General features: G+C 42.3%; 3 protein-coding genes and 1 pseudogene across 3 annotated transcripts; 1 reads left to right on the top strand and 3 right to left on the bottom strand.

The window, feature by feature from the left end:
- Positions 1-26716: 26716 nt before the first annotated feature.
- Positions 26717-29786, bottom strand: LOC124681493 (chaperone protein ClpB1-like). The gene is made up of 7 exons (XM_047216403.1): positions 29675-29786; positions 28665-29482; positions 28376-28566; positions 27953-28293; positions 27589-27868; positions 27303-27500; positions 26717-27173 (listed from the first exon to the last, which is right to left on the bottom strand). The coding sequence occupies exons 2-7, from the start codon at positions 29464-29466 to the stop codon at positions 26988-26990; spliced, it is 1998 nt and encodes a 665-aa protein (XP_047072359.1). The 5' UTR covers positions 29467-29482; positions 29675-29786; the 3' UTR covers positions 26717-26987.
- A 15263-nt stretch (positions 29787-45049) lies between these two features.
- LOC124681489 lies at positions 45050-47556 on the top strand (annotated as a pseudogene).
- Positions 47557-48457: 901 nt separating this feature from the next.
- LOC124681486 (protein DEFECTIVE IN EXINE FORMATION 1) lies at positions 48458-55415 on the bottom strand. The gene is made up of 13 exons (XM_047216398.1): positions 55231-55415; positions 53731-53841; positions 53233-53315; positions 52971-53088; positions 52687-52898; positions 51772-52211; positions 51615-51685; positions 50765-51021; positions 50267-50448; positions 49692-49975; positions 49471-49588; positions 49133-49315; positions 48458-49042 (listed from the first exon to the last, which is right to left on the bottom strand). Exons 1-13 carry the CDS (start codon positions 55365-55367, stop codon positions 48728-48730), a joined length of 2511 nt encoding a protein of 836 aa, XP_047072354.1. The 5' UTR covers positions 55368-55415; the 3' UTR covers positions 48458-48727.
- Positions 55416-65075: 9660 nt separating this feature from the next.
- On the bottom strand, positions 65076-69115 carry LOC124681490 (proteasome subunit beta type-5-like). The gene is made up of 7 exons (XM_047216401.1): positions 68939-69115; positions 68703-68832; positions 66679-66785; positions 66470-66604; positions 66288-66391; positions 66104-66204; positions 65076-65429 (listed from the first exon to the last, which is right to left on the bottom strand). Exons 1-7 carry the CDS (start codon positions 69059-69061, stop codon positions 65302-65304), a joined length of 828 nt encoding a protein of 275 aa, XP_047072357.1. The 5' UTR covers positions 69062-69115; the 3' UTR covers positions 65076-65301.
- Between the last annotated feature and the right edge of the window lie 2974 nt (positions 69116-72089).

Raw genomic sequence — 72089 nt, 5'->3', positions numbered from 1 at the left:
GGCACACGGAAAGAGCTCCACAAGGTAAGAAGGTAAATTCTGTTGAAGAAACCTCCTCCTTGAGTGATAAGATTGATGCTATTATGTCTATGCTTGTGAATGATAGGACTAATGTTGATCCTAATAATGTTCCGTTAGCTTCATTGGTTTCTCAAGAAGAACATGTTGATGTAAACTTCATTAAAAATAATAATTTCAACAACAATGCTTATCGGAACAATTCTAGTAATAACTATAGGCCATATCCTTATAATAATGGTAACGGTTATGGTAATTCTTATGGGAATTCTTACAACAATAATAGGAACACACCCCCTGGACTTGAATCTATGCTTAAAGAATTTATTAGTACACAAACTGCTTTTAACAAATCTGTTGAAGAAAAGCTTGGGAAAATTGATATACTTGCTTCTAAAGTTGATAGTCTTGTTGCTGATGTTGATCTTTTGAAATCGAAAGTTATGCCTAATGAAAATCTTAATAATAAAATTGTTACTACAACAAATGCCATCCAAGTTAGAATTAATGAGAATATAAGATTGATGGCTGAATTGCATGCTAGGTGGGAAAGAGAAGAAAATGAAAAACTAGCTAAAGAGAAAAATGTAGCTAAAGTTTGGACTATTACCACCACTAGCAATGCTAATGCTCCACATGTTGCTGCACCTCCTACTAATAATGGTAAAATAATTGGTGTTGGCAATGTTTCTACTCCTAGTGCAAAGCGTGCAAAACTGCCGGAAACTGCTAAAACTGCTGAAACTGTCTGTGATAAAACTGCTGAAATTTTTTCCAACATTTGGAATGATGATCCCATTGCTTTAGATTATAATGGTTTGGATTTTGATGATTGTCACATCTCTGAAGTTATAAGGTTCTTACAAAAACTTGCTAAGAGTCCTAATGCTAGTGCTATAAACTTGGCTTTCACAAAACATATTACAAATGCTCTCATAAAAGCTAGAGAAGAGAAACTAGAACGTGAAGCTTCTATTCCTAGGAAGCTAGAGGATGGTTGGGAGCCCATCATTAAGATGAAGGTCAATGACTTTGATTGTAATGCTTTATGTGATCTTGGTGCAAGTATTTCCGTTATGCCTAAGAAAATTTATGATATGCTTGACTTGCCACCATTGAAAAATTGTTATTTGGATGTTAATCTTGCTGATAACTCTACAAAGAAACCTTTGGGGAGAGTTGATAATGTTCGCATTACCGTTAACAATAACCTTGTCCCCGTTGATTTTGTTGTCTTGGATATTGAATGCAATGCATCTTGTCCCATTATATTGGGAAGACCTTTTCTTCGAACTCGTTGGAGCTATCATTGATATGAAGGAAGGTAATATTAAATATCAATTTCCTCTCAAGAAAGGTATGGAACACTTCCCTAGAAAGAGAATGAAGTTACCTTTTGATTCTATTATTAGAACAAGTTATGATGTTGATACTTCATCTCTTGATAATACTTGATATACACTTTCTGCGCCTAGCTGAAAGGCGTTAAAGAAAAGCGCTTATGGGAGACAACCCATGTTTTTACTACAGTACTTTTATTTTATATTTGAGTCTTGGAAGTTGTTTACTACTGTAGCAACCTCTCCTTATCTTAGTTTTGTGCATTGTTGTGCCAAGTAAAGTCGTTGATAGTAAGGTTCATAGTAGATTTGGATTACTACGCAGAAACAGATTTCTTTGCTGTCACGAATTTGGGCCTAATTCTCTGTATGAAACTCAGAAAATTATGCCAATTTACGTGAGTGATCCTCATATATATACGCAACTTTCATTCAATTTGAGCATTTTCATCTGAGCAAGTCTGGTGCCTCAATAAAATCCGTCTTTACGAACTGTTCTGTTTTGACAGATTCTGCCTTTTATTTCGCATTGCCTGTTTTGATATGCTTGATGGAGTTTTCTATTCCATTGACTTTCAGTAGCTATGAGAAATGTCCAGAAGTGTTAAGAATGATTATGTCACCTCTGAACATGTAAATTTTAGTTGTGCACTAACCCTCTAATGAGTTGTTTCGAGTTTGGTGTGGAGGAAGTTTTCAAGAATCAAGAGAGGAGGATGATACAATATGATCAAGGAGAGTGAAAGCTCTAAGCTTGGGGATGCTGTGGGGACCCCGGACTAGCTGTCCAAAATCCCTGTTATGTATACAGTTCACGATCCCATGATCAGTGCGTCGTGAACACATAACCGAACTGATATCAATTTACACCATCCATTACAAAGCGGAATAAGAAAATTACAATGAGGTCACATGACCATTACTTACATAATAGCCTCGAAGGGCCTAACTAAACATCAGAGTAGCAACATCACTTCAGCAGCGTAGTACCCAAGTCATCTGCCATAACCCTACAGGCAACTGACTGGGAAGACGTTCCTAGCTCGCATAGACGTCGTCAACTCCTTCTTCATCTGTCGAAGTCCTCCAGTGTCCGGCCAAGTAAATAGCCGGGGACAAAGCCGTGAGTACATTTGAATTGTACTCGCAAACCATTTACAAAGTAACATAACAAGGAGAACAAGGTACCGAGGACTAACTAGGAGATCAAGAGGGAATGACCACTTATATAACAAGAATATGTTATGTAGAAGAGAAGAAGTGGTTTAGTGGAGTTAGCATCTCAACTTCATGGGTGAAGGAGATGAGAGAATATATCTAAGACATCACTACTTGACTTCATTTAGAAGGATCTTTCACGACATAAACACTTAGGAAGGGTAGACCCAATTTTTATCAATCCTTTTCCGACCACCTCATTGTGGTCAACAACCAGTTTTCCAGTACTCCACGTACTCCAACACAAATCCCGTTTCTTTCCTTTGTCAAACATTTTCATAAACAAAACACATCAGACTAAGCAACAGCCAATCCAACCGTCCATGACCGCGGACACGGCTATTCGAATAGATTTCACTCTGCAGAGTTTGCACACTTTCCCCACAAGATCTGATAAATCCGCCGGGATCATCCCCGGGCCATCATACGAAAATGTGGGTATCGGATAACCAGTCGAAGCCTTTCGCCCATTCTAATTAGCAAGAGGTCCTACCCTATGGAGTATGTACCTCCCCGGCACCGTGGCAGCTCACCTCCTTTTGAGCGTGGCTCCACCGCCAAGCCAGGAGACTCATAGTGTCTTCCGGACGGGTCAGCCCCGAAGGCCTCCCGTTATACTATTGTCCCAACTTCGACAATCCGGACTCGGGGTAACCGTACCCTTGTATAGTTGTGCGGTGCCTCATGCTAAAGAGAACGAACGTCGAGCTAAGCCCCGTGCCCATGTTGGAGTAATGTGGTTGCGCTAGTTTGTTGTCATGGGTGAGTACTTAGGCGCCAAAGTTTTCGTAATATCCCAACCACTTTCTCATCCCCATCATTTTTACCAAATCCTTTCCTTTCTCAAATTCTCACTCGGGCATAACATTACACCCAAGGTTTTAACAAAAACTTTTACAACAAGGTAAAACCTTGAGGGTTTTCCCAACCTAAAGTTTATGTGTGAACTAAGATGTAATAGCATAATGATTGCCATCAACATGAAGGGTGTCAAAGGCATCCATACTCCAGTTGAGCATGAATGGAGATAATCAAAAAAGTAGGGCAATTTTAATGATATTATCCCAAGTGTTTACTAGAATTAGGATGTCAAAAGGCGGTGAAATGTGATTCACATACTTAGAGTAAGTATGCAAAATATCGAGAGGGGACATTACACACTTGGTAGCAAGTATGTAAAAGAATCAAATTAAGCAAACCCAAGGAAACACAAGAAATCAAGAGACCAAGGATAGAAGGATCTCAACCAAAAACATGGATAATCAAGGAGTCAAAGTAAATGGCTTGCCTTGGCTTATTTGTCCCTGGACTTCTTCAACTCCATCAAATAATAATTCCAACAATATAATAAAATCCTTGTCCGATCCACTTCTTCTTCTCCGGAATCGTTCGCATCTATCGTCGGAAAATATAAAAGGAACACAATCAAACACATTGCACCAACAAAACAATAAGCAACAAGCATCAATCAAAAACTAACCACTCTACTAAGGCTAACATATTAAGGACATATAGATACTACAAAGCATCTAGAAGAAACGCCATTTTATTTACCTAATAAAGGTATGAGAGTACCATGCTTAGCAATTGCCTCTCTCGGTTATCACCATGGCATAAACCAAATATCCCCTGGTAGATAACATCATAAAGAGGACAAGTGCATTAGTTTGGCATCACAAACATTCATATTATAATTTGAAACATTTTTGGAAAAGCGGGAAATCATTCTCTCTATTTTAAAAAGCTTACAAAACACTACACAAGAATAGGAAGTAAACAATATTCCACATCATTGGAAAACTTAAGCCAACAATAGAACTAAGGTTAAGTTGCAGAGGTTTTGTTTTGCAAGAATAAAACATTGGTTGACCAATTTTTAATGCAAAGAGGTGGTTAAGGTTTCCAAATAAACCAAAAAGTTTTGCTACAACAACCCATGTCACACATACACATTACTAACAGTAACAAAAATGCATGAACAGAGACTAACACTATTTTTCCTAGATGGCCAGTACTAATACAAGACTAACCCAATTGGATTCACTCAAAAATATTAAACCTACAATTTTAGGAATTTGTTTGAATCTGACTGTACAGAAAACAAGATCTGTAAGCCATAAATCGTAGAAAAATCCTAAAAATATGGGACCACTGGCATTTGAAAGGTATTTAAACAGAGAGGCATACACAATTGGATTTGGGTTAAAATTGTTTCTGAAACTCTCACAAATGGATTGACAAGATTACTGCATGTCTATACCATTTGCTTTACCTCTAGAGTTACAGAAAAGATAAAGGTTTGAAACTTGTTTGAGAAGATTAAGAAAACATTCCGTAGTCCTACAGAACTGGAATCACTCAATTAGGTTCAAAAATGGATTTTTGGTGATTTAAAAGCTAACAGCCATGTCTGCAGAACACACAGAAAAAGTTTAATTCACCAAAAATCGTACACGACTCATAAAAATATGAGGTCAGCTGCATCGGAAAGGTATTGAAAAGCTGGTTCTTACCCAATTTGTTTCATTCAAAAATTCGTTCCCAAGCTCCTGGTTTAATTCGACAAAACTAGATCTGTCCAGATCTTGATCTGTGAACCATTTCAGTTTCAGGAAGTCAATCGAAGTGAAACCACCGCCAAAATCAAGGTATTGAAGAGGGCTTTCACCCGCAGTTGCGTTTGCTCAAAAAGGTTTTGTAAAACGGAACAAATCTAACAAACAGTGAATCTGCATGTTTCCAGAACTTTATTTACCAGGGAGAATCTGCAACGAATTTGAGGATGAGACCAACGCCAAGTTGTAGATATTTTGAATACCTATCCGCGGAACTTTGAATCACTCGATTTGGATCTGCACACGAGATTTGGTGGATTTTACAAGTTCGTACCAGAATCTGAAACAGCAAGATAGCAGAAATTACTGCAGGGATTTGGACGAACTTTGCTCAAGAACTTCAGATCTGAGGATAGCTCAAGCTTCTCCATGCTTGGACCAACATGCACCTGCATCAAGATCCAATCTTAGCAATGGAGGAAGAGGAAGAGGAGAGAAAACCATCTAGGGTTGGGGAGAAGAAGGAGAGGGAGGCTCTCATGGTGAGGAGGAGCTTGAGGGAGGAGGGAGCTTCATCTTGGAGTTCTTTCCATGGCCATGGCCGGCCATGGGAGCAAGGGGCAGCAGCATTTCGTGGTGGAGGGCAGGGGGAGGTGTGAGGGGGTGGGGAGTGAAGGAAATGAAGCCAAAGGAGAGGTGGAGTGGCCGGCCAAGCTCTTATATAGAGGGAGGATGGGTGGCTGCCTACTTTTTGATTGGCTAAGGTGGGTGGCTGCCCATTTAATTGTTGGGGTAGTTGGGAGGCAATGCTTGCAAAAGAAGAAAAAGAGGAGCACAATGGCTGGCCGAAATTCTTGCCAACACAATGGTCGGCTCCATTTTCTTGCCAAACACAAGTGAACAATGAGAGAGGTGCACAACATTCATGTGTATAGACCAAGGCATGATGTTGAGAAGATAATGTCAATGAGTGACTTTGATAATGATAAAAATAGGAGTAGATACATATAGATAAAAAAGGAGTATGAAGGTGACATGTGCCATGAGAATAATCTCCACCACTTTGGTTGAGACCAACTTATGATGAAGATAGTTCCCAAGGTATATTTGATGATTAGTAGCTTTTATAAGAATTCAATTTTGGAAGGATTGGGATGGACCACATGCAACAATGCATGTGCATGTCAAGGTAAATGGGATGGTGATGATGGTTTAGACAATTATAGAGCAAGACTAAGAGACATGGTGAGTGAAGTAACCATGCACTCACAAGGATGAATATGGTGGCAGAAATCACCAATTCATGAGGTCAGGGTGATGATGGAAAAGAATAGAGGATTGAGATGGGTATGATGAGATATAACTTGTTCTTCAAATAAGAGGTAAATTGGGAGTGATTTGAAAATATCAAATGATCATCCATTTGATCAAAAATTGGAGGATGGAGGGGATACAATGTGGTGGATCAGAGATGTGCATAAGATGTGAAAGAGTTGCCATTTGAAAAAGAGTTTAATTGAAAGGTATGGGACACACCTCAATTGTCTAGAGACAATTGGGAAAGAACCCAAGTGGAAATGGAATTTGAAAAGGTTGAGAGAAAACTAGTTGGAACATAGGAGTTCAAAATATTCTACTTGCTTTCTCAAGTTAGGTAGAGTTTTTCTCAAATGTAAAATAATCAAGAGGGAAACAAGAAATGGTATAGGTACCATAAACAAGCTTTTTGTTAAAACAAAGCAAAATAGAAATAATATTTATTAATCAATACTTGGTAGAAATGGGATGAAAAACAAAACCCATTTTAGTTCCTTGTTTTCTTTGAAGAGAAATCTTGGAAAGTTTTAATAAAACTAGAAGTAGTTTTGTGATCAAAACTAGAGAAGGGGAACTGTAGGATTTTTGAGGAGGGAAACTAATTTAGGGAGGAGTGTTCTCAAGGGTAGATGGTGGCTACAAAATGTATCCATCATTCCCACTCTTGGTTTTGTGAAGATTAAACTTGAATAAAAACAAGAGGTAAAAGTGAAGGAAGTGATCTAGAGTTGAATCATTGGATAGGGTATAAGATCAAGTTGAATATATGTGATGCAAGGGTAGAATGAGACATGCAGGATGTGGAGATTGTAGAGGGAGATGCACAGATGAGATCCATGCATTGAGATCACCAAGTTGTGAATTAAGGATGATTGAGCTATCTTGTACCACAAAGAGAAAAATCAAGATGGCACACCCATGTTGTCATCAGGAGAGAGGTTTGATGTAGTAAGAAGGAAAATAATTCTTCCTAAGCCACACATGTGTTTTATTTGGTGAGTTGCTTGTTTAACCACTAGGGGTGTCGTTCTATGAGGTAGCTCAAGACAAAATTCAACAAGCAAATCAAGACAATTCATCTACCAACAGATCAAGGCAATTCATCATAGCAAACAGATCAAGGAAATTCACCTTAATTAGTCTATAGAAAAAGTTTTTGTTCCCCCTGATTTTTGAAATAAGGACAACTAATCAAGGTTGAAAAAGTTGGGGTGTTACAGATCTTCCACCCTTAAAATAATCTCGTCCCGAGATTACTGAGTGTAGAACTAGAGGGGTTATAAAGTTTAACCAAAGTCAGACTCCATTCTTCTGTAGACGTGCCGTTGTAGAGAAAGTCGTTTGCTTCATCTTCTGGGAGACATGTTGGATTTCGGCCGATGGTGAGCTTCATGAAGAGGTTGACTACTCCATGCAGGTGTTGGATCTGTAGCTTCTTCACGATCCTGGCGGAGGTTCAAGACTGTGGGAGGGTTAGTGCACCCAACGGTGCTTGAGCAGGGCTGAAAACCTTTTTAGAGTTAGCTTGATTTTAGTGGACCCTTAAGATTTTTCATCGGGTTCTCGGAAAAACTCAGAGCTTCTGCCTTGTAGTTCTGTCTGGGGCTTCGGAAGAAGTCATCGGTCTTCCTTGTTCAGCTGAAGAATCTTCGGGGGCGACGTGCGGACCACCACTTCAAGAGGCACTCACGGTGTTAATCGAACCGTATGGGACGCGCGGCGAGTTAGAAAGTTGAAGAAACGCCTGGTTGGTACCCATATGAAGCAGCAACAGGGGTCATCGAAGACAATCTTCAGCTTGAGGGTCGGTGCTGATTTCTAGTAACAACTAAGAAGTTAGCGGGTAAACTACGCCTAAAGTCTTGAGTCTTGGAGTACCTTCAGAAGCTTCATTTGATGAGGACCAGATGAACCATGTGATGTAGCTCGGCTTTGACGCTATTGTTCTCTCAACTTGTTAGACGGTGTGTTCGAGGGTAGTTTTCAAGAAGATATCCTTGAGGTTAGCGCGATTATATACCAAGGTTAGACCAAGTTAGTAAGACTTCTGGTAGAGGTGTAGTCACTCTTGAAGGTAGGGGCTTCTGCTTTCTTGATGAAGTGGAGATTCTTCAGATGATCTTGAAACTAGTCGGCGTAGATAGGGGTCTGAGTTAGTTTCCCTGACGGTTGAAAAACAACTGCTAACGGGTTTAGAGTTAGAGTAATTCGTTAATCTATCCAACTAACTAGCAGTTAGCAATACATTGGCGAGGCAAACTTTAATCCTGTCATAGCATGTGACACCCATACAACCATAACCAGAAACAAAATACCACTAACAGAGGCTACTGGTATTTTTCCTATATGCACAGTAACAAAACAAGATCAACACAATTGGAATCATTCAAAAATATTTATTTTTCAATTTTTGAGACTCAAAATACTAACCAGAAACAGTGATCAAGTTTTATTTATTAAAAATCGTACAAAAATCCTAAAAATACAAGGTCAGTGGCATCTGAAAGATAATTTCATTCTGATTCTAGTGCAATTGGAATCACATCCATCGGAGCTACCAAACTATTTTTATTAGCAAAACAGTATACTGGCAGATTTCCGTTTTTAATTTCTGTTTTAAATATTTCAAACAATTAAAAAGGGCGGGAACTTCTAAATAGCAAGACATACATGCACATAGCAAACAGATACAAACACTCACGTCAGCACATTAGGGAACTACAAGCAATCATCAAACCAGACATGGTACTCTAAGTACCCGAAATTCCTAATGCGCGGGGGTAGTTCAATCAAAGCGATTGGGTTTGTCATATCCATCCTATAGGTTTGGGGCTGGTCGCATATGTTGACGTCTTCATCTTGTTGGCATCGTCTTCAATAAGGAACCTTGTAATCGTTGGTGGTGAAGGGGCCGGGTGTTGAGTCGTTGATGTTGAGGCGGAGGAGAAAACCGTGTAGAACTTCTAGTCTCGACATCTCGGAAACATGAGGTCTTCGAAGAGGTAACTGTTGAGGTGCTCCCGAAGTCGAGATCTTCTCGTGGCTGGCCTAAAAATCACTAGTCAAGAAACTGAGGATTTACCCATGACGACTGCAAAAAGTGCAAGCCCAAGGAGGAACAAGGTCAGATCTTTGACATACTTTGGTGAAAACCAGAGACATGATGTTATCATCCCTACATGAGCACGACTAAGTCGACATCCAATCTTCAATAGCTGCTGTTGGAGATACGTGAGACTTCATAAAAGGTTGATCCATCTTCGACTTCGAGTCTCCGGTCCGAGTCGGGGACATCGTCCAATATGTAGGTTTGAATTGGATGAGACAATAGAGTAAGAACTTTCAAACCCTTTTATAAAGCAGAGAGATAAGAATTTAGAAGCTTTGAATAAATAAGAGAAGTAGAAGCTACACTTCCGACTAAAGAAATAATTTGTTTCATAAATAGTTTTCCCCAAGTAATAGTTTCCTAGCTAACGTCCATGCTAACTAAGGTCTCCTACGGTCGGGATAGCTCGATACCAGCTCCGTGGGGACCCCGGACTAGCTGTCCAAAATCCCCGTTATGTATACGAGTTCACGATCCCATGATCAGTGCGTCGTGAACACATAACCGAACTGATATCAATTTACACCATCCATTACAAAGCGGAATAAGAAAATTACAATGAGGTCACATGACCATTACTTACATAATAGCCTCGAAGGGCCTAACTAAACATCAGAGTAGCAACATCACTTCAGCAGCGTAGTACCCAAGTCATCTGCCATAACCCTACGAGCAGCCGGCCGGGAAGACGTTCCTAGCTCGCATAGACGTCGTCAACTCCTTCTTCATCCGTCGAAGTCCTCCAGGTCTGGCCAAGTAAATAGCCGGGGACAAAGCCGTGAGTACATTTGAATTGTACTCGCAAACCATTTACAAAGTAACATAACAAGGAGAACAAGGTACCGAGGACTAACTAGGAGATCAAGAGGGAATGACCACTTATATAACAAGAATATGTTATGTAGAAGAGAAGAAGTGGTTTAGTGGAGTTAGCATCTCAACTTCATGGGTGAAGGAGATGAGAGAATATATCTAAGACATCACTACTTGACTTCATTTAGAAGGATCTTTCACGACATAAACACTTAGGAAGGGTAGACCCAATTTTTATCAATCCTTTTCCGACCACCTCATTGTGGTCAACAACCGATTTTCCGAGTACTCCACGTACTCCAACACAAATCCCGTTTCTTTCCTTTGTCAAACATTTTCATAAACAAAACACATCAGACTAAGCAACAGCCAATCCAACCGTCCATGACCGCGGACACGGCTATTCGAATAGATTTCACTCTGCAGAGTTTGCACACTTTCCCCACAAGATCTGATAAATCCGCCGGGATCATCCCCGGGCCATCATACGAAAGTATGTGGGTATCGGATAACCAGTCGAAGCCTTTCGCCCATTCTAATTAGCAAGAGGTCCTACCCTATGGAGTATGTACCTCCCCGGCACCGTGGCAGCTCACCTCCTTTTGAGCGTGGCTCCACCGCCAAGCCAGGAGACTCATAGTGTCTTCCGGACGGGTCAGCCCCGAAGGCCTCCCGTTATACTATTGTCCCAACTTCGACAATCCGGACTCGGGGGTAACCGTACCCTTGTATAGTTGTGCGGTGCCTCATGCTAAAGAGAACGAACGTCGAGCTAAGCCCCGTGCCCATGTTGGAGTAATGTGGTTGCGCTAGTTTGTTGTCATGGGTGAGTACTTAGGCGCCAAAGTTTTCGTAATATCCCAACCACTTTCTCATCCCCATCATTTTTACCAAATCCTTTCCTTTCTCAAATTCTCACTCGGGCATAACATTACACCCAAGGTTTTAACAAAAACTTTTACAACAAGGTAAAACCTTGAGGGTTTTCCCAACCTAAAGTTTATGTGTGAACTAAGATGTAATAGCATAATGATTGCCATCAACATGAAGGGTGTCAAAGGCATCCATACTCCGAGTTGAGCATGAATGGAGATAATCAAAAAAGTAGGGCAATTTTAATGATATTATCCCAAGTGTTTACTAGAATTAGGATGTCAAAAGGCGGTGAAATGTGATTCACATACTTAGAGTAAGTATGCAAAATATCGAGAGGGGACATTACACACTTGGTAGCAAGTATGTAAAAGAATCAAATTAAGCAAACCCAAGGAAACACAAGAAATCAAGAGACCAAGGATAGAAGGATCTCAACCAAAAACATGGATAATCAAGGAGTCAAAGTAAATGGCTTGCCTTGGCTTATTTGTCCCTGGACTTCTTCAACTCCATCAAATAATAATTCCAACAATATAATAAAATCCTTGTCCGATCCACTTCTTCTTCTCCAGAATCGTTCGCATCTATCGTCGGAAAATATAAAAGGAACACAATCAAACACATTGCACCAACAAAACAATAAGCAACAAGCATCAATCAAAAACTAACCACTCTACTAAGGCTAACATATTAAGGACATATAGATACTACAAAGCATCTAGAAGAAACGCCATTTTATTTACCTAATAAAGGTATGAGAGTACCATGCTTAGCAATTGCCTCTCTCGGTTATCACCATGGCATAAACCAAATATCCCCTGGTAGATAACATCATAAAGAGGACAAGTGCATTAGTTTGGCATCACAAACATTCATATTATAATTTGAAACATTTTTGGAAAAGCGGGAAATCATTCTCTCTATTTTAAAAAGCTTACAAAACACTACACAAGAATAGGAAGTAAACAATATTCCACATCATTGGAAAACTTAAGCCAACAATAGAACTAAGGTTAAGTTGCAGAGGTTTTGTTTTGCAAGAATAAAACATTGGTTGACCAATTTTTAATGCAAAGAGGTGGTTAAGGTTTCCAAATAAACCAAAAAGTTTTGCTACAACAACCCATGTCACACATACACATTACTAACAGTAACAAAAATGCATGAACAGAGACTAACACTATTTTTCCTAGATGGCCAGTACTAATACAAGACTAACCCAATTGGATTCACTCAAAAATATTAAACCTACAATTTTAGGAATTTGTTTGAATCTGACTGTACAGAAAACAAGATCTGTAAGCCATAAATCGTAGAAAAATCCTAAAAATATGGGACCACTGGCATTTGAAAGGTATTTAAACAGAGAGGCATACACAATTGGATTTGGGTTAAAATTGTTTCGAAACTCTCACAAATGGATTGACAAGATTACTGCATGTCTATACCATTTGCTTTACCTCTAGAGTTACAGAAAAGATAAAGGTTTGAAACTTGTTTGAGAAGATTAAGAAAACATTCCGTAGTCCTACAGAACTGGAATCACTCAATTAGGTTCAAAAATGGATTTTTGGTGATTTAAAAGCTAACAGCCATGTCTGCAGAACACACAGAACAAGTTTAATTCACCAAAAATCGTACACGACTCATAAAAATATGAGGTCAGCTGCATCGGAAAGGTATTGAAAAGCTGGTTCTTACCCAATTTGTTTCATTCAAAAATTCGTTCCCAAGCTCCTGGTTTAATTCGACAAAACTAGATCTGTCCAGATCTTGATCTGTGAACCATTTCAGTTTCAGGAAGTCAATCGAAGTGAAACCACCGCCAAAATCAAGGTATTGAAGAGGGCTTTCACCCGCAGTTGAGTTTGCTCAAAAAGGTTTTGTAAAACGGAACAAATCTAACAAACAGTGAATCTGCATGTTTCCAGAACTTTATTTACCAGGGAGAATCTGCAACGAATTTGAGGATGAGACCAACGCCAAGTTGTAGATATTTTGAATACCTATCCGCGGAACTTTGAATCACTCGATTTGGATCTGCACACGAGATTTGGTGGATTTTACAAGTTCGTACCAGAATCTGAAACAGCAAGATAGCAGAAATTACTGCAGGGATTTGGACGAACTTTGCTCAAGAACTTCAGATCTGAGGATAGCTCAAGCTTCTCCATGCTTGGACCAACATGCACCTGCATCAAGATCCAATCTTAGCAATGGAGGAAGAGGAAGAGGAGAGAAAACCATCTAGGGTTGGGGAGAAGAAGGAGAGGGAGGCTCTCATGGTGAGGAGGAGCTTGAGGGAGGAGGGAGCTTCATCTTGGAGTTCTTTCCATGGCCATGGCCGGCCATGGGAGCAAGGGGCAGCAGCATTTCGTGGTGGAGGGCAGGGGGGAGGTGTGAGGGGGTGGGGAGTGAAGGAAATGAAGCCAAAGGAGAGGTGGAGTGGCCGGCCAAGCTCTTATATAGAGGGAGGATGGGTGGCTGCCTACTTTTTGATTGGCTAAGGTGGGTGGCTGCCCATTTAATTGTTGGGGTAGTTGGGAGGCAATGCTTGCAAAAGAAGAAAAAGAGGAGCACAATGGCTGGCCGAAATTCTTGCCAACACAATGGCCGGCTCCATTTTCTTGCCAAACACAAGTGAACAATGAGAGAGGTGCACAACATTCATGTGTATAGACCAAGGCATGATGTTGAGAAGATAATGTCAATGAGTGACTTTGATAATGATAAAAATAGGAGTAGATACATATAGATAAAAAAGGAGTATGAAGGTGACATGTGCCATGAGAATAATCTCCACCACTTTGGTTGAGACCAACTTATGATGAAGATAGTTCCCAAGGTATATTTGATGATTAGTAGCTTTTATAAGAATTCAATTTTGGAAGGATTGGGATGGACCACATGCAACAATGCATGTGCATGTCAAGGTAAATGGGATGGTGATGATGGTTTAGACAATTATAGAGCAAGACTAAGAGACATGGTGAGTGAAGTAACCATGCACTCACAAGGATGAATATGGTGGCAGAAATCACCAATTCATGAGGTCAGGGTGATGATGGAAAAGAATAGAGGATTGAGATGGGTATGATGAGATATAACTTGTTCTTCAAATAAGAGGTAAATTGGGAGTGATTTGAAAATATCAAATGATCATCCATTTGATCAAAAATTGGAGGATGGAGGGGATACAATGTGGTGGATCAGAGATGTGCATAAGATGTGCAAGAGTTGCCATTTGAAAAAGAGTTTAATTGAAAGGTATGGGACACACCTCAATTGTCTAGAGACAATTGGGAAAGAACCCAAGTGGAAATGGAATTTGAAAAGGTTGAGAGAAAACTAGTTGGAACATAGGAGTTCAAAATATTCTACTTGCTTTCTCAAGTTAGGTAGAGTTTTTCTCAAATGTAAAATAATCAAGAGGGAAACAAGAAATGGTATAGGTACCATAAACAAGCTTTTTGTTAAAACAAAGCAAAATAGAAATAATGTTTTATAAATCAATACTTGGTAGAAATGGGATGAAAAACAAAACCCATTTTAGTTCCTTGTTTTCTTTGAAGAGAAATCTTGGAAAGTTTTAATAAAACTAGAAGTAGTTTTGTGATCAAAACTAGAGAAGGGGAACTGTAGGATTTTTGAGGAGGGAAACTAATTTAGGGAGGAGTGTTCTCAAGGGTAGATGGTGGCTACAAAATGTATCCATCATTCCCACTCTTGGTTTTGTGAAGATTAAACTTGAATAAAAACAAGAGGTAAAAGTGAAGGAAGTGATCTAGAGTTGAATCATTGGATAGGGTATAAGATCAAGTTGAATATATGTGATGCAAGGGTAGAATGAGACATGCTGGATGTGGAAATTGTAGAGGGAGATGCACAGATGAGATCCATGCATTGAGATCACCAAGTTGTGAATTAAGGATGATTGAGCTATCTTGTACCACAAAGAGAAAAATCAAGATGGCACACCCATGTTGTCATCGGGAGAGAGGTTTGATGTAGTAAGAAGGAAAATAATTCTTCCTAAGCCACACATGTGTTTTATTTGGTGAGTTGCTTGTTTAACCACTAGGGGTGTCGTTCTATGAGGTAGCTCAAGACAAAATTCAACAAGCAAATCAAGACAATTCATCTACCAACAGATCAAGGCAATTCATCATAGCAAACAGATCAAGGAAATTCACCTTAATTAGTCTATATAAAAAGTTTTTGTTCCCCCTGATTTTTGAAATAAGGACAACTAATCAAGGTTGAAAAAGTTGGGGTGTTACAGATGCCCCGGTGGTTCACCCCTGCATATTTTAAGAAGACTCAAGCGTCTAAGCTTGGGGATGCCCAAGGCATCCCCTTCTTCATCGACAATATTATCAGGTTCCTCCCCTGAAACTATATTTTTATTCCATCACATCTTATGTGCTTTGCTTGGAGCGTCGGTTTGTTTTTGTTTTTGTTTTGTTTGAATAAAATGGATCCTAGCATTCATTGTGTGGGAGAGAGACACGCTCCGCTGTTGCATATGGACAAATATGTCCTTAGGCTTTACTCATAGTATTCATGGCGAAGGTTGAATCTTTTTCGTTAAATTGTTATATGGTTGGAATCGGGAAATGCTACATGTAGTAATTCTAAAATGTCTTGAATAATTTGATACTTGGCAATTGTTGTGCTCATGTTTAAGCTCTTGCATCATATACTTTGCACCCATTAATGAAGAAATACAAAGAGCTTGCTAAAATTTGGTTTGCATATTTGGTCTCTCTAAAGTCTAGATAATTTCTAGTATTGAGTTTGAACAACAAGGAAGACGGTGTAGAGTCTTATAATGTTTACAATATGTCTTTTATGTGAGTTTTGCTGCACCGGTTCATCCTTGTGTTTGTTTCAAATAACCTTGCTAGCCTAAACCTTGTATCGAGAGGGAATACTTCTCATGCATCCAAAATGCTTGAGCCAACCACTATGCCATTTGTGTCCACCATACCTACCTACTACATGGTATTTCTCCGCCATTCCAAAGTAAATTGCTTGAGTGCTACCTTTAAAATTTCCATTCTTTACCTTTGCAATATATAGCTCATGGGACAAATAGCTTAAAAACTATTGTGGTATTGAATATGTACTTATGCACTTTATCTCTTATTAAGTTGCTTGTTGTGCGATAACCATGTTCACGGGGACGCCATCAACTACTCTTTGTTGAATATCATGTGAGTTGCTATGCATGTCCGTCTTGTCTGAAGTAAGGGAGATTTACCACTCATTTAATGGTTAGAGCATGCATAATGTTAGAGAAGAACATTGGGCCGCTAACTAAAGCCATGAATCATGGTGGAAGTTTCAGTTTTGGACATATATCCTCAATCTCATATGAGAACATTAATTGTTGCTACATGCTTATGCATTAAAGAGGAGTCCATTATCTGTTGTCTATGTTGTCCCGGTATGGATGTCTAAGTTGAGAATAATCAAAAGCGAGAAATCCAATGCGAGCTTTCTCCTTAGACCTTTGTACGAGGCGGCATAGAGGTACCCCTTTGTGACACTTGGTTAAAACATGTGTATTGCGATGATAATCCCGGTAATCCAAGCTAATTAGGACAAGGTGCGGGCACTATTAGTATACTATGCATGAGGCTTGCAACTTGTAAGATATAATTTACATGATACATATGCTTTATTACTACCGTTGACAAAATTGTTTCTTGTTTTCAAAACCAAAGCTCTAGCACAAATATAGCAATCAATGCTTTCCTCTATGAAGGGCCATTCTTCTACTTTTATGTTGAGTCAGTTCACCTATCTCTCTACCTCAAGAAGCAAACACTTGTGTGAGCTGTGCATTGATTCCTACATACTTGCATATTGCACTTGTTATATTACTTTACATTGACAATATCCATGAGATATACATGTTATAAGTTGAAAGCAACCGCTGAAACTTAATCTTCTTTTGTGTTGCTTCAATACCTTTACTTTGATTTATTGCTTTATGAGTTAACTCTTATGCAAGACTTATTGATGCTTGTCTTGAAAGTACTATTCATGAAAAGTCTTTGCTTTATGATTCATTTGTTTACTCATGTCATTACCATTGTTTTGATCGCTGCATTCATTACATATGCTTACAATAGTATGATCAAGGTTATGATGGCATGTCACTCCGGAAATTATCTTTGTTATCGTTTACACCGCTCGGGACGAGCGAGAACTAAGCTGGGGGATGCAGATACGTCTCCGACGTATCGATAATTTCTTATGTTCCATGCCACATTATTGATGATATCTACATGTTTTATGCATATTTTATGTCGTATTTATGCATTTTCCGGCACTAACCTATTAACGAGATGTCGAAGAGCCAGTTGCTGTTTTCTGCTGTTTTTGGTTTCAGAAATCCTAGTAAGGAGATATTCTCGGAATTGGACGAAATCAACTCCCAGGGGCCTATTTTTCCACGAAGCTTCCAGAAGACCGAAAGGGAAAAGAAGTGAGGCGACGAGGCAGCGACACACTAGGGTGGCGCGGCCCACCTCCTGGCCGCGCGGCCCTGTTGTGTGGGCCCCTCGCGTCGCCTCTTGACCTGCCCTTCCGCCTACATATAGTCTTCGTCGCGAAACCCCCAGTACCGAGAGCCACGATACGGAAAACCTTCCAGAGACGCCGCCGCCGCCAATCCCATCTCGGGGGATTCAGGAGATCGCCTCCGGCACCCTGTCCGGAGAGGGAATCATCTCCCGGAGGACTCTTCACCGCCATGGTCGCCTCCGGAGTGATGAGTGAGTAGTTCACCCCTGGACTATGGGTCCATAGCGGTAGCTAGATGGTCGTCTTCTCCTTATGTGCTTCATTGTCGGATCTTGTGAGCTGCCTAACATGATCAAGATCATCTATCTGTAATGCTATATGTTGTGTTTGTTGGGATCCGATGGATAGAGAATACTATGTTATGTTGATTATCAATCTATTACCTATGTGTTGTTTATGATCTTGCATGCTCTCCGTTCTTAGTAGAGGCTCTGGCCAAGTTTTTACTCTTAACTCCAAGAGGGAGTATTTATGCTCGATAGTGGGTTCATGCCTCCATTAAATCTGGGACAGTGACAGAAAGTTCTAAGGTTGTGGATGTCTTGTTGCCACTAGGGATAAAACATTGATGCTATGTCCGAGGATGTAGTTATTGATTACATTACGCACCATACTTAATGCAATTGTACGTTGTTTGCAACTTAATACTGGAAGGGGTTCGGATGATAACTCTGAAGGTGGACTTTTTAGGCATAGATGCATGTTGGATAGCGGTCTATGTACTTTGTCGTAATGCCCAATTAAATCTCACTATACTCATCATATCATGTATGTGCATGGTCATGCCCTCTCTATTTGTCAATTGCCCAAGCTGTAATTTGTTCACCCAACATGCTATTTATCTTATGGGAGAGACACCTCTAGTGAGCTGTGGACCCCGGTCCATTCTTTTACATCGAATACAATCTATCGCAATACTTGTTCCTACTTGTTTTACGCAAACAATCATCATCCACACTATACATCTAATCCTTTGTTACAGCAAGCCGGTGAGATTGACAACCTCACTGTTTCGTTGGGGCAAAGTACTTTGGTTGTGTTGTGCGGGTTCCACGTTGGCGCCGGAATTCTTACTTATCGAAGATACTACGATACACCCCCTATACTTGTGGGTCATCAGTCACCATGTATCCAGCTTCCGTTGTTTCGGGGATAATGTTTCCTCTTGTATCTATTGACATAAAAGACATGTCGAGGTTTCGGATCAGATGCTCCATCTCGCCCTCAGGTATATGTTGTAACCGAGATCTTCCTCTATCACGAGCTGCTCTATGGTTATCTCCCGAAGTTCTCGATTGCCGACTCTGCTCAGCTCTTCGCTTGCTTGACGCGGAAGCTGCAGCTTTTCTTTGCTGGAGTATCACCCTATCTTTTTCCAACTCTTGACTAGCACGCGCGAGTCTATATTGGTATGCTCGCAATTCCTCCACCGTAGTCGTGGTGGTCATCGGATCTGTACCGTTCACTGCTCTTGATGCTCTGTCCCAAGCTGCTTGCGAAAGTTGCAACCTCTGGCGAGGTGTAGGCCCGACATACTTGCTGCCCAAACCTCGCGTGAGATCAGCGGGATCGATGTATGGTTTTCCCTAATCATCGAAAGCCTCTAATGTTTGATCCTATTGACGACTTGGCTCACCAATCACACAAACTTGATGGTATGTTGGCATTGTATGTTCATCTTCGGGGTCGGTGACACCATCGTAACGATCAGCGAAGGCCTCCTGAATAGAGGTAGATCTGTCGATGAAGTTGAAGTTGTCGATGCTTTCTGAGTCGATGTCCAAATCGGAGTCCGTGAACGACCCGAAATACATCCCACCGAACAGATTGGCGAGATCTTCGCCGGCGGCGGGCTTGACGTAGCTTGCCGACGAAGTTTCGTCGTCGCTTGACTTGGTTGTTGACAATGATCCCGAGAAATCAGAAACAACCGCTAACGGTCCCGAATGAATCGGTGCCGCTAGGCGATGCGATCCTTCTCTCCCAACGCAGAAGTGGAAACTTCCGAACGTCATCTCCATTGGCTCCTCCAGATAGGCATATGCATCCACACGGGCGGGTGGGTAAGGAACAAAATCAAAGAGACCAGTTTTGATCTGTTTACCTCCGTCCATCGCGTTGCTTGCCACCGAAGATGTCGACGATGTTGACCGTGCCATCGAGATCAGCTCCTTGTCACCTCTAATTCCCACAGACGGCGCCAATTGACAAGGTATCGACTTGTCAATGCCTACAAGTTGTAGACTAGGGTTTCGTGGAAAGTAGAGGGCAAGTTGATCTCGAAGGTTTCAGCCGAAAAGGTACTCGACAGCTAGAAAATTAGGGTTGTGTTGACAATAAAATCGATCCTTTCTTTCTCCCTCGACTCCCCCTTATATAGGAGGCGGAGCCGAGGGTTTCGTGATGTACAAGTTACAAACAGCGGGAGACTCTCTGAGTTCGTCCCGTATAATTACAAGTCTATTCCTAATATATCTCCAACTTCCATATCGACGCTTTATTGGGCTTGCGGGCTTCATAATCCTCGGGTCGTGGGCCTTTAGTAAACCCCGGGTACCTTCTTCGGAAGGCCCATTGGGGATGCCTACGTCACCGGGTACCTTCTTCGGCAGGCCCATTGGGGATGCCTATGTCACCCACCTAGCATACAATTCAGCCAACATCCTAACATTGTCATCAATTCTAACTTGAATGGCATTTGTAGTAGCAAAGGGATTTTCATCCATAGTTACAGGTTTAGCAACCATTTTATTAATCAAAGAAGTTTGTGCTTCAGACAAGGATGAAATACAAGTTTAAACATTTGAAATTTTGACATGCAAACCAGAAATTTCCCTATTTAAATTCTCAAGTTGATGACTAATATTTTTCAACATAGCAGACTATTCTTCCATGGTTTTAGTGAATACTTTATTCTGCTCATATTGCATTTGCATAAAGTTCTTAGTGGCCTTTTCAACTTCTAAAATCTTTTGCTCACTAGGCATTCCAGGTCTACCATAATAACCATTGCCACTATTAGAAGGACATGGCATATAATTGTTGCTACCAAAATTATTAGTATAAGCACTGTTGTTAAATTATTGCTTTTAATGAAGTTCACATCAGCATGCTCTTCTTGAGCAACCAAAGAAGCTAAAGGAATATTATTTGGATCAACATGAGCTTTACCATTAACAAGCATAGACATAATGGTATCAATCTTATCACTCAAGGAGGAGGTTTCTTCAATAGAATTTACCTTCTTACCTTGTGGAGTCCTCTCAGTGTGCCATTTAGAATAATTTATCATCATATCATCAAGGAGTTTTGTTGCAGCCCCCAAATTAATGGACATAAAGGTACCTCCAGCAGCTGAATCCATAAGGTTTCTTGAAGAAAAATTCAGTCCTGCATAAAAAGTTTCGATGATCATCCAAGTACTCAGTCCATGAGTGGGACAATTCTTTACCAAAGATTCCATTCTTTCCCAAGCTTGGGCAACATGTTCGTTATCAAATTGTCTAAATTTCATTATGTCACTTCTCAAGGATATAATCTTAGCAGGAGGATAATATTTTCGAATCAAAGCATCTTTGCATTTAACCCAAGAATCAATACTATTTCTAGGCAAAGATAGCAACCAATCTTTAGCTCTACCTCTCAAAGAGAAAGGACAACTTCAGTTTTATAATGCCACCATCTACATCCTTATACTTTTGCATCTCACAAAGTTCAACAAAATTATTAAGGTGAGAAGCAGCATCATCAGTACTAACACCAGAAAATTGTTGTTTCATAACAAGATTTAACAAAACAGGTTTAATTTCATAGAAGGCTGCTTCAGGAGCAGGTGGAGCAATAGGTGTACAAATAAAATCATTGTTGTTTGTGCTAGTAATGTCACACAACTTAGTGTTTTTACGAGTACCCATTTTAGCAAGATTAAAACATAGCAACAGAAATAAAAAAAACTATAATAGAAATTAATTTGTTTGCATTTTTGATATAAAGAAGAAAACAAGACAAAGTGAAATAAACTAAGCAAAACAATAACAAAGAACAGAGATTGGAGATGAGAGACTCCCCTTGCAGAAATCCTCTTTCTCCCCGGCAACGGCGCCAGAAAAAGCTTGATGTTGTGCAGCGCACACCGTTGGGGAACCCCAAGAGGAAGGTATGATGCGCACAGTAGAAAGTTTTCCCTAAGTAAGAAACCAAGGTTTAATTGACCAGTAGGAGAAAGAAATCACTTCTGGATGTGTTGCTAGCTGACTTTTGGCAGGGTGCACTACCGGTGTCAGCAACAACATGGAACCTGCACACAACAGAACCAAAATACTTTGCCTCAACTTACAGTGAGGTTGTCAATCTCACCGGTTTTGCTGAAAACAAAGAATTAACCGTATAGTGTGGAAAGAGATGTTTGTTTGCAGTGAAATAAAGAGAACGGTGCTTGCAGTAAGTAAACAGAACAGGTGTTTGCAGTAGATGCATTTATTAGTGTAAAAGAAAGGATCAGGGTCCACAGTTCACGAGAGGTGTCTCTCCATAAAGATAAATAACATGATGGGTGAACAAATAACAGCTGGGCAATTGACAGAATAAAGACCATATATGAGAAGATGATTACTATGAGATTCATTTGGGCATTACAACATGATACATAGACCATAATCCAACTGCGTCTATGACTAATAATGCACCTTTCGGTTAGCATCCGCATCCCTTTCAGTATTAAGTTGCAAGCAATAGATTTTGCATTAAGCAAAGTGTGTAAAGTAAACAATAGAATTATCCTAGACAAAGCATTGCTGTTTTCTCCCTAGTAGCAACAACACATCTACAACCTTAGAAGTTATTGTCACTCTCCCAGATTACTAGAGGCATGAACCCACTATCGAGCATAAATACTCCCTCTTGAAGTCACAAGCACATACTTGGCTAGAGCATCTACTAGCAACGGAGAGCATGCAAGATCACAAATAACATATGACAAGTATATAATCAATCTTAGCCATAGTATTCAATATCCATCGGATCCCAACAAACACAACATGTAGCATTACATAAAGATGATCTTGATCATGATATGCAGCTCACAAGATCTAAACATGAAGCATAAATTGGAGAAGACAACCATCCAGCTACTGCTATGGACCCGTAGTCCATAGATAAACTACTCAGGCAAAACTTCGGAGGTGGACATGGCGATGCAGGGTGCCGGGAAGAGCTAGGGTCGGCGATGGTGGCCGCGACGGAACTTTTCATGGATGGAGGCTTGGGTATTTAGTTTTTTTCCGATCAGATGAATAAATAGGCGGAAGGGCGAGGCCGAGGGGCCCACACCACCCCTAGGTGTGGCAAGGGGGTGGCCCGCGCCTAGGCATGGCATGGCCGCCTCCTGGCGTATCTTTGTATGCCCTCTGGACTCTGTCTTCGTTATAGTAAAATAGGAACTTTGGCTTTTGTTTCGTCTAATTCCGAGAATATTTCCTGTACAACTTTTCTGAAATACAAAACAACAGAAAATAGGGAACTGGCACTATGTCATCTTGTCAATAGGTTAGTTCCAGAAAATGCATAAAAGTGTCACGAAGTGTAAACACATTATATAGCAATTGGTGTAAAACAAGCATGGAGCATAAAAATTATAGATACGTTTACAACCGTATCAGAGAGCATGACCAATCTGACCATGAAGATGTGACGTCGCCGCGAAAGGGCTCGTGCTTCAAGATAGCTAGGTTTTTCACGCATATATGGGGGTACACCAAAGAAGAGGCCAAGACGATTCTCCGGCCGAAAGGGACTGGGTGGCGTGCCCATTAGATGGGGGCACCACCTGTGTTCTTTTGGGGCTCGTGGACCCGCTCGTGTGATTCCAAATCCCCATGCTCCTTGTTTTGGTGAAAACACGCGTGGTATTTTTTTCTCGATTTTATTTCCTGTCAAAATAGACAGAAAGAAGACTTTTACTAAAACAATGTCAGACTTAGCAGTTTTATCCAAGTATGGTGATATTATGGAGCAAATCATCAAGCAAAGTACTTGGAAAAGTAGACACATTTGAGATGTATCACCTATGAGAGCTCAACTTCCCAGGGCGCGGAGAGTAATGGCGCTACCGCCCCGCCCACTTACCTTCCACCGTTTATAAACCAGCTCCCTCACCTCAAAACCTATCGACCGCTTGCACATAAAACCCTCGCCGACTATCGCCTAGCACAGAAAACCCTCGCCGGCCACCACCAATCCATGGGCCGCAACGATCACGAGGATCGAGTGAGTGACAGCGGAGGCAGCAGCGACGCGCCTCGCTCGCGCAACATCGCCATCGACGAGGCTGTTGTCCTCATCGGGGCGCGCCTCCTCCTTTCGGCAGATTGGCGCCTCCCTCACGGGTGGAAGGTGAGCGGGGCAGGGAGGGGTAACATGGGTATGTCATATCGGGTCCTTAACATTGGCATCCCTGGTGCAAAGCCCATGAAGAAATAGGTAAAAGCCCATGAAGAAATCCATACGAAGCCGAAGATAATGATGTTATGTAAATTAGGAAATCTAGGCCCATATCGAGTGAACCGACTAATGGTGTAACATGACCTCGAGGTGGACTCTGAGATCTAGCCCACTATATAAGGACTAGGAGGAGCCACCGAGGAGGGACAAATTCGATTTGACGCAACACCCTATAACCCTAAGTTCATATAATACAATCTCGGCGATTCGCCCTTGATCATACTTTTTGTCGGTTGCCTAGCTTGGTTGACTGGTCTATTCATTCGCCAGTTTCCTCCTTCCTAGAAACCCAAATCCATCATCATGGGCATTGCCAAGGTTAACCCTTTTTCATTGGCGCCGTCTGTGGGAAGCTTGGATGATGAAAGCACGAAATCGATGACCTCTTCTTCAAGCAACAACTCGACTAGATTGGGTGATCAGGTGCGCCTCGCTCGCGCAACATCACCATTGATGAAGCTTTTGTCCTCGTCGAGGCGCTTCTCCTCGTTCCGCCGGACTGGCGCCTCCCTCACGGGTGGAAGGTGAGAGGGGGAGGGGGGACGGTGTGCCATTCCCCCCATCCCGGAGAACGACACTAACCTCCTACCCTACATCCGCTGACGGCGGGCCGCTCTATCGTCATGGGACCAAGACAATCCCACATGGGTGGAGGAGAGTGTAATGTGGCGCTCGGCCTCTGAGGCAGAGTGTGACGCAGAGCTCGCTGCCACGTATTCCCCCCTACAGTGGGCCGTATAACCGCCTCGACCGGCAGGCCTTCTGGGACGGCAAGGACTTCGATGCCATCCTCGCCGCGCACAGCTACGAACCACCGTCGAGGCGGGATCCGCGCAAGTTAGCCCCGCTATACGGCGAGCTACGACCACGGCCGGGTCCGCGTCGAGCGCCTCCACCCGCGTCTAGGTTTGCGCCGGTGGTCACCATCAAGACAGAGTCTGTCTCGCCTCTGCGTCGCTCGGGCAACATCGTTTTCAGACACCTCTCATTCTGGTGCCGCCCGCAACGCACCTGCGCACCCCCAAGCCGGAGCCAAAGCCGAAGCCGGATGTTGCGCCAAAGTGGGAGCTGGAGTACCTCCCCATGCAGGTGGAGCTGCAGGCTCCAGACGACCCGGACGACTCATGTGGATTGATCAAGACGCTCCTCCAGTCGGCGGACATGGCGCCCGTCAACCCCGAGTACGCCAAATGGTGGTCTGCCACCGAGAGCGGCATCATGATCCACCTCGACAGGTTTTGGGACGACAACCACCACCACCAGTAAGACGTGGCCAACGAGGCAGACATCGGCGACCTCGACTTCAGCCCCTTCCAGGACTAGTGCCGCCCATAGATTTATGGTTATTTTAGTTTAGTTTAAATTTTATTCAGAATTTTGTAAATATACCTAAATTTGAATAAAATTTCAAAATTTGTTTGAATATATCTGTTCAATATTTTTTGTGCTTTCTTATCAGAGTCGTCAGTGTTGGGCGGACCTCCCCAAATGGAGGAGCAGATGCCGGTGCCCTTAATAGAGTACTGGCGGTGGAGATGCTCTAATAACATCTGATATTATGAGATGGATGGGAGCAACTTCTTGAGATGTGAATGCTGTTTTTTTTGGGTAGCTTTAAGTTCTGAATCCTGCAGATCTCGGTGTAAACTCTTTTGAGAAAACAGAGGTGTCTTGAAAAATGCGTACCTCGTTCCAGATCAAGCTTTCAATTATGTATCTATTTTACATGAGCAAATAAAAGTATCAGCAACCAAATGTCCGGTGCAGGTTTTTTTTTTGTAGCTTGAAGTTCTGAATCCTGCAGATCTCGGTGTAAACTCTTTTCAGAAAACAGAGGTGTCTTGAAAAATGCGTACCTCGTTCCAGATCAAGCTTTCAATTATGTATCTATTCATGAGCAAATAAAAGTATCAGCAACCAAATGTCCGGTGCTGATAATAGCTACTCTCTATGACATGACCATGCTATAGGGAGATGGTGTTTTGGCTCATAGGAGCAAATGCTCCCATTATACAAAATAATTAAAAATTAATTTTTAAAATGTCAAAAAAAATTGACATAAATTTTTTGGTGTACATCGAGACATTCTATGTTCGTGCACAAGTTTTCGTGGAAAAACAACATTTTGGGTGGTGTATACAAAAAAGACAAAAAAAATGCGCTGTACGTGGTCGTGTTACAACATCAAAATTTGTCTTTTTTACAGGAGCCGTAGATTTTTTTTCTTCTTTTCAAAATTTGTGTACCAACATAAAATATTTAGATGTACATGTAAAAATTTAGTTTAGAATTTTTTGACACTTCGAAATGTGGATTCACATAATGAGAGCAAATGCTCCTATGAGCCAAAGTGCATTTCCCATGCTATAGCAGCTTCTAAACTGCCAACCACAGAAAGGCAACGACCTGTTGTTAGTTACTACTACTTCCATATGGTCCAAGACCACCACAACGCACGGTCTCTCCTAGCAGAAAACGTTTGGACAGCCAACTTAGGCTTTTCAGGCGCTATGACGTTATCTTTTATATATGGTAGTGACCATGGAAAAAATCATCACTCTCCTCATCCTAGGGGCGATGATTTGACTTGACAGGCAAGGACTCTGGTTCAAGTCCAGGATGGCCCAGCTGCGCCAGGGAAAAGGGGCTCTAGTGCAGGTTGCCAAGATGATCTGCCACCTTCTTCACCACTTCATACTTGAGTCCTTTGTTATCGGCAGTACCATTAATGTAGATTATTGAACCTTCAGAAGCGTCTCCTTTGACCAGCATCTCGGAGATCACGGTCATCACATTCTTCTGCAACCACCTCCTAATAGGCCTTGCACCGTACATCTGTGACAATCGAAGCATATATTAGTTGCCAGAGCATACAAGCACACATATAGAGAGAAGAAGTTACTTGTCCCAAAAGGAAGGAGCCTGATTGACTTTGTGATTTATGAAAGAAGCTGTTGTACTTACGGGATCATATGATTCCGACAAAATAATGTCCAAGGCAGAATCACTCGGATGTAGAGAGATGCCCTTATTACCTACTCTGGCAACAACACCCTTCACCTGGATTTTCACAATCTCCTTCAGTATGTCATGTGAAAGGGGATCAAATATCACAATCTCACTCAGCCTATTGAGAAGCTCGGGAGCGAAGTGTTCCCGAACCTGCAGAAACAGAACATATATGAAGATCAGTACGAGGTTATTGCAGATTTTACATGGGAAGTTGGGAACCAGTAACAAGTTCACAAACCTCTTTCATGACAAGGTCCCGTGCGTCTTGCATTGTGGTTTCTCCAGTCATTCCTTGTGCAAGGTGCTTTGATCCTAGATTTGAGGTCATAATGATGATGGTGTTCTTGAAATCTACTGTCCGGCCTTGGCCATCGGTCAACACACCATCATCGAGAAGTTGGAGAAAAACATTGAACACCGAGGGATGTGCCTTCTCCACCTCATCAAAGAGGATGACACTGTATGGGCGCTTCTTGACTTTCTCAGTCAGTTGACCACCATCTTCATAACCCCTATAGCTGTAAGACAAGCATTAACACCAGTCAAACTAAAGACGGTATGATGATGAGAAATAAAAAGCACACAGAATATAAGGATTAAACCTTGGAGGTGCTCCAATGAGGCGCATCACAGATCCATGCTCGGAATATTCAGACATGTCAAAGCGAACCAACATCTTCTCACTGTCAAAAAGCTGCTCGGCAAGCGACTTTGCAAGCTCTGTCTTTCCAACACCAGTCGAGCCCAGAAAGAGAAAAGAACCTATTGGTTGGCCAGGCTGATCAAGGCCGACCCTGGAACGTAACATGGTTTGCGCCACCAAATTAACCGCCTCATCCTGGCCAACAACTCGCTCATGCAATTTGTCTGCTAAGTGGAGTAATTTCTCCTTCTCCTCTTGATCAATAGCAGCGACAGGAATTCCAGTCCACCGGCTCAAAACCTTCAAACAGCAAATAACATTGAAACATGACTGCCACACAACACACTGGAATAATGGATAGTTTTCGGCTAGGAATTCCTACCTGTGCGACATGAGCACGACCAACAATTCCTTCCTTTACTGCATTTATAGATCTACTTTGCGCAGTCAACTTTTGCTTGTTGCAGATCTGTGTCCGTGTGGCGGTTGCTTCTATTTTTCTGTCGACCAGCATCCTTGTGGCAGCGCATGCCTCATCAATTAGATCAATTGCCTTATCAGGAAACTGACGATCTATAGTGCAGTAGAGACAGCAATAATTTCCATCAATTATCTTTGACATGTATAGATATATTTAAGTCGATACAAAGAGAGTAAGATTCAATACGTACCAGTGATGTAGCGGCCAGCGAGCTGTGTGGCAGCAACAATAGCGGCATCCTGAATTTCCAAGCCATGGTGGTCTTGGTACTGCTGTTTAAGCCCCCGCAGAATGGCAATGGTCGCATTCACGCTTGGCTCCTCGACGTGAACCTTTTGGAATCGCCGCTCGAGTGCGGCATCCGCCTGAATGTGCCTGTGGTACTCTTTGAGAGTCGTGGCACCCACACAGGGGATGCGACCACGAGCCAGTGCGGGCTTCAGCAGGTTGGCAGCATCAGTGCCACCTATACAATCACCGATGCTAAGCAGCAAATGCATCTCATCGATGAACAGGATCACCTTGCCGTCTTCATCCTCGGCACTCTTTATCACATCCTTGAGCCGCTCCTCAAACATACCGCGGAACATAGCCCCGGACACCATGGCCCCGAGGTCGAGCTCTACCACACGTGCTCCGGCAAGCTTGGCAGGGACTTTCCCGCTGGCAATGCGCTGGACGAGGCCCTCCATGATGGCCGTCTTGCCGACCCCAGCCTCGCCGACGAGCGCAGCACAGTTCTTGGTCCGGCGGCAGAGAATGCAGATTACACGGTCGATTTCGCCGTCGCGCCCGATAACTGGATCACCCGAGCACGGCCCCATCTTCCGGCCATAGTTGCGTAGGCAGACGCGGTATTGGTAGTACCTCCACGCCGCCCAACACAAACCAGCAGTTGCTCCAAACCAGAGCACAGGTTCGACTTCTCGCCATACCCTACTCATATGTCTGGCGACTCGCGCTGTCAAGACCCCTGACTTAGCCCCTTCCATACTGTCAAGCGACAATCTGTTCATATTGATGTACTACTAGGATTATAACAGGGCAAAACGCTGGATTACTTCGTGTGTATATATAGAAGAAACAAGTACCTAAGATGTCTTGTTCTACAAGGATTCGACTTCGTATTACATACGAGGTCAGATTCCGAAACTGTACCAGTGTCGATTTGAGACTTGAGATGAGGGGAAAAAATGTTACCTTTCTTCGCCCGGTTGCTCTCCGTGGCCCGCCGCCGCCTGGAGCCCTGTCCGCCTCGGCCTAGTCAGGTGCGCACCAGCGTCACTCTACTCCTCCTACTGTGCCGCTCGCCGCCGCCCTGGATGCCTCCTCGCCTCGACCAGGTCAGGCGCGCGCCGCCGACGCTCTCTGCTCGCTGACGCCGTGGAACCTGGACCTCCGCCGGCGCGGCTCGTGTCCCAGTCCGCCGCCCTCTGCTTGCCGCCGCCCAGAGGCCCCAGAGCCCTTGTCGCGTCGGACTTGGTCAGGCTCGGCCTCTCCAGACTCCAGTCCCAGTCCGATCAGGTCACGCCCGCACTGGTCAAAGCGTCGATGTACTAGACCTGCGTCTCGTGAGCCGCTCGGTATAACTGGCAATTCAGGTAAATAATGATTTTATCTGCTAAAAAAAGGTAAATAATGATTTCCTCAGTCTTAAAACCTATCAGTTTTTTAGTCGGTCTATCAAAGGGTGTTTACCAAGGTTTAAAATAGCGCGCTCTTCGCTAATAGCGTGCAATAGCATATTTGTATTTTAACAGTCTACGCTAAATTTTAATAATTTTACTCACTATGACGCTAATTTCGAAATAGCACGTTATATCGGGCTAAAAAATCATACCGTCATCTTGTTATTTTTACACCGTATTAGTACAAGGGTTTAAGTTTTACTTGTTAAGAAAATAATAAATTTTTGTTTGTTTTTTGTGGTGATGAACGTTAATATATTGATTCCTCTTTCGAATTGGAAGATAATATAGGTAATATTGATAATTTTAAGTAAATAATATATACTATGTTGTTGCCTTATAAAATGTTGATGTTAGGTTTCTAAAAAATTGGAGAACTATTTTTGTATATAACTATGTATGTATGAATCTATCACTTTTGGACTGAAATTCTTTATTTTAAGAATTTATTTGATGTTTTTTCAAAATGCTATTTGAAATATATAACGCTATTAGCACGATATAGCGTTCATGAATTTGGAGGATGCCGCTGATATTTCTTTTAGCACACTATTTTAAATCTTGGTGTTTATAGAGGTAGGATGTACTTATAGAAAAAATTATATGTACATATTTGTGAATGTCTATATTGTATTTCCAAAAATAAATTAGACAAATAAGTTTTCATTCATTTCTTTATTCCCCTTCTACTTATATACACATGTCCCTCGTCGATTATACCTTGGAAGTTTTTTTGTAGGAATTCCTAGTATAGAAAACAAAACAAAATTCTACCGGAAGAACGAATAACAAGCCAAAATCTAATCTATAGTAGATGGTAGCAACGAGATAAGATCAACATACCCTTGAAGATCGGTAAGTGTTAACGAGATAAATCTCGTGGATGATGTAGTCGATCACTTGCCACTCCCAGGAGCGAGATGAAGATCTTGATAGTGCCGCAATCGGGTAGCACCTACGCACTCGGTCACAAGTATAGAGGATCGCAATAGTTTTCGAGAGAAGTAAAACCCAAATTATTGATTCGACACAAGGGAAGCCAAATAATATTTATAAGCCTTAACAGATGAGTTATCAGTTCAGTTGCACCTGAAAATAGACTTATTCGTAATAGTTTATCAGTGGTAACAATTTTATAGCAGTAGCAGTAGTGAAGTAACATCAGTAATGAAATAAAAATAGCAGTAGCAGTGATTGCCGTAGATAGCAGGATTAAAATACTGTAGGCGTAGGGATGGATGAACGAACGCTACATGGATAAGATAATTCATATAATAAGCAAAACATGGCCATTTGCAGATAACAATGATAAAATCATCCAAGTACTAACTAACCATATGCATGTGTTCCTATTTAGTCGTACGTGCCCGCAAGAACAAACTTGCACAACATCTTTTATCCTACCAGCTCGTTTGCAGCGGAGCCTCAAGGGAATCTACTGGTAATTAAAGTGCTCCTTTTAATAGAGCATCGGATGAAAGCATTAACACTTCGTAAACACATGTGATCCTCACATCACAGACATCCCCTCCAGTTATCCCAATTGATGTCACTTTGGAGCCTCGGGTTCCGGACAACGATATGTGTATACAACTTGCAGGTAAGATCAAAATAATAATTATCCTAATGAATCAATAACATGTCCAGATCTGAGATCATGGCACTCGGGCCCAAAGTGACAAGCATTAAGCACAATAAATTGCAACAATGTTAAAAGTACTAATAACGAATACTAGGCACCATGCCCTAACAATTTTATAGCTATTACATGAATGCCATCCAATCCCTACCATCCCCTTCAGCCTACAGCGAGAAAATTACTCACACATAGATAGGGGAATCATGGATGGTTGATGGAGAGGCGTCGGTGATGATGATGGTGATGATCTCCTCCAACTCCCCGTCCCGACAGGGTGCCAGAACGGAGTTTCTGGTCCCCTAATTGGTGTTTTCGGTGGCGGTGAAGCAACAAAACTCTTTCTAGAAAAACGTCGAACTCTCCATATGTTTTTAGGTTTGAGGCCTTATGTAGTCCGAAGGAGGGGTCGAGAGGGTGCCCGAGGCGGCCACACTTCCCCTAGGCGCGGCCAGGGGTGGCCCGCGCCTAGGGCAGATGTGGGCCCCTCGTGGCTCCTCTCCATCTCGTCTTCTTGCTCTATGAGTCTTCGGGTAAAATAGGGACTTTGCGATAATTTCGGGGATTTTCCTGAAAGTTGGATTTATGCACAAAAACGAGACACCGGAGCAATTTTGCTGAAAACAGCGTTAGTCTGTGTTAGTTGTATTCGAAACACACAAATTAGAGGGGAAATAACAGCAAAAGTGTTCGGGAAAGTAAATACCTTTAGGACGTATCAACTCCCCCATTACATGATCAGAGACTTAGGCAATTCAAAAAAAGAAGTATGCTACTAAGGCTACTCAATAATCGTGCAAGCTATGAAATACCAACATAATAATAAGCAACATGAAACATAAGTATCTACAGGATTGTAATGCTCATAATATGATATGATAAAGTGGTATCTCGCTTGCCCTTATTTGTGGAGCAAAACATAAATGCCAAGGCACCTCTGAAGTTCAAGAGAAGATTAGAAGTAAAAATATCAAAAGATACAAGCATCACAGTTATATCACAATTAATCGTATTCCAGGACAAGCATGGCACACTAAGAATGACAGCTATGCTTTCAAGAAGGTGCTGAAAGAAAGGATGGTGACTCAACATAAAAAGTAAAAGATTGGCCCTTCGCAGAGGGAAGCAGGGATTACCTGTGTGTTAGAGCTTTTTATTTAAATAAACAAAGGTGTTGAAAATGTATTTTGAGAGGTATGTATGTCTATGTTAACGACTGGTATCAAATGGTTTATCATCCTTTCATATAGTGACTTCAAGAGCGGCTCCCATATAGTTCTCCTTTTACACACCATTATTTAGGATCTCTCCAGTACATAGTGTGCAAAGCTTTATTTGTTTATTTGTTTATTTAAGTTGGGTTGGGCACCTTCTTGTCTTGCTCTTTTTGCAATATTGGGAACTATCATATTATTCATGCTATTCAAGGTATGAGTTCATGAAAAGACAATAAGCATTCAATACTTCCTCATGAACTAAAACAGGAACACAAAACAGGTAATCGTTTTTAAAGGTTTTAAAGGTAGCACACAAGCAATTTACTTTAAAGTGGCGGTGAAATACCACACATAGGTAGGTATGGTGGATACAATTAGCAAAGTTTGGTTTTTGAGAGTTGGATGCACGAGTAGAGCTCATACTCAGTACAGGTGAAAGCTAGCAATAGACTGGGAAGCGACAATCAAGAAAGTCGTAACTATCATAATCATGCTTGCGACAGAACAAAATAAACGGAAGCATAAAAGTAATACAAGAACTCTGGGACAAAATAAATCATCAAGGTTTAATTGACTTTTGTTTAGTCATATGCATGCATGAGCGTGTGCCAAGTCGATTTAAATGAAACATTCAGATGAGGCTACCACAATGTCATATTATTGTTTATGAATAGAGCAATGCAAGCAAACATCTATATAACATGTTACCTAATATTAGTAAATTGGAACTAATCATAAGAGCGCAAGAACTAATAAGCATCATTAAATAACATACACCTCACACGAACAAACTAAGCATGTCCACAAAGATGAGTATATGTACAAAAATGAAAACAAATAGAGATCATACCAGCCTCTCACCACATCTCGAATTGTCATAGATCGTCATTATTACTTTTCACTTGTGTGGCTTGAATGATATGAAATGATAACCAAGCTCCAATGGAGTCACAGAACACTGTTGAACTCTGCAGCAAACTTTACAAAACCAAAGAAGAACAACAAATATTTTTGGATTTTCGATTTTGAATCAACAAACAAAGCAATATCTTTTTGGATTTTTGAATTGCAAACCATAACTAGAAAATGAAACAAAATAAAAAAGCAAATGAAGAGAAACAACAGAAATATTTTTGGTCTTTTTGTGTTTTGGAAATTAGAAACAAAACCAGAGCAAGAAAACGAAACATGGATATACAAATGCAAATAGTGGCAGAAATCTATCAAAACAGAACAACATGTAAAGATCAATTTTTCGAGAATCTTCTGTTGCTCAAATAGAAAAGTGCAAAACTAATGAAAGTTTGATAATAATTTGTGGCATATGCTCAAAAATTATCAGATCAATACGATGTTCTGGCTGAGAATACAAATCTTTTTTATGACAACACATAATTGTTCCAGGACAGCACCTTCCCCAAATCTTACATCCTTCCTATTAGAGGCTATCCTTGGCATAAAAAAATGAAAAGCACAATGAGAGGTTATTATAGAGGTAACAACTTCCAAGACTCAATAAAGAAAAATTATAGAAATAAACCGAACAAGAATAACAAGAAAAGAAAGTGAAATATGGATATACAAAGTTCCGACATAATATGATGTATCAATGAGTGAGATGTCGGCGTACCTCCCCCCAAGCTTCGGCTTTTGCCCTAAGTAGAGATCAGCCCCAGGATGGTTTGAAGCTCATGGTTGGTAGGTCATCCCTAGCATGATCATAACCTGGCTCTCGTGAAGAAGAGGAAGCAGAAGGCCCATAATCATAGTCAGGTTGCTGGTATGGGAACTCTGCAGTGTTGGAGGGCTGGACAAAATTATCTGTGGCTTCTTCTCCATTACCCTCTACGTGCTGGCAATGCTCCTCTATGTATATGTCAAGCTCATCCTCCATAAGCGACCATCCTTCCCTGACATCAAGGTTAAACAAAAGAGGTGCAAGAAAATTGACTAAACGATCAGACTTAACTATTCTCCACCCTGATTTCTTGAAAAAGGCTATCTCATAAGATAAGTTGTTCCAATCGGCCCCAAGAGAAACAAATTTATGTTCTTTCATGGAATAAAGATCAAGCTTGTCTATGGGGAACTGAATATCTAAATGATGTGGAGCTGTACCATGCGTAGCTAATAAACGAGAGGCAATAAGACCTCCACAAATTCCTCCTTTCTCCCGGTTAGCAGTAAGGAGAAAAGCTATCAGAGCACACAAATTATAGATCTTATTTTGTCTCAAAGCAGCGGAGATGAAGGCTAAATCATATGCAGATAATTTATTTGCAGTCTTCCTAGCTAGAACACACTTGGCAATGAAATAGGAAAAGTATCGAATAGACGGGAGTTAGATACTTCGAATTTTACCACTCTCATTTGAGAAGCTTCTCCCTTGGCATATCTCTTTATACATGTCCATCAGCGGCTTAGGTCGCTCTTTTATCCTTTCGCGCGATCCCCATTGTGGCACTCTAATGGTTGTATAAAAATCATCAAAGGGCAAATTGACAGTCTTATTGTAAATTTTATAGTGAACCATGGGGTTAGGCAAAGACTAACTAAATCTAAAATCCTGCACCACAGACATAGTTAGTTTTGCATATTGGTAAGGTTCACCATCAACAAAATATTCCAACCCTGCATTAGAGATTAAAGTTTGGAAATCCTGCAGAATCCCGGTAGCCCTCATGAAGTCTGAGCATCGATAAAGAGAAGGGAAAACGCCTTCTTCACGGTGGACCATCATAACTTCATTCACCTCCAATTCATGCTGGATGAGTACATTTGCTTCATGTCCAGAATTTTTAACAAATCCCATAAAAATAAGTTTTTGACAAACAAATGAAGGAAACTAGTATAGAGACTTATAAGAGGACTAAACATGCATAAAAAAAGTTTTATATAAGCATAATACAAGCATGAAATCTCACTTAACCTGTCACCTACAGCCACAAAATACTCCACTAAACAAAATTTTACTTGGATAATCAGAGGAGTCACATACCGGAGAACAAATGTTTCAAATCTCAGCAGAAAAGATGGGCTGAGCAAGGAGATCGAAAATCACGAACAAGAACAGCAAGAACACGGGTTTGAGAAATGGTGGTGTGTGTTTTCGGGAGATAGAATAGAATGGCAGGTGGAAGAGTAAGTGGAGGACCAGGAGGGCCCCACACCTGGCCTAGGCGCAGCCAGGGGTGGCCCGCGCCTCCACATGTTGTGGTGGCCTGGTGGGTTCCCTTAGGTTGCCCCAGGTGCCTATCTGTCCCGTTTTATGCGTAAAAATTGTGGATAAGTTTTTTGGAATTTTTCGAGAAACTTTATTTTCGGGAAATTTTAAAAATTTGACAAATGATTCTAACACGGGAAAACATTTATGGAATGATGGAAAACAATCTCAAAACTAAATCTACAGAAGTTCTAAAATACTCTAATATGCAACTAATTAGTGGAACATAGGTGAAAGCATAGTTTCATTCATTCAAAATCACTTTGATAACAAGGTTGATCAAGTATTATTACCAAAACAATTTTTATGAAACAAAATTTTGCAATTCACTAAATGATTATGTTACCTCAATCTTCATAGACATAGTCCCAATCATGATAATATTATAATATTTCTTCGGCATTGGCATAGGGAAACGGAATTTCCCAATCTGGATGGTCTCCATGTTATTAATTGAATTCAGACCATTTTTCCTATCGATCTTCTTGGAAAAATATGCGGTATGCTCCTTGTCATTGACATTAAAAGTTACTTCCCTTGGTTGCAATCAATAACAGGCTCTACAGTGTTAAGAAAAGGTCTCCCAAGAATAATAGACATATTATCATCTTCAGGTATTTCCAGCACAACAAAGTCAGTTAATATTATACAATTATGAGCTACTTGAACAGGAACATGCTCACACATACCAGCAGTAATAGTAGCAGATTTATCAGCCATTTGCAAAGATATATCAGTTGGTATTAATTTTTCCAAATCAAGCCTCCTATAGAGAGAAAAAGGCAAAATACTAAATTCTGCTCCCAAGTCACACAAAGCAGTTCTAACATAATTATTTTTGATGGAACATGGAATAGTGGGTATACCCGGATCTCCAAGCTTCTTTGGAACCTTGCCATTAAAAGAATAATTAGCGGGCGTAGTGGATATTTCCTCATTAGGAATCTTCCTTTTATTAGAGCCAATATATTTCATATATTTTGAATAAGGAGGCAATTTAATAGCATCAGTCAAAGGAACTTTCAAAAACAAAGGTTTCATCCATTGATAGAACTTATTATAGTGTTCGTCTTCCTTGATTTGTGTTTCTTATCAGGAAAAGGCATTGGTTTTTGCATCCAGGGTTCTCTCACTACCATGTTTATTAGCAATGAAATCTTCCATAGTGTACTCTTAGTATGCTTTTCAGATTCCTCTTCAATTTCTTCTTTATCAGAAGCATTATATTTATCCTGAAAACACAACCAACACTACTATCTAGGTATGTCCTATATTCAACAGTTAGTCCATTATAAAATATATCAAGGAGTTTATTTTTAACTAATGGATGTCTAGGTAGTGCTCTAATTAAAGAACAAAACCTTGCCCAAGATTAAGGCAATTTCTCTCCTTCTACATGTATAAAATCAAAGATTTTCTGCAAAGCAGCATGTTAGGCACTAGCAGGGAAATATTTCTGAAAGAAAGCATTAACCAAACTAATAGGCTATCTATAGATCCAGGAGACAGACTATACCAAGTTTTAGCTGCACCTTTCAAAGAGAAAGGCAAAATTTTAGTGACAAAGTAAGTGTATTTCTTAATATCATCAGAGAATAAGTTGCTCAAAGTAGAGAGCTAATTCATATGTCCCATAGCACTTTCATTTTAAGTGCCACAAAAGTGTTCCTTCTCAACAATAGATATATACGATAAATTCAGAGAGAAATCATAATCCGTATCTTTAATGTTTATGGGAGATGTGGCAAACTTAGCATGAGGAGACAGTTTATATCTAACAGCTCGTCTTGCAAGAAGACTTTTAATAGCACTTGCATCTCTAGTAGCATGACATTCTTCAATGAAGTCATCATCAAGTTCGATATAAGTTTCATCAAGATCATCACTAGGACACTCCCTAGACTCAGGTGAACTAACAGGTGTAATAGTATTATCAATTTTCTTAGCTCTATCAATTGTAGCATCTAGGAAAGGACCTAATGAACCACTCTCATCAAGCACAGTAGAAGTATCATCAAAATTTTCAGATTCAGCAGAAGTAACAATATGTGCAGCATGTGCATGTGGTGGTGTAAGAAGCTTACTCATCACAGATGGTGAATCAAGAGCAACAGAGGTGTTCAGAGTTGTACCTCTTCTTGTAGTAGATGGCAATACAGTGAAGTATAGTACCGATGGGAAGGACGCCGCACAAAAGGGTTAGATGGATAAAGTAGTTCGGCCAGAGGGTCAGTTTATGCTTTTCTTTCAAAAAAGGGTTATTTTGTGTAAATCGCCACAGAGGTATCAAGACCACCATGGCTTGGAAATTCAGGACGATGCTATTGTTGCTGCCGCACAGCTTGCTGGCCGCTATATCACTGGTATGTATAGTACTTCACTCTTGTTTGAGAAACTTGCATGTTTGTATCGAGTTGTATCTATTAGTGACAAATATATGTCGGACAAAATTGATGAATTTTATTGCTCTGTCTGTCTGCACTATAGATCATCGGTTTCATGATAAGGCGATTGATCCAGTTGACGAGGCATGCGCTTGCCGCAAGGATGCTGCTCGACAATGAAATAGAAGCAACCGCCACAAGAACGCGGATTTACAACAAAAAAGAAGTGATTGCGCAAAGTAGATCTATAGATGCAGTGAAGGAAGGGATTATTGGTCCGGGTCATGTCGCACAGGTAGGCATTCGTCGCCTGAATAATTTTCATTATATCTATGGTGTTGTGTACTTGTCATGTTCCAACATTTTTTTGTTGTTTAAAGGTTGTGAGCCGGTGGACTGGAATTCCTGTCGCTGCTATTGATCAAGAGGAGAAGGAGAAATTACTCCACCTAGCAGACAAGTTGCATGAGCGAGTTGTAGGTCAGGATGAGGCTGTTAATTTGGTTGCCCAAGCGGTGTTACGTTCCAGGGTTGGCCTCGATCAGGTTTTTCTCTTTTTGGGATCAACTGGTGTTGGAAAGATAGAGCTTGCAAAAGCTCTTGTTGAGCAGCTATTTGACACTGAAAAAATGTTAGTTCGCTTTGATATGTCCGAATATGCCGAGATTGGATCTGAGTTGCTCCTCGTTGGAGCACCTCCAAGGTCTGTATTGTTTGTACCGTTTATTTTTCAACACTACAGTGGCGGAGCTGCTGTATAAGCATTGGGTTCAAGTGAACCCAATAAAATACATGTATCCTTCACTAATCTAATCTATTATATTGCTTATTACTGAATAATTACACTATAAAATAGAGAGTGAACCCAATAGATTTATTCCCTAGCTTCGCCACTACATGATCACATCATACCCAGTCTTTGGTTTGACCAGTGTAAATGCTTCTCTTATAAATTATTGCAGCTATCTTGGTCATGAAGAGGGCGGATAGCTGACTGAGAAAGTCAAGAGACGCTCATCCAGTGTCATCCTCTTCGATGAGGTGGAGAAGGCACATCGCTCGGTGTTCAATGTTTTTCTTCAACTCCTTGATGATGGTTTGTTGACTGATGGAAAAGGCCAGAAAGTAGATTTCAAAAACACCATAATCATCATGACCTCAAATCTGGGGGCAAAGCACCTCATAGGAGTAATGGCTCGAGATAACACAATGCAAGATGTACGGGGCCTTGTCATGAATCTCCTGAAAAGCAAGGCAAGAAGACGAAGAAAACAAGGAAAGATTATACATAAGACTCTTTGTAACCTAGACATACTCGAACAGGCTTCTTGAGACCTGGCTCCCAATATAAGGGCCAGGAGAGAACCTCTCGAGGGACACAATCATAGTAGCCATAACCACCGTAAGTTTAGAGCTAAGTCATCGCAGAACTTAGCCTCTCGACGAGATCATAACCGAATCTTTCGGCACCCCATTGTAACCCTATATTTTCAGTAATCAAGATCAGACAAGCATGACGTAAGGGTTTTACCTCATCGAGGGCCCCGAACCTGGGTAAATCGCTCTCCCCGCTTGTTTGATAACCGATGTCTCGTGTCAGCCTACAGGATTCCATCTACCCTAAGCCCCAAACGGAGGGCACTGCCGGGGAGTACCATCGACAACGACGATCGTGCCCGCGAAGAGGCGCAGATTTTCCGTGCCATCGAGCTCTCCCTCCAGGCGACGCGGCAGGGGAGGCCATGCGACGACACGCTGCTGAAGCAGCGGCGTCTGCTCACCGCCCTACTGCTTGTGACGGTAAAGCACACGTCCGTTGGGAACCCTAAGAGGAAGGTATGATGAGTACAGCAGCGAGTTTTCCATCAGTAAGAAACCAAGGTTATCGAACCAGTAGGAGATGAAGATCACGTGAAGGTTGTTGGTGAAGGAGTGTAGTGCGGCGCAACACCAGGGATTCCGATGCCAGCGTGGAACCTGCACAACACAATCAACCTACTTTGCCCCAACTTAACAGTGAGGTTGTCAATCTCACCGGCTTGCTGAAAACAAAGGATTAAACGTATGGTGTGGAAAATTATGTTTGCTTGCAGAAAACAAAAGAGAACAACGATTGCAGTAGGTTGTATTTCAGATGTAAAAGAATGGACCGGGGTCCACAGTTCACTAGTGATGTCTCTCCAATAAGATAGATAACATGTTGGGTAAACAAATTACAGTTGGGCAATTTACAAATAGAGAGGGCATAACAATGCACATACATATCATGATGACTACTATGAGATTTACTTAGGGCATTACGACAAAGAACATAGACCGCCATCCAGCATGCATCTATGCCTAAAAAGTCCACCTTCGGGTTAGCATCCGCACCCCTTCCAGTATTAAGTTGCAAGCAACGGACAATTGCATTAAGTATCGTGCGTAATGTAAACAATACAAATATCCTTAGACAAAGCATTGATGTTTTATCCCTAGTGGCAACAACACATCCACAACCTTAGGGGTTGCTGTCACTCCCCCAGATTCAATGGAGACATGAACCCACTATCTAGCAAAAATACCCCCTCTTGGAGTTACAAGTATCAACTTGGCTAGAGCCTCTACTAGCAACAGAGAGCATGCAAGATCATAAACAACATATATGATAGATCAATAATCAACTTGACATAGTATTCCATATTCATCGAATCCCAACAAACACAACATGTAGCATTACAAATAGATGATCTTGATCATGATAGGCAGCTCACGAGATCTAAACATGATGGCACAATAGGAGAAGACAACCATCTAGCTACTGCTATGGACCCATAGTCCAAAGATGAACTACTCACGCATCAGTCCAGAGGCGGGCATGGTGATGTAGAGCCCTCCGGTGATGATTCCCCTCTCCGGCAGGGTGCCGGAGGAGATCTTCTGAACCCCCCGAGATGGGGTTGACGGCGGCGGCGTCTCTGGAACTGTTCTCGTATTTTGGCTCTCGGTGCTAGGGTTTTCGGGGACGAAGGAATAAATAGGCGAAGGGGCAGCGTCGGGGGAGCCAGGGGGCTCCCTCACCACACCTTGGCGCGGCAGTGGGCCCCCCCCCCCCCCGCGCCGCCCTATGGTGTGGGCCCCCTGCTAGCCTTCATCGACTCTTCTTCAGTCTTCTAGAACACTCCGTGGAAAATAGGGCCGTGGGCTTTTGTTTCGTCCAATTCCGAGAATATTTGTAAACCAACTTTTCTGAAATAAAAAACAGCAGAAAACAGGAAGGCATCTTGTTAATAGGTTAGTCCCAGAAAATGCATAAAAACATTATAAATTGTGAACAAAACATATAGGTATTATCATAAAACTAGCATGGAACATTGTAGATACGTTGGAGACGTATCACCTACGCATGGAGAGGCGGTGCGCGCAATAGGAACTGCGGCGGAGGGAAGGCGACGATGGGGCAGGGCCGTCGAACGCCCGCCGGGATGTCAGTAGGCTAGGGTTTAGATGAAATCTAGCCATTTTCATTTAAACTTTGTAATATATAATCAAATTTGAATGAAAACCTTTATTTTCGTGCACTAATATTTATTTGGGGACGACGTTTGGGAACCCGGCCAGGGAGCGACGTCCCCCAAACGCGGCACGAACAAAACACATCCCCCAAACGCTCAATCCGGCGCTGTTTGGGGGACGCGACTGGAGATGCCCTAACCACATTTCCTGCTATGTTCTATGGCTCTGGCTAACTGTGCTAGTTATTTATAAGATGGGTTGCTCTGTTTATTAATTTATTTCCTTTGCACTGCATATTTTTTCGATAATGAGCGCTTTATTACTTGAGCAAGCACCCGGCCTCTGCATAGGATGCACACAGCCATTCGAGTTTCAGATATCTCAATATAAAAACGACAAATGCGAATTACATATCAATCATGAGCAACTATAGAACGCCTAAGATGATATTGGAGGCCCAATCCCTAGATTATACTGCCACCCATGTAGGGAAAAAGTATCCCTCGCTGTATAGACCTCCGTAAATAGGTCTCGGTTTTCCACTCTGCCAGCGCAGACCACGAACGGAGAATAGCGGTGCATCTGTAAATAACCTACAAAAGGGAACAATTTTTATCGTTAAAAATGTTGTCATTTCTACATAGGCATAGCGACCATATAATAGCGAGCGCTTCCACCCTAATAAGCGTTCTAAACCTGTGATCAATACCATGAAGCCAATTCTCAAAGATATTGGTTACACTGGTCGGGGGATATAGATCCGAAACTACTTGAATGCATGACCATATAGATCCGGCAAAGCGGCACTGGAAGAACAAGTGTTTAATTGTCTCATTGTGATGAAAGAATACATACTTAGTACTCCCAAGCTAATTGAGTTTCACAAGATTATCTTTGATAGGATTACCCCTCGACCTAAATACCATCCAGTTTTTTTTAATTTTTAGCGCTATTTTCATCTTCAAGATCTTCTTGTTCTTATTAACTGGTATGTTAGGTTAGATAATTGCATTGTATAACAAACTTACTGTGAACTTCCCATTGAATTGTAAGTTCCAACGAAATTCATCCAGCCCTTGGGATAACTGAATAGATTTCAAATGAAGAAGTAAGGCATTTCACGCATTAAGCATTTGTCCATATAAATCTCGTCTAAATGTCACAGATGGTAGTGAGGTGCCATTACTAGAGCAATAGTATCACTTTTTCGACGAACAATGCTATATAACGCTGGATATTGTTCAGAGAGAGGTCTATTCCCTAACCAAGAATCCTCCCAGAACCGTATCTGCAATGCATCCTTAATTTAAAAAAAATACCATATTTAAAATAAAAAAATCGTTACCATTAGACCAAATAGTTTAATAATGCAACTATGAATAACTTTCCCTGGAACATTACGTTACAGAAAATACTTGTTCAGATCATTGATAACAATCTGGCCTTCACCTTGTGTGCAACTTCGAATCTTCCTAGATATTCGGTTGCATAACAAACAAAAGTACGTAGGACATCATGAGGTTCCAAATAATTACAGGCGGTTGCATCCCCTGCGTGGGCGCCACCACTCTCAAAGAGTACCACAGGTACATTACGGGTGCAATTTGTAGCTCACTACGAGATGAGCTTACTTGCGCGTCGCGAACGGGTCACGAGACATGAAAGTCGGGTCGTTTGGTAGTCTGTGCATCCTTTTGCGCATTGGAGAAGGAATTTAGACCCCAACGTTTGGTTGCCCGTTTAGAGTACTTTCTTCACTGCTCGTGCAGCCTACAGCCTGTTTGGTTGCAGATAGCTCAGCGATGTGGTAACCCCTTCACTTAGAGTGGTGAGGTTACCCAGTACTGAATAACAGCACACATCAGATTCAGTTCATCACGAAAGATGTTGGTAATACACATGAACTACTTAGTGGGCGATGCATCACGAGCGAAGCAACTACTTCGTGATGCATCACAGGTTCATCACACGAGGGGTAAGTATATACCACCTCGAACAAGTTCATCATTACAGACCGGGGTTGTAGCAAATCCTAGCTAATGGAGGGATACAAGATCACCTCCCAAAATCAGCAGATCATGACCAAGGAAGCAGAAGCACTAAGCAGGAAACTAGTTGCAGAGCCAGGTCCTGAGCTAGCTCCTCCTCTCCGGTGGCTGCAGCTTACGGTAGACGGTTAACTCTGTTTCATTGTCTGCAATGAAGTCGATAGCCCTGACCAACAAGTTAGGCTGAAACAGTTGCGCCTTGCACACAAACCGAGGAGTGAAGATCGTCTTCATCTGAGCATAGCTCGTGATCGGAGTGTCGACGTACTGACAGTGCTTCGGGTAGCGCTGCAATTCATAAGGAACAACTGTTAGGGCGGACGACATTCACATATATATACTTTCAGATCTATGCAGGAACTCAATGAGGCTTTGTAGATGGATGTACTCGCCAGCAACCATCTTCACTGCAGTCCAGAATGCGATCGGATTTAATCTTCATAATGACGCTCCACTTCGTCCTCTAGTTTCTGATGTGGTTGTACAACTGAAGAGTGGTGACATGTACGTCGGCGAATGCAAAAACATCCGTGGCTACCTTCTTCATCTGCTGCTCCTTGAATCCCATGTTGAAGCAGGCGCCGCTACGGACGAGCTGAATCAACCAGTTCAACACAAACTCTGATAGCTCAGGTTTCCAAACCATGGCTGGTTTTCTTGCAATCAGACATGGATGAGAAGCATTAACAGTAGGCGCAGACATATCAGGGGAGTCCAAAGGTATGATCGCCTGCATGACAAACACTAGCAGATCAATGCACTACCACTACCACATGCACATCCTTAAGCACTAGCAGATCAATGAACTATCACCACTACCAGTACCAGATCCACATCCATATCCTTAAGCAGTACCACATCAATGAACTACCACTATCACATCAATGAACATCGAGATAAGTAAGAGCGGTCTTACAGTCAAAGGAGCCACACGCAGCACCGAGGTCGGGGAAGCAGGGGACCCTGGCGAAGATGTAGGCAGCACCACCGTCCCAGTGGAAGAGTCAACGACGACAACGGTCCTCGTGGTAGAGTCAGATGCAACTTGTACAACCTCCACCGGCGAGGAAGGAATGTCCTACAATGGATTCGTTCAGACCCCGCTTGTGTACCCAAATGATCTAGATCTGAGGCTAGGGTTTGCAGAAGCTTACCACAACTGAAGTCATCGACGCACATGAAGAAGACGACCATCCTCCGTGGCCAGTAGACGCCGCCACAGTTGCCGTCGCCGCCGCAAGCCTCGCCGACCGTGCTGGTGAGGTAAAATCGGCCATGTCGCTAGATCGGGAACGGTGGATGAGCTCGAAATGGGGAGGGGAAATGGGGGATTTAGATTTGCCGGTGAGAGAGCCGCCCCTATATACGGTGGTGAAAATTCAAGCGCGGGGACCGAATTCATGGCGCCGAGATTTCGTCGTCCCGCATGAGCTCCCGCCATCTCCCGCGGTGGCTCTGCGAGGACGCCGCTTTCTTCACTTCTGCGAAAACAGGGGTGGCTCGCTAGAAACGGCTGAACCGGGCGTTCCTCTAGGACCTGACCCGAGGGTGCTTGAGAAACGGTTCGTGCAAGAACGCGATCTCGGTTAGGTAACCAAATTGGCCGAAAAAAGCTAGGCCAATGCGAGCCAATAAGCATACAGGCTACCAAACACGCCCTACATACAGGCGGATGCCACGCTCGAGCGCCGGTTCCAAAAGGTTCATGTCGAGGAGCCAAGCGTGCAGGCCACCGTCGCCGGCCATTCTGCAGGGGTAAAACAGCAATACCAACACCACCATGGCTTGGAAATTCAGGATGCCACTATCGTTGCTGCCGCACACCTCGCTGGCTGCTACATCACTGGTACGTCTACAATCTTAGTACCCTCTTTCTATCATCTAGCATATATATTGGACAAGAAAATTGATGGATTTTATTGCTGCACTATAGATCGTCAGTTTCCCGATAAGGCAATTGACCTGATTGATGAGGCATGCGCTTCCACAAGGATGCTGATCGACGGCGAAACAGAAGAGCGACAAGTGGCTGCGCAAAGTAGATCTATAGACACATTGAAAGAAGGAATTGTTGGTCCTGCTCATGTCGCACAGGTAGAAATTCCTAGCCTGAATAATATCCACTAAACCATAGTGTGTTGTCTGCCTTTCAAGTTCCAATGTTATTTCTTCTTTCAAGGTTGTGAGCCGGTGGACTGGAATTCCTGTCGCTGCTATTGACCAAGAGGAGAAGGAGAACTACTTCACCTAGCTGACAAATTGCATGAGCGAGTTGTTGGCCAGGATGAGGCAGTCAATTTGGTCGTGCAAGCCATGTTACGTTCCAGGCTCGGCCTTGATCAGCCTGGCCAACCAATAGGTTATTTTCTCTTTTTAGGCCCGACTGGTGTTGGAAAGACAGAGCTCACAAAATCGCTTGCCGAGCAGTTTTTTGGCACCGAGAAGATGTTAGTTCGCTTTGACATGTCTGAATATTCTGAGTATGGATCTGTGACGCGCCTCATTGGAGCACCTCAAGGTTTAATCTTTATACTATTGTGTGTGCCTTTTATTTCTCATCATCATGCCGTGTCTTTACTTTGAATGGTGTTAATGTTTGTCTCACAGCTATATTGGTTATGAAGATGGTGGGCAACTGACTGAGAAAGTCAAGAAGCGCCCATACACTACCATCCTCTTTGATGAGGTGGAGAAGGCACATCCCTCGGTGTTCAGTGTTTTTCTCCAACTCCTTGATGATGGTGTGTTGACTGATGGCCAAGGCCGGTAGATTTCAAGAACAATCATCATTATGACCTCAAATCTAGGATCAAAGCACCTTTCACAAGGAATGGCTAGAGAAACCACAATGCAAGACGCACGGGACCTTGTCATGAAAGAGGTTTGTGAACTCGTTAGTGGTGCCCATGTAAATTCTGCAATAACCTCGTACTGATCTCCATATATCATTTGTTTCTGTAGGTTCGGGAAACACTTTGCACCCAAGCTTCTCAACAGGCTGAGTGAGATTGTGATATTTGATCCCCTTTCACATGACATACTGAAGGAGATTGTGAAAATCCAGGTGAAGGGCATACAATCCCGTAAGTACAACAGCCCTTCTTCTCTCTTTTGGGACGAGTAGCCTTTTAACGTTGTTATCAGCCATCTTGACCTCCTTCTATGAAATATGACACATCTCCGAGGGTGTATTCTTGTATATGTGTGCTTGTATGCTTTGGTAACTATATTGTTTCGTCTATCGCAGATGTATGGTGCAAGGCCTATTAGGAGGTGGTTGCAGAAGAATGTGATGACCATGATCTGCAAGATGCTGATCAAAGGAGAAGCTGGGGAAGGCTCAACAATCTCCATTCATGCCACCGACGACAACAAGGGATTCAAGTATTGATCACTACCGTAACAGATAATGTCACGGCTAGAGAAAATCCTGAAAAGACCAAGTTGGTTGCTGAAACAGTTTAGGACAGACCGCAAGTCGTGGACCTCGTGGTGGCCTTGGGCCATTTTGAAGTAGTAGTAGTAACAAGTCCTTTCTCCTTGTGACTATCAGTTTAGAGGCTGATGTAAAATGGAAATTCCAAATGGTTCAGCCAGATACGTAACTGAAAGATTAATTTGGAAAAAGCTACGCATTTTTCACTTTATTGATGATGATGATAGCCCACTGTACATTCAAAATTATACTTCCCTAGAGGTGAGAATTAAATCGTGTGTCATTTCCATTCTCTGGATGTTACAAACATTAATCAGAAGGGTGTGAAGAAAGATGTTGCAAGCATTAACCAGAAGCATAATTCGCGAAAAAAAAACAAGGATGGGAAGAACTTGAGGTTGAATGGCAGGGAGTAAAGACCTGAACCGGTCCCAGATATGGTCACACGGTACCTCCTGGCTGTGTTGTGTCGTCTGTGCAAGGTTGTGTGCAGGAGAAGAGAGACAGCGCCTCCCACAAATGCTTTCGATGAGAAACATCGGAGTGTCAGTTTGGTAGTTCTTCGGGTATGTAAAGGGGTACATATTCATCAGGAGCTAAACAACAGAAAGCACCAAGATAGATACGAGCAGTACGGGTACAACCCTGGGGTATATTACACAAGAAAACTCATGAAACTGCTTCTGCCAAACAAGGCCTTAGGGAGATAACAATCAGTTCAAAAAGATCTGGACTCTCTGTTAAAAAACAAACCTGGATCCTAGAGCAGCCGGGCCATTATACAAACAGACCAGCACATGAAGCCAAACAGCAAACAGCAACCCATTGACTAACATGCAGCAGGTTGACTGCCAGATGGTCAAAATGAGCTCAGATGGACAGCATGACACATCATCAGTTATAAATACTAATTCAAGTGTGTTACAAAACTCTTTTACAAAACTCAACGTTTTTCTAAGCTGTATAACTATATTGCCGGATTTGTTAACTGGTGGGGATTAGCAGACTGGAATTTCCATTTCAAGTGCAGGCTGAGCTCCCCGGTGTGTAGGTGTGTAATGGTGCGCAGAGGGCCCATCATGGGAGATCCGGATCGATATCTTGGTCTGCATTGACACAGGAGCCACTAATCGATGTTCCGTGAGAATGATGGCAGCGGTGCGCCTTCTTGGGGCCGCAAGATGACGAGTACGCAGAACATCCCGAGCATCGGCAGAACAACGAGCCATTTCAGCAGCTTGAAGTAATGCATGTGGAAGGTAAGTGAGTACTCGTCAGAGAAATGGAGCCCATGCTTGTCAACCATCTCTACCAGCACAGTTCCTGTGGTTCTGACAGGGACGGTGGGAAGCTGCATCCGTTTATGTCCTGGTTCGTTGTATACTTGGCTGACCGTAATGTGCCTATCTCCCTGGTAATTCCCTGGGACAAGCAAAGTTACCTGAAACCCAGCAGTAAAATCGAGGTCGTTCAGAGTTAGTAAAAGTACTTGGTCTGTCAATCAGGTGAGTTTTTGGCTGACAGACTGTACCGTCACGTTGTAAGGAGCTTGATTCCCATAGGGAACCCTGTACTTGTCTACAATCTCAAACTCTACCCAGAAATGCTTGCCCTCTTCGTCACGGAATGTCCTTGAACCATGCTTAACATATACACCTTGACGGTTATATCTATACGCAGCATTGTTCCTTCCTTGGTTTGATGATCTCCATTCCTACAATCAAATTAGAATCAGAAGTATTCTTGTTATCATGCTTACCACTATGTATAAACCGAGTGCAAGCTGCAACGGATTCAACCCAATGCAGAAATCTGACTTGAGTTTAAATACCAACGAAAAAAATGGAGACATGGATACACATTTTGTACCTTGAGCGGATGGTGTGGTGATTGAGTAGAAAAGCAAAAGACATTGCCGTTCATGGTAGTAACAATAAGATCAAGGTCATCTCCGCCATCCACATTGTCTGCCAGAACCATAGTGTACCTGTCAATGTGGAAAGAAGTGAGCTCACTTATCTGAATTATAGGTACAATACCCAAAAGTGCTACCAGATATCTTGCAGAAGAACAGAGAAGAAAGGACATACGAGGTCTCTCCAATGTCAACAACATCTGCACAGCCACTAGAGCCCTCGATCAAATACAAATAACCATCAAAGGACGTAGTAGCAAGAGTTAGTCCTTGGGTCTTTTCTCCGCGTTTGCTCATGTCAAGTAACAGAACAGGACTCATGATCCTTCCATGTGCTCTATATGGGAAAGGCTGAATTTTCGAGCCATCCTTTCCACTGAGAACATAGATGTTTCCTGATACAGTCGGAACCACAACATCAGTGTGGCCGTCTCCATTGACGTCCCCGACAGTAGGTCGCTGTCATCATATGACAATAACAATCAGATTGCATATGCAACAGCCTAGATGCAACAAGTAAATGAAATAAAGATGCTGCAACAGAATTACAGAAATATGTCTATGTGTTATCTTTAAGTAAAACCAAATTATGATGTTCTGGATCCGTAAAAAAAAATAGAACCAGAAGTCCGAATGGTCAAATCTCAAAGAGATCTAAGAAAGATTCTGGATGAATGCATTTGCCTGAGGTAAACTAGGCAGGTATAAGCAATCAATTACACCCCTACAAAAGAATAGGGTGAAACTTACCTGTGGAACAAGGCTCTTAAGATGCACCTCCCAGATTTCTTCTCCCTCTGCAGTCCAAGCTGCTACATTTCCATGCACATCAGCAGTGACCATCTCGATTTTCCCATCATCGTTGATGTCTGCTGCAATGACTGGTGCATGGATCTCAGCCATCTCAAGTGGGAAATTTTTCCTAATCTTGCCTACATTGACAAAATAAACAAGACAAGGCTTATGGTTATTATACGTATATAAGTAGTGTGTCAGCACATCAACAATACAAGTATGAACAGCTGTGGGTGGTCTTGTTTACAGGTGAGGCTCAGTGAATTACGAACTAATTTTCCAAATAAAAGATAGACAGGTAAAACTGATTATACTTTACACCAGGTTTTATACAATTCTAGTCAAGAAACGCTAAGGCATGTGAGTTAAATGAATATACAGTATATAAAATGAGAGCTAAGCTTAAATATGCTTTTGGATGCAATAATTCATATTAGGAAGTTAAGAATCTACCGCGATGATCGATGACATAAAATAAGCCATAGGAAGTTCCAACAAGGATGTCCAAATTTCCATCACCATCCAAATCAACCACAGTTGGAGATGAATATGCATGAGCACGGAAGTTCCCATTTTCGGTACTCAAATCAAGGTCTGCAGTCCATTTAACTTGTTTTGTGTCAAGGTTAAAAACAACGATACCGCTTGCTATATATTTTCCAATATCAATTCCTCCTAGCTCTTTTATATGCTCTGGGTTGTCATAATACCTGCCAGTAAAAGATAGCAAGTTACTAGAGTGCACAATATACGCAGCCACAGTAAACACAAGCAGGAAATCATGAAGTGCTTATTTTGTGGTTCAAAGTTTTGCAACATTTCAATCATAGCTACAAGATAGCACAACAAGACACGCAGACAACTAGCTTCTGCCTTAGCACCTTTGATTCATTACTGGAACAAACATGATACAGAAGAAAGTCAATCAAAGCAAAGCATAAATTTAGTCAGGGAAGCAAGTGCCCAATCTAACTAAGATTTGCCATGAAGCACCATCATCAACCAACCAATCCATGATAAGGGTGAACAGATGGGTCCTGTTATTATTAAAAGCTAATTATAGCTGTCTTCGAGAGCATCAGTGACACACATGCCACATAGGACATCACAATAAACTGATGTTCAGATGCTCTTATTTATAGGTCATCAACCAGAAGTCATGAGCAACATGCGCGAAATAAATTACTCCCTCCGATCCATAAAAAGTGTCCGGAATTTAACCCTAAGTTAGTACAACTTTCATACTAAGTTCCCAGCACTTATTATGGACCAGAGGGAGTAGTAGCAGAGAAAGCAGCCTTACTCGCGGTCAAAGAAGTAGGATACAGCAATAATCATTTCCTGTACACCATCGCTATCAATGTCTGCAATAACCTGTAGAAACAATGTCAAACTAACTCAAAGCCACTTAGAGATAAGAAAACACATATATGTAAAATAAAACAAAAAGGGTTACTTACTGGTGTTGACAAGATGTGAGCATCGATGCTCACGTAATCTTCCGCTTTCTCATGCTCATGTTCAGTCCAGTCCTCGTCTCCCCACATGGATTCATCAACATAATCATCATAATCATAGTTGTACTCATCAGGGAGATCCTCTGCATCCTTAAATAAATCAAAAGATGCATTAGCATCATCCTCTAAGGGCTCGCTATTTTCGGCAGTTGCTTCTCCTGTTGTTCCCGCATCATTTCCATGAGTTTCTGCACTTCCTGTTTGATCATCACTTTTATCTGCTGTTTGAAGCAACCTTCTCTGAGCATGTGAACCACTCTCGGTCGTGGTATTTGTACTGGAGATGCTCCCAGCAACAGTGGTGTTCGGATTATTTGGCAACTCCATATTTTCTTTTCCAATGGTAGAATCAACTCCCTGTGTTGTTGTCTTGGTTGCACCTCCTACAGTCATAAACAAAAAAGGTCAAAATGCATCCTTCCTACAACCATGCACCTACAAGATGATGGCATGGATAATCCATCATCCACATCAGAGGTTACTGTGTGCATGTGACTTCACTTTCCTTAAAGTATTATCAGTCCTCAGATTGGTGACAAATGGACAAATTGTACAAACTCAAATATGTGAAAAGTCAATTGTACAATCAACAAATATAAGTGTGCATAGTCAAAAGCAATACTGTTTCTATAAATGCATCAAAACATAAAGCTTTTGAGTTTTTCGGAAGAAAAAACACCAACACTAAACTAATAGCCCTAGACTTTAATATGACAGAACAGTACATATAACCTCAACACAGAGCCTGGCAGACACAAATGGCTAGAGAAAAAAATCCTTACATCCAAACGCAAAAATAAAATCAGGCATTAGGATAAACCAGTGAACAATGTTGTATCAGATTCTAGGTTCACTTACGTGGCTGGGGTTCCTTAGAAGATTCATCAGCAACCGCTTTTTCCTGAATGTTTGTGTGAGATTCCTCAGAAGCAGCTTTATTCACAATTGAACTATCATGAACATCCGGATGGGAACGGTCAACTGGATCTGGATTTAGTCCAACATGCCAATCTTTATGTACTTTTCTTCGAGGTACCTCTAGCTTGTCCATCATCAGATAACCTGATATCCTACATAATAAACAAATAAAGATCCCAATGTTTAAAGAAAAACATAAGAATATCCCCAGATGAGTTCCTTACCTGAAGAAGTTCACTACACCGTTGTAAGTAGCCAAAACTATTTCCCGTGTGCCATCCTTGTCAATATCATATAGAAGAGGACTTGAATGCACATTTGATTGGTGAAAAGCAGGCCATCCTGGAATTAATATTTCAACAAATATATATTAAGGATATATTAGAGGTAGACATGCTATTCAGCACCCAGGGTGTTGATTTTGTTTTCCCATATATGCAGCAAAGAGTTCAGCATAGCATGCCAAATGGTAAGATGAAGCCGTACCTGGTAGTTTGTCTCCATCTGAGCCTTCAAGCACTTCTAAGTAATGGACAAATGATGGCACCACTACTTCCAACTTCCCATCACTAACTCAACAAAAGAAGTTCATTAAGTGCTCGAAATGGAATAATGAAAAGATAGAAGTCGTTAAGGTAGCAACTCGAAGCATAAAATGAGCATGCATCAGTCATAATAAGTCAAATTAAGCATGCCTATGAAATGCTAGTAGTTATGAATAAAAAACTAAACAGACGAAAGAAGCTACTCTGTTCATGGTAAAGATGTACTTATCTGATTTACCGCATTATCATTATAAGAATCAAACAGACGGAATAAACTACTTTGTACAGAGCAATCATGTGAAGATGAAATTATAGAGCAATAATTTTATCTGTAGATAAGTATAAAATTATGGGAACATGAAATGATCAAATACATATGATACAGATCAGTGTGATACTAAAAGAGAAGAGGGCCAAGTTATTTTTCAAACATATTTACCTGTTGATATCGGCAATCAATGGGCTTGCATAAATGCTGGAACTAACTTCAGTCTGCCATCTCAGCTCCACATGTTTCGGACACTTGGTATTCAATAATGCATCTTCGTCGCTACAAAAATGGTACATACATTACATCGCTGAATGTATACATTAGTCAGTACATATGGCTGATACTAATTGCCTAGGCACCTTTCAAAAGGTGTCACCTTACTTTACATATCCACTGGTCGAACTAAATTACCGAGTTACACCATAAGTTGTGTGTTTCAGGCATCTACAGAAGTGCACTTGAAATTAGCGCAATACGTATTAGTTCAGTCTTTAGTGGCAAACATAGTACTATACTGCAATAATCTGAAAGAATCCACATTTCAATGAAACGATTTAACTCCTTTGACAAAATGTAAATCCATTTTGCTCCCGCTCTGGAGTTTTGCAGCTATTTGAACTTTGAAGAATCAATATGACACTGAATATAAGATTAACAGCAAAGTATTACCGTGATTAATATCTGATACCACATGATTTCTATGTGGACAAATTTAAAGCTATTTCCTTCCAGTTATATCATAGAGATGAACAAATGTTACGTAAGGACAGTTTTGAAGAGTCAGCCAATGATAACAAGCTTGTCGTACAAATTTCAGGTGACGCTCATATTTCATCGCAACCTTTACTTTCAGCAGCTACCACAGAGCAGTACTGGTGAAGTTTTGACTAGGTTGTGTGGTTGCAGGCCTCACAGAAGCAAGAGTTTGTGCCATTTTATCTCGGTCATTTCTTTCTTTTCTCGGTTTGGAGTGGTAGAGGGAGGTAACGGGATATGGGCAAAGCTACCAAGACTGGACATAATCAGATGGAGCGAGCATATTTGCAGGGTAAATGTTGCCCCGGGCCCAAGGGCCCCACGGTTTGATAGGTGAGGACAGGCAATCAGATCATGTGCAGGCGAAATGGAGCTCAGGTTCACATTTAAGCAAGCGGATCATCATGTATCAGGATTGCGAATCGCATTCTTGTGCAGCAATAGCCTGCTTAACTGTATGCCGTGACAGGTTACATAACACCGGATCCAAATAAACAGGGTGGGTCCATTACTCTCTAAGCTTCCATAGGTCAGGGGAAGACTGCGATGCTCAGACTACACCAGTAGCAATAAATATTCCAATACAAAAATGCATCGAGGTTTAATCTATTGTACACACATCGCGTCATTCTAAGCATAAACCTGAGCCTGTGGGTTAAACTGAAAGGCATGAATACAGCAACACACACAAACTGGAACTGGTTGAGGTCATCAATTGCAACAAGTACTTCACGAGGAACAGCACACGAACTGGTTAGGGTCAACAGTTGCAGCGAGCCTAGTGGAACCACGGAAAACCAACATGTCATCTGATGATCGTTCCCGGTGCCAAGGATCTAGCAACGGTTCCAAATCTAGACCGAGCAGGAGGACCAAGGGGGAGTACAGGGCAGAGGGGCGAGGTTTGCTCACAGGTGGGGGTATCCGAGCATGTCGTCGCTGGCCTCGCGCTGGCGGAACTTGTTGGTCGTGTTGGCCTGCTCCACGGCCGCGGCGGCCGCGCCCGCCGCGAGGAGGGCGCATACGGCGAGGGCGAGGAGGGGACGCATCTGCGGCGGGCGACTGCGGGTTGGTTCAACGGGGCGGCGCTCGTGACGCGCCCCGGCGAGGCGGCGGTGGGGGAGAAGGGGATCTCGCCCCGGCGCGCGAGAGGGGGCGAGGGGAGTGGTCGGAGTCGGGGCGAGGGACGAACTTGGGAGTTGGGAGCGAGCCGCTCGTCGGGGTGGAACGCTGGAATGGCAGAGGCGGCGAGGGGTTTTGTGTAAAGCTGCGGGTTATCTGGTCCATTCTCGCCGACGGGTGGGTCCATGGGGCCATTTACAATCAATGAAAATAGGGAAAATTTGCTACATGACACCGTTATTTTCTGGCGTTTGCTAAAACACACCGCTTGATTGTGTCTTTGTCAGGTACCATTACAATTCTGTGGCACATTTGCCAGAACACACCACCTGGCCGAAAACGGAATGTTTTGCATTTTGTCTTCAAAACTAGTCATCCCAGGTAAAAGTGCAAAACTTTCCGTTTTCGGCTAGGTGGTGTGTTATGTCAAATGTGCCACGAAATTATAATGGTACCTGGCAAAGACACAATCGAGCAGTGTGTTTTGGCAAATGCCAGAAAATAACGATGTCCTGTAGCAAATTTTCCCATGAAAATAATAAGAAAAAAAATAGTCTACATTATTATAGACTCAAAATTTGCTCTAAAATACACTACATTTTAGCTTTTTAGTCAACACCGAAAACGAACTGGTTTTGCTCTTTCTATTGAAGGTTGCTATTTTCGATGTAGCTTGGATTGGTTGTTCACATACTCCCTTCTGTCCAAAATATGTTGCTTATAAGTTTTGGTTAAAGTTAAACTTCATAAAGTTTAATTACCTATATTAATAATAAAAAAAATATACAACAACATAATAATATTTTTAGAATTTTTATGAAATATAATTTCATATTATATGCATTTGACATGGTAGATCTTTGTATTATTATCTATACTCTTGGTCAAAGTTTGCACAGTTTGTCTTGCACAGAAAATTATGCACAACATAAAATGGGCAGGAGGGAGTACCTAAGTAGTACTAATAATTGCAACACTAATTTGTCTTATTTTTTTCTAAAATATAGAATAAATCAGAATGGAAGAAGTATTTGGAGATTGAACGTCAGCTACGCATATTTGGCTCGCTAGTGACGCCATTTTTCGAGGGGAAGTAGAGCAGCCATTTTGGACCTTTTGCCCCACAAGCCTCCGAAATCCCTATTTCTAACCCCAACCATTCAACCCGTCGTCAACCACAAAGCCACATCGACGGTTCCCACTCCTCCTCACACGACGTGTACATATTGAAGAAGCAAATAAACATCATAACGAGCAAGAGCTGATGTTGCAACAAAAAGAAAAAAATTGTCCGCCTAGAAAGGAGAAGTTGCTTCCAGTTTTTCGTGATGGTGAGCTGCAATATGATGATTCTACGATGACCCAATGCATTGTCCATCTACTTCATCTGAATTTAATCAATTACTACTTATGCTATGATGTTGGCTTCTTAGTTGTTTACCTAGACTATGCATGTTGGCTGTTGTTTTTCATAAATCTTAATTTTCCATCTAGTTTTGGACTATGGTTGTCGAATTGTTGGTGTTACTTATTAGACCGTGACAAATCTTTGTCTTTCATTATGATCTGCACTTTATGAATTTGATTTGTTGATCATTGTGATCGGTACAATTTTTTTAGTTGCTAAAATCCTTAGTACACATGCGATATTTTATTTTTTATATTTTTTTTGTTAAACACTATTTTGTAAAATAGCGCGCTATTAGCACATTATAACGTGCATATCGTATTTTAGAATGCCACAATATTTCACTTAGCGTGCTTTTTTTTGACGTTGTGTACAATAGGAGATGATTAGAGTGGTGCTTAGAAAAAGTAAATCAAGATTTTTGGGAAGCATGGATATTTATTATTTGTACATCAGAGGTGATTAGTATTCTTCTGGTATCTTAGTTGCAATGTACACCAGTCCTAACCCAATGATTCTTTCACAACCGAATTCAGTCGCTCGTCTTCTTCGCCGTGTCAACAGCGAGCACCCATCCATTGCGCTGATCGTCCTGGTGTCTGTAGCTCGAGGTCCATGGCAGCACGCGCATCTGGGTAAAGGGGGAGAAAAGGAACGCTAGCTCGGAACATTCACGTCGTGGGTCGAACGGAATATGGAAATACCGGATATTCATATTCTGCTCTTGGTGTAACCATTTTTATAGGGATTGGTAGTTTGATACCACCAAACCCAGCCGATCGATCGACATATATACTGCGTACGTACTACAGTACATACACCGCCGCCGCCGCCGGCCACATCTGGGATCATGAGCGGCGTCGACCTCTTTAGCACGCTGCCGGACCACGTCCTCCAGCACGTGCTCTCCTTCCTCCCGTCGCGCAACGCCGTCTCGTCCTCCGCGCTCTCCCGCCGCTGGCGCCACCAATGGAGATCCAGCCCCGCCCTGCGCGTCCCCGGCCCGGACGCCTCCCCCATGTTCGTCAGCCGCTTCCTGCTCCTCCGAGACGGCGCCTCGCCGCTGCGCACGCTCGAGATCGACGTCGGCCACTCTAGCGACGAGTACGCCGACGACGACGTCGAGCTCTGGATCCGGCACGGCGCGCTCACGTGCCAGACGCTCGCCGTCGCCGCCAGCGCGGAGCAGCCTTCCGAGATGCTCCGGCTCACGCGCGGGCCGCTGGTCGCCCGGCACCTGACGACGCTGCGCCTCCGCTCCGTCAGAATCGACGGGGACTTCCTCGACCTCTCCCGCTGCCCGGCGCTGCTGCATCTCTGCCTCAGCAAATGCCTCCTCGACTGCAAGACCATCGCGTCGAGCTCGCTGCGGCGTCTCATGCTCGTCGACTGCTCGTTCGTTTCGTCCGCCACCAGGATCGCCACGCCCAGCCTCCGCTGGCTGCACCTGGAGGGACCTCCTCGGTGCTTTCTAGAGAGCATGCCGGCGTTGACTGCGGCGACGGTGCGACTTTTGAGGGGCAAAGGTGACGACTGCGGCAGCCGTAGCGTGCTTCTTGATGCCCTGTCGGAGGCCACGAGTTTGGAACTCATGGCTTCGTCTTGCCATGGACAGGTTTGTTTCTTGTTTTGCTTTTACTTCAGTTATTAAGTTATATATGTCCACCCAAGACCGATCTAACAATCTAAGACTACCCACAATGGGAGTATCATAGGTAGTATCATAAATCACATGCATGCAAAAAGCTGATGTGGCAGTGCAATTAAAGATGAGAGAGATGATAGTAGTATCATAGGTAGATACCGTATTATAGCACGTAGTACTAAAAAATTTAATGCCAAACAAATCTTATACGTATATTTGCATTGAGATTCTATAAATCAATTAATATAAGAAGATTATGATACTAGCATATGATACCATGCATTGTGGACATAATAACATATAGTAGTATCATACACATGATACTTCTATATGATACTATGCATTGTGACTAGTCTAAGTATCCTCTAGTAATACTCAAGTTACTCTTTAATTACTACCTGTCTTCTAATTGCACAGCCTATTTCCGTTCTTAGTCAGGACAACATGATTCTCTCCTTATCTTCCTATTTATGAAATGTTGTGATTAGCTAACTTTTTTCGGGAAAATGGAGATTTTATTGACTCAAAATATCACATCAAGGTGATACAAACCGTAATAAAGAGTTTACACCCGATCTTTGCATAAAACAAGACTCGTTTCTGATAATACTATAATTAATGTAGTTTATCTCAATTAGATAAATGGTACATGTGCGTGTATTTTCGCTACTTAAGTCATGTACAATGGGGTGACATCAGCCTTCTTTTAAGGTTGCCACGTCAGATTTTTGCTTAATTGGAGAAGAGAGATTGAAGAAAGAGAAGACAGTCTTTCCTTAGCTAAGGGATGATCTCTTGTGATATGAGAGAATGCTATTTTCTTTATTGTACCATTTGTCTTCTCTTAGCAACCCAATTTCCTTCTAAAATTTAGTTGATTCTCATTTATTGCTAGACATGACAATAAAAGATAATACATTGTAGCACTTATATTTTGTGACCTCTCTAGATGACATGGATTGCTAAGAGAAGGCATGTCTTTCCTACCATTGTACATGCCCTTACACCATATATCGTCATAGGATGATTATATTGACATGGAACCTGAGTGACATATTTGTCGATCATTAAGGAAAGTTGATTTTGAAATGATTTATTTAAGTTAAAATAGCTCAGACTTTATTTGAAAATGGATGCCCTTTTGCTATGTATTTCACTTAATTACATATGCCTTTTGTTATATACCCAAAGAAAAAAATTGAACTACATATTCATTTGTATATAATTTGTGCATTTGGAATCATGGTGTTCACCGCACCATGGGAACATAGTTAATTAGACATCAAAAGTAGGAAAATTAAAAGGTTCTATACACTTTCCTAAAAAGGTAAAAAAAAAATATGCAAAATCTGAAATGATCTTGTGTACCTCTAAAATCTAGGAATTTCAGAAGGAATTTGTCCAAAAGGTGACAAATTTCATAAGTCCCCTGGAGACGTCGAAAATTTGAGAAAGCAACAACCATCCATTGGTATTCATGATTTTAATTTTCTCAATTCTTCGAATTTTAGGGATTGCTTAAAAATTTGACCTTTTACTATCAATGGCGTTATTGTAATTACAAAAAATGCAGTACTATTTTATTCCACATGATCTTCTGTAAACCTTATACAATTTATGTGTATACTCGCTTATCACGTTTCTCAAACCAATGCCATGTCATCGGTCATACTCCCTCCGTCCATAAATATATGCTAAAGATTTATTCAAATTCGGATGTATCTATACACTAAATCGTGACTAGATACATTCAAATTTAAATAAACTTTTGGCATCTATTTATGGACAGAGGTAGTACCATATTAACAAAGTTATCGGTCATACCATATTCATATTGAAACCAATACATTTTCTCGACTGCATAACATATTTAACATCAATACATTTCCACATATACTCTATCAGTATTTATTGCGATGTGTCTAGGCTATTTTGCAAAGGGATTTGAGATGGTGTCCTACATTTAGCAAGTTGAAGACTCTGGTCCTTAATGAGTGGTGTATACATGACGACAAAAGTGAGCTTGCTTGTCTCTTTTCGCACTCACCAGTTCTTGAGAAGCTCACTTTTGAATTTTCCAAGGTGCATAATATGTTCATAAATATATCTTCAGATGGATAGATAGTTTTATTGGCATATTTTTGTTTTACAATGTTAACTTATTATATCACTTCTATTTTTTATATGTAGAAACCATTATATGAGTTGAAAACAAAAGGAAGCTATGATACAGTAACATCTGAGCAGAAAACGTTTGAGCACCTTAAGATCGTAGAAATCAAGTGTCAAGAAGTCGGTAGAAGGGTTTTCAAGGTCTTGAGAGTGTTAAGTGCATGTGGCGTACCTCTCGCCAAAATCAGCATCCAAGGAAGCTTCTCACGATCTGAATGTAAGACAGTCTATGTGAACTCCATGTAATTAGTAATTACCGTTCAATAAATTCAGCAAGTCGTGCATGACCATGACGTCGATTTTTTGTTTCTATCGAGAATCGGTAACTCTGGCTTCTTAGCTAACCGTGTTTTTTTCACTGTTTTTTCACAGGTTTTAATTTTGCCTGCACAAGTTTCAGCTTCATAGAGAGTTGATCATTGGAAACATCCGAACACTCTTGAATTTTTCTTTCTATCGTTCAGAAGTATACGGATCAAATATAAAGCTAGCACTTGCAGAGATGGATATCCAGATATACACATTGCCAACGGACTTTCCTGTAGCGGATTTGATATTTTTATACCCATGTGATCTTAGTATTTGAATCCGATGCCTCAGAGATGCAATTCACATCTTTGTTTAATATAAGACATGCATGATTATCGACAAGTGAGATATGTTGTTATGTAAGATGCAACTTGTCACTAATTAATCATGTTGGCAATGTTAATTATCCATTTTGTGGCGACTTAATCAACTTAGCTATAACCTGGTCCACGAAGAAAAAGAAAAACTGGTCAGATTATCTCCGCTAGGGTGAGATTTGTTAACGCAGTTTAGCAAACTTGCCTAGTCTGCGGCGGTTAACTACGGGATTTCCTCATTGATACCACAACATCTGACCGCCCTAGGTGTCGGTACAAGCAACAAACTCCCTTGCACGACCTGATGTTCGATACCCCTTCACTTCTTTCGCTCCCCGCAATCTGCTGATGAGCTTCTGGTAATAAAAAAATGCCTGCAAATTTACCACACCTGCCACGCTATGTAGGACAGCGATACAAGCGGCGAGGCGATTGCTCGCATGTCCATCTAGTAACATGTACTGATGATAGAACACTGGACTGGTAAGAGAAGACGGGACTTCTCTGCCGTTGTAAATGCCCATTGTAGCTTTCTACAATGATGTTGTACAATCCACAACAGGTGCTGAGAGAAACGAAATAGACAGATTATACTGTGCATTCATCATTTTTCTCTCACTCTCCCAGAATAAGATTTGACTTCCGTTTTACCCGTGTAAATGTAGATGGGAGTGTGCATAATGTACGGAGTACGTAATTATGCTTGTACCAATATTGCCGACTTGCAACGCTATTTTGTACACGTACAGTAAAGTTTATATATCCCTCTCAGGATCAGTTTTCAGTTCGTTGTAGCGCCATGGTCATCCCAAGTAAAGGAGGAGGAGGAAACCCTGTCCGACTCTGCCTCGTCCGCGACGGCGTGATAAGCTAGGCATGGCGGAAGGTCGGGCTGCGATTGAGCGCCGAGCTCGGCGGAGATGGAGATGGAGACTGAGAGCATCGGACTGGCGGCGATGGTGATCTGCAGCAGCGGCAGCGACATCGAGGAAACCCCACGGCCGCTCCGCTGCCGCAGACGGAGAGGAGTGAGGGTTAAGTGTGAGGGCCTGAGGATGTATTTAATTACCAGTAAATATCTCTTTGCTCAATCTAAATAAAAAAGACAAGCAACTTTTGGTTGCATGTTCTCGACAAAAGAAGACGGCCACATCAGGCTTGCATAGCAAAGCTAACCTGCCACTCTTTCCATCGCTTTCATACGTACACTGCTATGTGAGGGGTGCCTAACATCTGCCTAAACTATCCCATTTTCAGCTTGCTTGAAAAAGTTTCAGCATAAAGAAAGCGTTTGGATCTTCACGCTTCTGGACATCCAAAAGGCCGGTGAGAAATGTATTCAAAAGGAAAACAAAACTGTATATATAAAGGCATAGCATAACATGTTGAACAGCTTCAAGAACAAGCGTTACATGCATGTCCTCCACACAGGCAGCCACAGCTGAACGCGGGCCTGACTACTGCTAATTCAATTCACAAACTCCCTATCGCTCTGACGGACAAGCACCGCCACCATTCTTGTTACGGTGAACAATCGCCACCGACTCAAACCGATTAAGGTATTTCTTCTCACAAGCTAGTTCCCCAGCAATTCATTCTTCTTGACCCTCCCTTGTTCCTTGAAGCAGCACCATGTCGGAAACAAATCGTGGGAAGAATGAGGCGACGACGGTCATCCTTCCGGCGCCGACCACAGTGCAGGTGGAGGACGGTCCCTTCACGGACGACCTCATAGTGGAGATCCTCTCCCGCCTCCCCGCCAAGTCTGTCCAGCGCTTCAAGTGCGTCTCCCCTTTCTGGCGCGACCTCATCGCCGATCCAGCTCACCGCAGGAAGCTTTCCCAGACCCTTGCCGGCTTCCTCTACGACACCTACGACAGCGTAAACTCCTGCTTCCGCGAGTTCCACTTTGCCACCATCTCCGCCAGCACGGGCGCGGCCCCGCTGGTCGACCCGTCCCTCCCATTCCTGCCACCCGACGAGTACCTGTACGTCTCCCACATCGACACCTGCAACGGCCTCCTCCTCTGCCTCGCGCACATGGCCCCTCCTCCTTCCACAGAAGACAATGTTATGCTTGAGTCCCATTACATCGTGTGCAATCCAGCAACCGCGAGGTGGGTTGACCTGCCCCCTCACCCCAATCCTGGTGTGTCAGCTCACATGATGACTCGTTTGACTTTTGATCCGACAATCTCATCTCATTTCCACGTTCTTCAGTTTGCAAAGACCGATCAGGAGCACTACATCACAGGAGTGAGCATATACTCATCCCGAACTAGAGCCTGGAATCATAAAAAAACCCGGTCCATTGAGAAATTTAACTTGTACTTTGCCACTACAAGTGTCTTCTTTCATGGTATGCTACATTTGCTTGCTTGGCCGTACCCCATGATCGTCCAAGCGGATGCCGTGCTGGTGGTAACAGTGGACATGGAGGGGCAGGTGTGGAAGACTATACGTATGCCATCAGGTGGTGTAAGTTTTGGTAAAATTGGATTGTCACAGGGGTGCTTGCACTATGCTACCACACCCCTTGTTGATGTTAACAAGAATAAGATCAAAAGGAGAATGGACGAGGAGGAGAGTACATCCTCAGCTACCACGATGGCAACAGTCTGGTACATGAAAGATTATGATAGTAAAGAATGGGTCTTGAAGCATACTGTCAGCAATGATGAGATGTGGAGCATAACTGCCGTGGATTACAAGGTGACCGCTATTCATCCAGACTGCGATACCATTTTTTTTTTGATTCACTTGATACTGATACATTAGCATCATACGATATGCAACGTCGGGAATTTCATCAGTTCATTCACCTTGAGAAGAACAAGTCATTATGCCAATTTCTGCCCTATGTACCTCTGTTCTCAGACTCATTTGCAGGCGCAGATGGTCAGTAGCTATATTTGCAACCCAAGATTTTGCTTCCTCCAGGAAGCAACAAAATTATGCTGCTCATTTCTGGATCTACTTGGAGTTATCTCATTCAGTTGGCTGGTGCTTACACTGCTGCTACCTTGACTTCTGGCTGGAGCAATGCATGGTTGCAACCTGAGAGATTAGCGTATTTTAATTTTTGAAGAAAATGATTTGTATTCTTCTTGTTTGTCTAGCTATTCTCCTGGATACAAATTAGTATCATGTGGCTAAATTGTTCTGAAATATGGTTTCTTGGCCATATATATTTAAGGATTGAATGTACTAAATCCTAAATTTAGTGAGCATAGTCTGTAAACTTCTGAATATTGAAAATCTCAGTCAGACTGTTATAATGTATATTTGATGTTAGTCCTCAGGATCGACGCAGGCCACTGAAAAAGTTCTTTTTAGCTATTCCTGATGTAGCTAATGAATAGTCTACTGCAGTTTAACTCCTGCAGCCAACTTAAGCTTACAACCATGCTCCAGCAATAGATCTGCAACTCCAACCCTTCTTCCTCAAAGAATTGGCTCTTTCCTAGGGTACATGAGATCGTTGGATGCAGAGTTTTGGCTTTAGGGGTGCATATGCTTCCTTTAATTAAAAACATTTTGAAATACCAAAACAATCTAAAAATTGTTGCGTTGACATCTTCACAACCTAGATGTGCAACAAGTCGTTAGAAACCGACTATTAGTGTGGCCTATGTAGAATGTAAAAAAAAATGTCTCGCGCCACCAACGGGTGTGTGCACCCGCTGCGCCAGTCAGCCACTGTGAAGAGCTATCTTTGCCATGACACATTTGCAATCAGGAAACCTGAGGCATAGACAATATATAGCAGCCACACACAATAGCATGGAGAAAAGAATTCAAATAAAACTTAAATGCAAACATCTATATCACCAGTCTACAATCACATTGTCATAACAGGTGCATAAAAGTTGTCCAGGAATATCAGCGGGTCTCAAAGGAGAACTCTAACGTCATGCAGACAAACAAGCCCGAGTTCATAAACAAGGTGCTTCCACAGTCCACAGGCCCTGGATACATGCGCCCAGCTCACATTTCGCAGCAGATCAAGTTCATGCAGCAGGGACCTCGGCCATTTGCTGTTCGACAAAAGCTTCCTGAACTGGGTTGTACTGGTAGTGCAGCTCCCCGACATCATCTCCCGAGAGCTTCTTCCATCCATCAGGGCCAACGTAGTAGACTAAAATCGAAATAAACTGCTGATGTCAGCCACAATACATACACTAAGGTGGGATCAGATGATAAAGAGGAATTTCATGTTTCAACTTTACTTTCATAAAAAGTTCTATGAAGCACATAAGTCACGTAGTTTTGATTGATCAGGACCCACAAGCACCTAAACCCAAAACCGAAAGAAAGCAAAATCTCTACCTTGAGTAGGACCATAGGGATCTTATGTTTGTGGCGAAAGATTAAGTGGCCATGTCCTACAAGCCTATCACCGGGGCTTCAGCATTACTTGTTCAGTATTCCCTCCGTTTGGAAAAAAAAGTGACTCAAATTTTTCTATGTGCCACTAGATCCCTATCTGCACATTGAAATGCGTCCAGCTACATCCCTATCTAGGCAAATCTGAGTCACTTATTTTGGAATGGAGGTAGTACTTGATTAGATCATGGATGCAGCATAACCATATCAAAGATGCTAACATGACCAAGGCTTCATGCTGTACAACTGAATTGACAACAGCACGCACAGATTATAGAGTTGAAGAACGTTAAATGTTATTAAGTTGCTGTTATTGCTAAAGGAATAAAAAATGATTGGTCTTGTATGAGACTAGCCTGCATAAGTAGACAGTAATGCAGGAAAGTCTAAACCAGATAGAAATAGACTCAGAAAGAGAATGCATACCACTAACGCAGCCACCACTTGCACCGTCACGGTGTGTTGCATGATAGATAGCCCGCCGAGCTAACTCAGCAGCTTCCTCAATTGGCATGTTGAATTTGTAACTGAAAGGTAAAGCACAAACATAAGGGCATGCAACTTCAAGTTAACATGAGCAGCAACAAAGCAGAGGTATAAAAAAACCTACCCCTCATCCAAGATACCATAAGCATATAGAGAACCAGACCCAACAGAGAACCGGGTTCCCTTGAGCCTTGCACCCTCACTATCAACATAGTACAAGCCCGGACCCTAGATCAAGAGAGAAATTGTTAAGCATAGACCTACCATACAGCTTAAGGAAACTAAATTTGTGTAAGGACTACTCACTGTTTCATCAAATCCAGCAATCATTGTACCGATTGAAAGACCCATCCCGCGATATGAATAAAGGATATTGGCCAATGTCTTTGAAGAACCAGCAATAGAGATCCTTCGCTTGTTCGCGAGCTCATGGAGCCGGCACTGAAAAAAGAACCTCTTGTTAGTCCTACTATGCAAAGATGAGATGCAAGTAGAGAAGCGGGTGATATTTTTACCTTGACACCCAAGTTTCTATGCCAAAATTGGCAATCAGCAGCCCCTCCAGCCATTGTCCCCAGCATGTAGGGATTGATCTCGATGATTTTCCTCACAGTTTGTGAAGCTGCAGAAAAAGAGACATGCGGTCATGTAAAACAGAAATACACCCTGCTAAGTGAGAATCCTTGCATCAAGCAAACGCCTCCCACAACAAATAATCTTTCGGAAAGTTTTTCAATGGTAACAAACATGCAAGAGAAAGTTTAATTAGGATCAGGGCTTGCACAGAAATAGAGATTTTAGGATACTTGCTTGGATGTCTATGACTTGTATACTAACTTATATATACTAAAATCCCAAAGCATTCTATTGTCCTTCTCCAAACCGCAGAGGGAGCAAATCATTGTGCACAACAAACATTGGACCTTCAATTAGCAGACTTGTATCCAACTGTATGTATCATCAAAAAGTGTTAGTGTATCATCAAATACTGATCAGCACTCTATCAACACTAGTTCCACTAAAGAGTATAACTCCTTTAGTTCCTACAGAGAACTAGCATCAAAGGGTACATTTGGTTCCCCAGCAAAAACAGTTATAGCCTCGCTCGGCTAGGGTAGGCGTTTGGTACCCAAATAAAAACTAGCTTTTGACAGCCAGCTAGCTTCGTCGGGCCAGGATAGCCTCGCTCAGCTGGGAGAGCCGATTCGACTCGCCCTCGACGGCAAAATCACATCGAGGAAAAAATCTTGGCGCCAAGTACCGAACCCGCCGGGATGAGGATTCAGTCCGCAACAAATCGCTCCTTTTTCGCTACCCACTTCGACCCCTTCCTCCACTTCCCAATTTTTTCTCAACGATTTCCGAAGCCCTCTATAAATCCACAAGATTTGTGGAGTACTGCAAGAGTCCCCTTCCAAGAGTGCCACGGGAGACGAGATCCACAGCTGATTATTGTGAGAAATCTCAGATCTTGCTGATTTTGTGAAGACTCGCCTCACTGCTCTTCCTCCTTCTGCAGGTATGTATGCACTTCGGTCTCTCTCTCTCATGTATGCGTGTGTTGATTCACTTCCTGTATGGGCATCCTCTCTACCTTTGTCTGTTGATTTTGTACTAGTACGTATGGATCGACTTGATCCATGGCATTTGTGTGTTCAGCTAGCTCATCCCCTTTTTCCTGTATTCCAGTCTAGATGTTAAAGCATTAGGATAACTAGCGGACCTTTTTTTATGTGTAATCTATAGCTAGCTCCGCCTCTGTTTTTTCTGTGAATTTGCAGTCTAGCACATCAGCGTCTATAGATGAACTGCCATGCTACAGGGACATGGCAGGCAACAACGTGGTGTGGCACCCCCAAGCTGTTGATGAACTGCTATGCTACTACAAAGAGAAGATTATGTCTGAGGGGAAACAATTTGTTTTCAAGGAGACACATCACCAAGAGTGTGCAACACAAATCAATGAAAAGTTTCACACAACATTCACACAGGGGCAAGTTTATCACAAGTTTCACAAGCTGAAAGCGCAGTGGAAGATTATATTAGAGGCAAAAAAACTTGAGTGGTGCTAACTTTGATGATGTCAACAAGATGATATTATATGATGAGACTGAGGTTGTGCGGATGAAGAATGTGAGCACTATATCCCCAAATTCAATCAGTACCTTTGCATTCGTTACGTAATCCAAATGGATAAACCACAGCCAAGCACAACTGTCGTGAGGTAGTGTGTTAGGAAGTTTGCGTTTCTTTGTTCTACACTAGAATAACCTATAAGGAAAACTTCTTCACCTCCTCCTACTCAGGTTGTTTTGAGATTTTTTTAAAATAGGAATCACTAAGACCTAGAGCACTGGACACATGAGTAAGCAAAAAACACCAGCAGTATCAATCAATAATCACAAACGTTAGCTCCTGATGGATTGACACATGAATCAAATTCTGCGTGGAGATCTAAAAAAATTCCGACCCTAAATCAGGCATCCAAACCCTAGCAAGCAGCGAAACGCGAGCGCAAGGAAGAGAAGAGAAGACTCACATATGTAGCCGCCCATGCTGGCACGGGAGTCGGCGGCGACGATGACGCCCTTGTCGAAGATGAAGGCGAGCGTGGTGGTTCCCTTCTTGTGGTTGAGCATCTCCTTGGTGGCCTTCTGGAACCCATCGAACTGTCACCGGAACACACACGAGCGCACAGATCTATCAGAGGCTGGAATCGGGCAGATCGATCGCGGTAAAAGGGGATCGAGTGGGGGATTGGGGTGGCTCACTCACGTCGTTGCAGGTGGCGACCTCGGGGAACTCGAGGGAGGGCAGGTTGTCGGTGGAGAGGATCCCGCTGAACTCGTTGCCGGCGGCGGCGAAGTGGTTGTCGAGGGCGGAGGTGTCCAGTCTCATCTTGTAGACGGCGTGGAGCAGCGGCGGAGGCGACGAACGGGGAGTGAGTCCTTTTCTTCTCGGGTTTCTCTGTTTCTTTCTTGCGGGCGGGTTAAGAAGAGAAGAGGCCTTGCTGCCTGGGCTAGGACCCGGTTTATAAATGGGTTGGGCCCGTGTTGGACTTCGACTCGGACAGTCTTGTGTAAGAGGAAACTTGCCTTAACTTTTTCGATAAAAGGAATAATATTAATATCGATAGATATCAATTACACTTAGTCTCTACAACAACGCAATACTCTAATAGTAATACGAATACACACAGCTAAAAAAAGGAAAAAAAACTAATAAACAAATTCCCGATACGGAAATTCAGTCTTAGCAACAACAACACAATCACCACCAAGACACCACCTAAAATTCAGGCTCTTCACCAGCGACGCTCTAACAAGGAAACAGTATACAAGCGTCGTCGTCACCCGATCAAAAGATCTTAGGTTTTCACCCTGGAGATAGTCCTCCCTCTCAAAATAATGTCTTCCACAAAATCATTGTCAGCCACAACCAATTAAGTGACCTTGGATTTTCACCCTAAAAGGTAAGACTCTGAACTTCACCTGTGATGCTACCCCCACTTGCATACTGTTGTTACAAGACCCAGAAAACCAAAAAAATCCCTCAACAACACCACAACTCAATCATCCACCATGGATTAGAATGTCATCTGCTGACAACACAGAATAGAGCTTCGCGTCGCTCCCTCTGGAACCAAACGGATGGAATAAAAGTATGGGTGCGCACAACCAAATACCTCCCAAACCAGCAAACTCCAGGCACGAGCACTATTATATTTGCCAACGGAGCCTTTCGAAACTCAACATCCAGCCAAATCTCATTGATACGAGCTTTCCTCATTGATACCACAACATCTAACTGCCCTAGGTGTCGGAACAAGCAACAAGCTCCCTTGCGCGACGTGATGTTCCAAGGATACCCCTTCACTTCTTTCGCTCCTCCTTGAGCTCCCCACAATCTGCTGATGAGATTGCCCCTGTAGCACGTACGGGCCATGATGAATCCGATGATGATGGAGGTGATGACGCCAAAAATTAAGAGTTCGAGGGAGCTACTCAGCGACGCCGTGATCGGGAGTCATTTTATGGGGTTTGAGCGTGAGTCTCATCTACTACTTGTACCTTATTGGTGTTTCGATACCGAAGGAAGAGAAGTGAGTAGAGTCTACTAGGGATACTTGTTCTTTCGTCGGGGTTCTGGGGTTCACCGTATGAACAAGCCTTACTACTTTATTCCATCCTTATTGGTTTGTGCTATCATTTGTTATTTTCATTCAAACCATTTGCTTTAAGTCGTGTGTGTTGGACAAGTTTGTATTAAATCTATGTGATAATTGGATTTCTATCTATGTTGTGTTATGCTCGCTATATCCTTATGTTTAGATATCCATGCTTATGACTTGTTTATGCCATGCTTGTTTCCTAAAGATATTGGGGGAGCTTCTCATATTCTATTTTGGTGCACTTTTTGTTTAAAAGGCAAATTCAACCAAGTGCATACATTATGGGGAGCTTACTTAATATATTACAAGGAAACAAGGTCTCTAAGCCTACTATAGTATCTTTTGAAACTCTAACTCGGTTTTCATCGTTAACAAAAAAAGGGAGATTTGAAGGGTATTTTACCCATATCCATTATTTTTTGCTAATGATGACATCATAGCTATTGTGTGAACTGATGTTACCTCTAAGTGATCATACATGTTTTAGATACATGGTTAGATACCCCCCATCGCTGTTCGAGAGAAGTGTGTTGCTGTCAAAAACCCACCGGCGAGCAGCGACGGGCAACACCGTAGAGCCGGGAGGCTCCCAGGACTGCTGGTGGATCCTGGTCCCTCGGGCAACGGCCCGCAATGCTCCGGCACACGTCCTGGCGGTTGCGAGGGCGTGCCACCTGACCTATACCTGGCCAGGAAGGTGATGGTTTGCTTCGTTTAGTTTTCTGCATGGTAAACACGTAAACATTAAATACGAGCCCCGATCGGCTCTTAAGTTGTTCTGTGGATCGGCTCAAAGAGCCGATTACCCCATGGTTCTTGTTAGATTTACAATGACACGGGGATCATGCTTTATCAAAATCAAGCTAAGCTAATCTACGATAGTCTAGGGTTCTCACTGCATAACCGGAACATCCTACGCGTAATTGAGCCTAGCAGATACGTAAGATGATGGAAAACCAGCCCTAACGAGGCCTAAAAACCAACATGAAGTTGATCCCCGGAACAATCCCTTTAGGGCTTAATAAACCACACCTTACGCACTACCGGATCGTTCAACCCGTTTGTAAGGCCTAACCATGCAGATATCAAACTAATCCTTGTAGAACAAGGAACGACTATAACAGATCGGATCTACTAAACAAAGATTAAGCAAGATGCCGCCCTTACACCTAAGATAGGTATAAGGGCAGCTAGATATAAAGGGACAACGTAGCTAAGCAAGCATAACATAAACACATCGACGCAAGCCCCAAAATATCTAAGATAAGGGTGTTGCTCGCCATCAAAAAGGCTTCAGCACGAGCAACACCAAGAACGAATAAACTGATATTGCCTAGATCGTAAGATGCGATCTAGGCAGCATGTTGCTTACCCGGGAAAAACCCTCGAAACAAGGGGTGGCGATGCGCCTAGATTGGTTTGTTGTGAACGTGATCGTCCTCCTTTCTCAATAACCCTAGATACATATTTATAGTCCGTAGACTTTCTAACTTGGGAATAAACCCAACCGTGTACGAGCTAAACTCTATCTCTTAATTCTAACCGACACGTAACCTACTATAATTTACAGATACACGGGCAATCTAGCCCAAACTTCTTATACAAAGCCGGTTCAGGAATATTTTCCGTGCATATCTTCTAAGCCCATTTAATCACGGCCCAACTCTAGACTTGGTTAAATTCTTGTGATAACACATGCCCCCTGGTTTTGGCAATGATAATTTCAAAACCACTCTGTTTTTTTATTTTTTCGTA

Source organism: Lolium rigidum, unplaced genomic scaffold (assembly GCF_022539505.1).
Source record: "Lolium rigidum isolate FL_2022 unplaced genomic scaffold, APGP_CSIRO_Lrig_0.1 contig_45265_1, whole genome shotgun sequence".
Lineage (NCBI taxonomy): Eukaryota > Viridiplantae > Streptophyta > Magnoliopsida > Poales > Poaceae > Lolium > Lolium rigidum.
This window is presented reverse-complemented; position numbering and strand designations above follow the sequence as displayed.

Coding starts and splice junctions, on each gene's coding strand:
- LOC124681493 (XM_047216403.1), bottom strand. CDS start 29,466: ATGGAAGGGGCTAAGTCAGGGGTCTTGACAGCGCGAGTCGCCAGACAT. Junction 28,567..28,664: donor CGCTGGCCGCTACATCACTG/GTACGTATTGAA, acceptor ACTGCACTATAG/ATCGTCAGTTTCCTGATAAG. Junction 28,294..28,375: donor GTCGTGCTCATGTCGCACAG/GTAGGAATTCCT, acceptor TGCTGTTTGAAG/GTTTTGAGCCGGTGGACTGG.
- LOC124681486 (XM_047216398.1), bottom strand. CDS start 55,367: ATGCGTCCCCTCCTCGCCCTCGCCGTATGCGCCCTCCTCGCGGCGGGC. Junction 50,449..50,764: donor TTATGTCATCGATCATCGCG/GTAGATTCTTAA, acceptor TTGTCAATGTAG/GCAAGATTAGGAAAAATTTC. Junction 49,316..49,470: donor CACCACACCATCCGCTCAAG/GTACAAAATGTG, acceptor ATTTGATTGTAG/GAATGGAGATCATCAAACCA.
- LOC124681490 (XM_047216401.1), bottom strand. CDS start 69,061: ATGAGACTGGACACCTCCGCCCTCGACAACCACTTCGCCGCCGCCGGC. Junction 68,833..68,938: donor AGGTCGCCACCTGCAACGAC/GTGAGTGAGCCA, acceptor TTCCGGTGACAG/TTCGATGGGTTCCAGAAGGC. Junction 66,205..66,287: donor TATGGTATCTTGGATGAGGG/GTAGGTTTTTTT, acceptor TTTACCTTTCAG/TTACAAATTCAACATGCCAA.